Genomic DNA, 66848 nt, shown 5'->3' with positions numbered 1-66848 from the left:
AAGCAGAGATAACATGGAGATAGTTTTCAACAGAATTTGTATCCCTGCTAAAATCATAAAAGTGCTTTCCCTTGAAAACATTTTGAAGCTGGACCAGTCATTGGTTGGCCACTCCCACAATTTCTGTGCCACCTTTACCCCAGCACATCTTGTAGGCAGGACAAATTGTAGATGGAAGGTTTTGTGGCTGGGTTGATGTCCTAATCCCTCTACTGGAAGTCTTGCCTGGTTACAGATGACCCCATTGATTCATGTGACCCCATGACCTAGGAGTGCTATCGTTACCTACTTGGCTAAGACAAAATATTTAGGGTAACAATACAATGGAAAAGTCATGGGGAGAATGCCTACATTGCTGTGCATATCTTTTTAAAAACTGAATTTTTAAACTTATTTGTTTTTACACCTTAACCACAATTTTCCCTCCCTCCTCTCCTCCCAGTTGCTCCCCCAAAGCTTCTCCTACGGTTCAGGCTACGTATCCCCCATTGCTAGGGGTCTTAGCTAGGGTCATCCTCGTAGATTCCTGGGAGTTTGCATTGCACTAGGTTTCTAGCTCTTCCCAAAAATGCCCCCCCCCCCCCGATTCCAGTTGTCTCTTCCAGTACTCTCTCCCTCCATCCTCACCCTTCACCTGATCCCTCTTGTTCCCATTCTTGTCTATTCCCCAGATTCATGTGTCCCCCTCCTTGAGCCCTCCTTGTTACTTAGCTTGTCTACAACATAGGTTGTACCATGGTTATTCTTTACTTTATGGCTAGTGTCCACTTAGAAGTGAGTACATACCATGTTTGTCTATACAATGAGAGGATGCTCACCCCTGACACTGCCTGGAGGGCCAGGACGCAGAGGCAGGATAAACTAGAGACCTAGGATAGAACTCTTAAAAAAAAATCCATGAAATAATTCCTAATGATATTCTGCTGTACTCATAGATTGGTGCCCAGCTGACAAAGAGATATCATCCAGCCACTGATAGAAACATGCAGAGACCCATACATAGCCAAACATTAGGCAGAACTCTGGGAAACCTGTGAAAGGGGGAGGAAGGATTGTAGGAGCCAGAGGGATCGAGGACACAAGAAAACCCACAAAACCAACTAACCTGGGCTCAGAGGGGCTCTCAGAGACTGAATCAACAACCAGGGAGCCTGTGTGGGACTGAGCTAGACCCTCTGCGTATATGTTACAGTTGTGTAGCTTGGTCTTCTTGTGGGACTCCCAACAGTAGGAGCAGGGGCTGTCCCTGACACTGTTGCCTGCTTTGGGGACCCTTTCCTCCTGCTGGGTTGCCTTGTCCACACTTAATAGGAGAGGAGGTGCTTATTCTCACTGCAACTTGTTATACCATGACTGGTTGATAACCATCAGAGGCCTGCCCTTTTCTGAAGGGACGTGGAGGAGGAGCAGTGGCTGTGGGGAGGGGGAGAAGCTTTGGGGGAGCAACTGGGAGGAGAGGAGGGAGGGAAAATTGTGGTTAAGGTGTAAAAACAAATAAGTTTAAAAATTCAGTTTTTAAAAAGATATGCACAGCAATGTAGGCATTCTCCCCATGACTTTTCCATTGTATTGTTACCCTAAATATTTTGTCTTAGCCAAGTAGGTAACGATAGCACTCCTGAGGTAGAGGCAGGAGAATCATGAATTCAGGATCAGCCTGGGCTATCTAATGAGAGCCTTCCCCCAAAATTAAGTAAGCAAGTAAGTAAATAAATAATGTATTTCTGACTTTATTTTCATTTTCTCTGGTCCACATGCTCTCTTTCTAGGCTAGGAAGGTTGGATTTTCTCCATTTCTACATCTAGTCAGATTGAAGATTTCTCAGAAGTGGAACTTACAGAGTATGACTGATGGACAAAAGAGTTTGGCTACATAATCAGTGACAATTCACTTGTAGAACCAGAACTAGACCTAGTAACATAATTTAATGAAAAGTCAGGGGAACGTCTCATTTTTAGTGTGTCTTCCTTACTACCTACAATGCATAGAAATGAAACATGAAATGATTAAATCTAATAATTTTGAGCACTACCCTATATAAAGTGCGTGTCTCTTTTCTTTTTCTTTTTTCCTTTAATAACATTTTTATTCATTTTACATATCAACCACAGATTCCCCCTCTCATCCCTCCTCCTATTCCCAACCCTTTGCCTCCCCCCCCCCATTCCCTCTTCCAAAAGGGTAAGTCGTCCCATGGGGGGACAACAAAGCCTGGTACATTCAGTTGAGACATGACCAAGTCCCCCCCACCCCATCCCCGTGTATGTGTGTTTATTCATTACTTGGACCAAGCTGACTCAAAACTTAAAATTTTGGTAACCTAAACAGCCAAAATTTTGTTTTGTTTTGTTTTTGCATTTTTACATACCTTAATACATAAATGCTGGCTTGGTTGATTAAGAAAAGCAAATTTAGCAGTCAATTTGAACTAAAAATAATTAGAAGAGGTAGACAATTTTAGTAAGCTTTTGTTCTTTATTTGGTCTAGACCTAAAAATGCCAGTTTGTCACCACCCATAAATTTATAGAAGTGTCCTGGGAATAAGGGAGGAGCCCAGCATATCTTCTAAAGCAGGAATGCTTATGTCTATGTAAATAAGAGGATTTTCATATTAAAATGCATACTGACATTTCACTTAGAGAATAGTGCATTAAATTTAAATATAATCCATGTTACTTCAAAAATTCCTATTAAGTAGGTTATTTATTTTATCTTCCTTATCCCAGAATACTGAAGAAATGTTTGACACAATACTGGAATTTAGTGACATCCTGTATAGGAGGCTTTTTAAAAAAAGAGGTCCAAAGACTTGGAATACAAATAGTAAATTTCACTGAACAAAGCATTCATTTGTATACATCTGTGGAATTTTAGATGGGCACCATTTCAAATCAGTTTTGTACAATTTCTAGGCTCCTCAGGGTAGTGATTTTCTGATCTATACAACTAAATATTAGTAATGAAAATAGTGTTGAGATGTTAATTTGCAGTGCACAGTCATGGACGTCTGTTCTTCCCTACCTAAGTGCTCTTTCCAACTCTACTCCCTGAATTCTTTTCTTCTTTTCCATAGGAAACAACTTTATAAGTGACCATGGGTATAGTTTATGATGTTCTAAGTGTTTTCCTACAATTAATTTCATTATGTCTTCCCAAACACTTAATATAAACTTTTTTTTTGTTCCATAAATGATGAAACTAGGATAGTGGACTTGTATAAAATGACAGAAATTGGGTCTAATAAACTTCTCCGAAGCCAATTTGAGACGCAAATTGGGTCCAAGACTCAGCTCTGGTTCAAAACACTTAGCTACTACTTTCTAATCAAATGTACATCTTTAGTGTATCTACTGTCCTTTTATATTCAGACTGTGGTACAAGCATTCTTGAGACTTTGATAGTGAACTCCTTCAGTCCTACATTATATGCATTACATACATATGTAACTACAATGTATATATACACACATATTGCTTGTATATAGAATGTCACATTTTTCTTCACGTTTCCAACTTTCACTATATATTATACCCATGGCAGCCTGAGTCCCACAGTACTCTGCTGACAATCCTCCTAGTAATTCACCAATTATCTCCCTATTGTCAGGTGAGTAGATAGACATCATTTCTGTTGATCTCCACAGCATTTATTAACTACTTTTCCCCCTTATGTTTGGTTTCTATAATACTATTAATTTTCTGTAACAAGTCTTTTTCTGCCCTGTCAGCCAGCTGCCTAATCATGACACAGTGTCTTATTATTAATCATCAAAGCTTGGCCTTAGCTCAGGCTTGTTTATAACTAGCTCTTATAACTTAAATTAACCCATTTCTACTAATCTACTTCTGTCATGTACCATCCATCCTGTTTCTCCTGACATCTCTGGCATACCTAGATTCATTTCCTACTTCCTCTCTCATAGATAGAGAGAGGAAGTAGGAACTAGTTATTGACCGTTCAGTTTTTTATTAAACAAATCACAGCAATATATCTTCACACAGAGTACAAATACCCCACAACAATTTTCTTACTACCTCTCAGGATACCCCTGGGAATATTGGTATATTTTTCTAAGCCTTCTCTTTGTAGTTAGTATGTTAAATTGAAGATTGCACTGCCTGTTCTATCAACTGTGTTCTGTAACCTTATCCACATGTAAGAGTTCAGTTGCAACCCATTGATTATTCTCAAGTGTCTTCATTAGCCAATTGTCTCTGCAAAGCTATCTGCACATGTATTTAGCATTTGTATACTGAGCACTGCCTTTCACAGACTACTCAAATTCAGTAAGTGCCAGTCAGAATCCACCTTAGCCTCCACATTGCTTTATCCTCTTGACTCATACATATGGATGGTACTACTCCACTTATCTCTCAAAGCTTTACCCTTGATTTTCCCACTTCCTTATTCTCATAACATATTAGACTCTTAAATCTTATCAATTCTTTCTAGTATTTATAAAGCCATGTCCATGCCTCCATTCCTACAGCCTTTGCCTTATAAAGATCCTTCATTTTCTTAATTCAAGTCCTGATTTTGGTTTTGGTTTTGTTTGTTTTTCATTTGATCTTTATATATTTGTCAGAACTACTCTATCCCTTTCACTCTAAGATACTGGTTCTCAACATGTGAGTAGTGACCTCTTTGTGGGGTCGGGGGGATGTCAAATGACCCTTTCACAGGGATTATCTAAGGCTATCAGAAAACACAGATATTTATAGTACAATTCATAACAGTAGCAAAATTACAGTTATGTAGTAGCAACAAAAATTTTACGTTTGATGATCACCACAACTAAGGAACCATAGTAAAGGGTTGCAACATTAGGAAGATTGAGAACCTCTTAAGATAATTAGACCTGGTTTACCAGTTGGCAGTTTCCAGCCTCTAGCCATTCCTTATTTTAATCAAGAACTATTTGCAAATCTTCAGAAAAGCCATACAATTAAAAACATTTCCATGCTATGACATTAGTCACAGTTCCCACATTAGCAACCTTGGCAGAGTAGACAGATATTTCTTATGGCTTAAATCTGGTACAAGATGTATTTTCCCGTACTCTGTATGAATCACAGTTATGAATCCATCAGAAGTTGTCAGAGTAGATGACAGGCATAAACAGAAGTTAGTATAACAGCCTGAATAATGAATGTAGTGTCATTAGTACTCATAACATGTTGGAGATGGAAGGATGATTGGGAAGGGGAAGGCCTTAGATCTGGTGGAAAGCTAGGTCTAGAGGATTAAACATCTACAGAGCTATTGCACATCACGTCCCATTTTACTACAGAGGCAGGAACCCATTCCACCTGAACTTTATTGAGACGTGGTAATATCTAGTATCCAGATTGTGGAAAACAGGATAGGAACCACCGAGACCATGGATAAAATAGCTCACTTGCAAAACCATGCTTGGAGATTTTTTTTCGGCATCTGTACCTAGCTACACTTCAGCAAAGTACGAGGTGGAAAGTACTAAGTACTTCTCACATGGCCTCATACACTCAAGGTGAGACTTGTCTGCTCATAAAATCAGAGATTCAGGGTATGTGCAAGTGGGATTCTTCCCACTCCATGCTATCTAGTAACTAGATTTCAAATTCCAGAGTGGAAGAGCTAGTCCTTACTCTCACTCTAATTCCTTTAAGAAATGTATCTCAGGCCCGAGTCATTCAATGTAGTCAGTGAATAACCCAACTCCACAAAGAGAATCCTGTCCTATCATGTCCTTCAAATGGTACTAGAAGTTCCTTTCTAGAAACACTAGCATATTTGAAGTTCAGGCCTGTTGGGAGCCTCAAGAATTCAGAGATGCTTCCATGTCTCTCTAGAAGATTCCAGATTGGAACCATAATTGTGTTCTTCTGCCTTGTGGATTTGATGCCTAATGTATCTACAGCTTTGATTTCCCATTGTCTTCTTAAATTTATTTGCTAGGCCTAATTCATCCTGGGAGGCAGAATGAAAATTTAAGTAATCACATGTTTTCTTGTTCTTTTTTTTTCTAGGCATAATTTGAAAATACAGTTTCAGTATATAGTCATGAAATAACTATCAAAGATCCCAGCTTCACCAAAATTTTAGTTATGCCTACCTTCTTTAGTTAGGTAAGGGAACAAGATGGATGCTTTCTGTAATCTTCATTCTTCAGCTTAAATGTTGGACCCTTTGAAAGATGTGGGAGGGGCTGGGGTGAGGTAGAAGTAAGGAAGTCGGAAAAGATTTGGCACTCTTTAACATGATGGCCTGGCTCCATCTCTAGCTCTCTGCATCTGTGTGTTTATAACACACCTTGCGTCGATCCTCCTTTGCTGGGGGAATCTCCCACCTGTGTTCACTTGCCTGTTTTTTTCACTCTTCCCTTGGGAACTCATCAGACACCATTGCATCCATCTGCTCCGGTCTGTCTGCTCTCGTGGCATATACACTTACAGGAATGACCTGTATGACCACATCTTAATTCTGTGTTCAGGGCCTTCCTTTAGTCACAGGAAAACCCTTTGTACCTTGCCCCGACAAGTCTGAGCATGCATACAAATCAGAAGCTACCTGTCAGCACATTCTCCAGCACCTACCCACTTCTACTCTGTTTTAGATTTCTCAGATATGAATCAACACAAGTCAATGTGCTGCAACTAGCCATGAACCTAGTCCTTGGAGAAGGCCAGTTCAAGTCACTTTTGTTCCATCACTTTCCATCACTGCAACAAAATAACCAACAAACAATTTAAAAGGAGGAGTGAATTCTTTTGTCTCCTGGTTCCAAAGCTGTCAGTCCCCGCTTGGCTGGTTTTATTGTCTTTGGGCCTTTATTAAGACAGTCGTCTTAGTGTAAAGATAGTCTAGTCATTCTTTCTGTGGGTATTTATTTATTTATTTATTTATTTATTTATTTAGACAGGGTCTCACTATGTAACTCTAACCAAAACTTTTGCAACTTGCTATGCTGAACATTCAAATTCCTAGAGATCCACAGAGCCACTGACCTCTGCCTCCTGGGTGCTAGGAATTAAAAGCTGGAGCCACCACACCCAACCTGATTTAGACGTTTTTATGAGCATTCCATTGCAAGCCTTTTTCACTTGAAGACTTGTATCTTCATAGAGCTGAAAATTGTAATGTTTTCTCTCCTATATTTTCTGCCTAGTCACTTTGTTAATGCCCTGCTACTGGGGCATTATGTATTCACTTTTTTTTTTATCTTGTTCTTTGGCTTGGAAGACTTCTTGGGCTTTATCTTCCAGTACTTCTCATGATCCTTTCTCCTCAGCAATCACATTTTTAACTTCCAAGAACTCTGTTTACAATTTCTCTTTTACAATATAAATGAAGTGTCTTAGACTTTTCTGAACAGTAATTAAGACTTTAAAAACATGTTTGGATTTCTATAATGCTTCTTCTGGAATTTGATGTCATTCTTTTAGTTTCTATTAGTCTCCCTTTGCAACCCAGGCTTCCTAAAACATCTGAACTCCATTGGCTGCCTGTTGGTATTTAAGAAGGATATAATACAATATAATATATAATATAAAGTAATATAAAGTGGCTGTCTTCCATTTCTTGGTCCATGGTAAGAACTGATGATAGCCACAGAGATTCATATTGAAGTGAAATGATTGAAATTCATCATTTATATATTTTGGTGACTACTCACATGGTAGAAAAAAGGATGATTTAGCTATAGGTGAATTTAGATACTCTTCATAGAACTGTTGGGGTTATTTTCCCTAAAAACCTGTCTATGACCAACAGAGGTTGGTCAATATAAATAAAGACCTTTAACTACTAACTGCAGAATGAGTTAATGAGCCACACTTCTTAATCCCTCCCTCAGTTTATCAAAAGTCTATGATGCTAGGCAGTGGTTCTCAACCTGTGGGGCGCAACCCTCTTTGGGATTTGAACAACCCTTTCACAGGGGTCACCTAAGACCACTGGAAAATACAGATATTTACATTATGACTCATAACAGTAGCAAAATTACAGCTATGAAGTAGCAACAAAAATAATTTTGCCGGGCGGTGGTGGCGCACGCCTTTAATCCCAGCACTCGGGAGGCAGAGGCAGGCGGATCTCTGTGAGTTCGAGGCCAGCCTGGGCTACCAAGTGAGTCCCAGGAAAGGCGCAAAGCTACACAGAGAAACCCTGTCTCGAAAAAAACCAAAAAAAAAAAAATAATAATAATAATTTTGTGCTTGGGGGTCACCACAACATGAGGAACTGTATTAAAAGGTCACAGCATTAGGAAGATTGAGAACCACTGTTTAAAGCCATTCTAGAGTCATACTGAATGTTGGTGATTCAAAGAATCTTCTCTGAGGCTGCTCAGCTACAGCTTGCTCCTCTCTGAAATACCCCGCTACGCTCTTCTGTTTTTCTTGTCCAGACATTTAGTGAAATCTCAGGTCTGATGATAGATCCTCCCACTCTTTACAGCTACTCCCTACAGTCAGTCTTTAGTTCCCTGTTAATCTAATGTGAACTTGAGGAGAAAACTTAGTCCTTGGGTGCACTATCTTGAAATCTAAGTTGATGACATTTTCATTTTCCACCAACCGTGGTAAAATAGACCTCTTCTCCTAGTCAGAACATAAACTGCGGGAAGTTTTTTACTCCAGTGGAAATGTCAGAGAGATTCCAGATGAAATGAATGTGCTCTTTAGTGGAGCGATTACAGGGTAGTTTGTACTAGCAAGTCTGGGTGAGGTGAATGAAGGAGGGCTGACGTCCTCATCAGTAAGTGGGGGCTTTAGCAACAAACAGGACCAAAAGCCTGGCTGAATGCTCGGGGTGACGAGCGGAGCCGCCAATCCTTCTGAGAACTGAAGTGGTGAGATGGGTTTCTAAATGTCTGCTTGAAGCACCAGTTCTGCTTTTTCTCTGGAACACTGGCAAGATCACCGTAGTGGAGGAGGGCCTAGCAGGCAGACATTCCAGGCAGCTTTTATGCACTCTCATGTTGCTTAGATTCTCATGTTTGCATTGCTGGGGGAAGCCAAATATGAATCAAAATGACCTAAAGTTGGGTCCTCACTCTTCCAGTTCAAACACTGAAAAGAAGAAACTGCTCGGTATCTTGGCAGTGAAAGCATGGAGGGTTAGAGTTGGAGCTTACTGAAGGACTCAATCTATTTCAAGCTGTAGTCTGCCTCTGGCTCATTGCAACTTGCAGGGCATTCTAAAGAGTAAATCTCTCATTCTAACCCCCCAGAATGAAAAACATGTAGTTCTGCACAGACACATGCACACACATGAACATACTGTATGTTCCTCTGCAATCTTCTTGTACAGCCTTTTTATACCCAAAGTGAAGGGGGCAAAAGACCTCCCGTCTCAGGGACACCGTGGTTCAAGGAACAAATAAGCATAAACACCTTCTTCATACTCAAGACATCTGGCAATCACACCTTTGACCATACATCTTGTTATCCAGCCTTAAGAAGCAAAGACAAGCTTGAACTTTCTGACCTTGAGTCAAAATGGAATCAAGCCACAAAATGAGTTACTGTGGACTCCCATAGTACAGTCAAGAAGAATGCACTTAATAAGGAGAGAAATTGGACCCATCATAGGTATAGAGTCAATGGTAGTAGTACTTTAAGCATCTTTCCCAATATGGTACTCTACAAGATATCTTATTTCAGTTTAAACCGACAACCCTGTAGTGGGTCGTCATTCCAGCTTTGATCTGGAAGTTCCAACCCCCATTGAGGCTTCGGTAACTGTCACGCCTACAAGGCAGGGCCAAGAGAGGACCCTGAAGACCCGAGATCCGGATGCACTGGCTCTCTGGGTTCCTGGACCCTGGACGCTGGAGGTAGACAGAGCAGAGTTCTCCAGAGAACACCGCCAGACTGTGCTATGCCTTTCCCAGACTCTGTAAACTATCCATTCACTTGTAAGTTACCCCACAAAATAAACCTCCCTTTTAACTACGTGGAGTGGCCTTAATAATTTCACCAATACAACCCCATAATTAAATCAGAATACATGCTAACCAATGCTTCACTACTGAGCTCATACCAACCCTTGCCCTTTTATTATTATTATTTTTTACAATGAAATATTTTCCAAATATTAAGAGTTTTTTATTAGAACAATATCATTTGCCATGTGGCATATGTGTATTTCTCACCTGGTTATTGGCATTTTTAGATTTTTTTCCTTTTTTGTTAGATATTCAATGTCAACTGTCTCATGTCTTTTTAATTGTAGTTTTAACTTGTGTAAGTCCATTAAAGTACTTACTTGTAAAATTAAATGTTAAGGAGATAATAAACTTGTAAATATTATCAGCAGGTAAAATGGATTAAGATTTATTTTGATAAATTTATAGGAAAGAAAAGATATAATAGGCAAAGAGATAGAAAATGTCAGAATGAAATGAAAATTTAAGACTAATAATTAAATATAGATATTTAATAGTCATTTAAAAGAGAACAGTGGTATTCACAAGAGATTTTGAAGAGGTGAGGTGTCTGGCATGGGGTGTTAGGGCATGAAGCAATATTTCACAAAGAGAAGAGATTTGCAACAGGCTGAGGAGGACATAAACACCAAACACAGTGTGGGATGATGGGAGACTGGAAACATGATGGGAAGGTTGGCTAAGGAAAAAATGAAGATAGTAAGAGTAAATTTTATTGAAAAAAGATTTGAAAATATAGAAAGAGAGATAGAGTGACACCTAGCGTGTTGGACTGGGAGAAATGCAAATATAGTTGTCCCTTCGCAACCCTGGGTACCTGGTTCTAGAACCTTCTTGGATACCCTGTGCTTTATGTGTATTCTTTTTTATCCCTACGCCATTTTCAGATTACTTGTGACAAAAGTGAGTTTTGTAAATAACTGCAAATTTTTATTATTTAGGAAATAATGGCATGTTCAGGGCAGACTCAGTTTTTAACAAATACTTTCAATCTACAGCTGCTTGAATACTTAATGTAGAACCTAGGATACAGAAGAGCACTGTTTATTTATAAGGACCATAACTAGGTCTCAGAGCCTGCCTCCTCAACATTATTTTTCAGTAACAGGGCTCTTTGGAGATGTGATTACTTCAGCCTACTTTTGCTGAGTGTCAAAAGTACAAATGACTTTGGACTATGTTAATTCCATAAGGCAAAGTAATGCCCAGAGAATGACATGACATAGTCAAAAAGATACAGAAATCAGTTTGGAACAACTACCAATGGGCATACCTGAGACAATCTGAGCAATAAATAGCAACAGAGATGGATTATAAAATTGGAAACTCTGTGTTTATATTGATATAAATAAATAAATTGGAAATTTATTGAAAACACAATATTTATACTAAAACAAAGAGGCATTAAAATCAATGAGAGAAAAATAAAAAACTTTAACATGAATGAGTAGTGTCAACAGGCATATTGAAAGCAAATAGGAAGATGCTAGATTTAAAATCAACTGTATTAAATAATTCATGGATTAATGATTTTGATTAAATAATTAAAGATTGTCAAACTAGATCAGAAAGCTTTTCTTAAGATTATTAACTTTTTTCATACAATGTATTCTGATTATATTCTCTCTCCTGCTCAGCTCCTCCCAGATCCTCTCTGCCTCTCCATCCACCCAACTTTCTGTTCTTTCTGTTTCTCACTCAAATTAAAAAACAAAAGCAAACAAACAAAAACCAACAAGAAAAAAAAATCAAAAAGCATACAAAAAATATGGAGTCAATTTTGTGTTTTCTAAATACTCCTGGGCATGGGTACTGCCCTGGAGTGCTGTTGATATACATAGTGGCACTCCATTAGAGAAAATGTTCCCTTTTCCCAGCAAGTATCAATTGTAAATTTCTCTTGGTTAGGGATGACACTGTGTCCATTCCCCCTTCTCAGTACTGGGATTCTGTCTGCTTTGAACTTGTAGAGGTCTTTTTCAGGCTGTCAAAGTCTTTGTGAGTTCCTATGTATATCAGCCCAGTTGTGTCTGGAATATGCAGTCCACCTTTGGCTCTTAGAATCTTTCTGCCTCCTGTTCCATATAGATACCTGAGCCTTGAGGGGAGGGGTTTGAAGAAGACATCCCATTTTAGGGCTGAGTGCTCCAAATTATCTCACTCTCTCTATAGTCCAGTTGTAGGTCTCTGTAAATCACCAGCTACCATGAGAAGAAGCTTCTCTGATGAGGGTTGAGTGATACACTAATTTATGGGTATGGCAATGTGTCAATTAGGAGTCATTTTACTGTTATATTCATTTAGCTGAATAATAATAGTAGATTTTCTTCCAAGAACTTATTGACTCTCGGGCTCTTGGCTTCTCTAACAGTCAGGTATGGGCTGCATCTCATGTACTGGGCATTAACACTAATAAAAAATTGTTGGTTATTCCCATAATATTTGTGCTACTGTTGCACCAATATATATTGCAGGTAGGTCATTGTTGTAAGTCACCGGGTTTGTAGCTGTTTGATGTTGATGATTACTTTTCTCCTTTGGTAGGTAGCATATATAGTAGCCTCTAGCACCATGAATGCTAGTCAGTAGTGTAGCCGGAAGTTTTCCTGTGTCCTGCCCAGTGCACAGCAGCTTATAAAATAATCACTCAGTGGCTTAATATTAATTACAAACTGTTTGGTCTATGGCTTAGGCTTCTTGCTATCTAGCTCTTTCATCTTAAATTAGCCGATTTTTATGTTTTACCACGTTGCTGTGGCGTTACTGGTCTGCTGGTATGTTGCTCCTTGGGTGGTGGGCGGGCTGGTGTCTCCCTCACGCTGCCTTTCTTCTGCCTGTATCTCTGCTTGGATTTCCCACTTGGCTTTCATCCTGCCTTACCATAGGCCAAAGCAGCTTTATCAACCTATGAGAGCAACACATATTCACAGCACATAGAAAGATATCCCACAGTACTTCCCCTTTTCTGTCTCATCAAAAAGGAAGGTTTTCATTTTAACATAGTAAAATTACATATAACAAAACAGTTATTAAGCAAGAATTACAGTTACAATATCTAGCCTATTTGTATTTGGAAAAATTAAAGAAAATATTCTATCATCTATCTTATTTTTGTGAGTCTGAAGTTTTATAGCTAATTTATCTTTTATCATGACTAAGGAAGACTGTAATTATAGCTATCTAGTCTTCATCAAAGACTCCAGAAGGATATAATATTATCTGAGTAAACAATTGCAAGCAACTTCCATAATTCTAGAAATGACAGAGAAATCTGGCTGTCTGGACAGTTATCCAAAGTTCTTTAGTAACATCTTCAACCTACAGGCCTAAAGTATCTGGCAGACTTTTCAGTGAAGCAGGAAATTTAAAGGACTGTTCTGCCTATTGGAAAGATTTATTAGTCACTTTTCTTTGTGTCCTGCAGAATGTCTGGCAGTTTCTTCTGTGAAGCAGAAATCTAAAGGACTATTCTACCTTGTTTTGGCAAAATTCAGTGGCCATTTTCTTGTGGACCTTGCATATTCAGTTTATACAACATAGTGTTAAGCAGTCCAGGCAAGAACAGTTTCTGACTCAAATGGCTAGCCTTTTCCATATTGTAAGCAAACTCATAACGAGTTTCTTCAATGTCCATCATCCTCTTTGAAGTAATTGGTGCTGCCAGGAGCAGATGTGTCTCACTGTACAGAAAAGTCTAAGTTCTTAAAACATTTTAAATGCCATATTTTATAGGTCTTTGAAGTATTTGAAGATAATCTATCTAATTGAAATATATCTTTGTATACCTAGAAAACTTAACATGACTATGGGTTTGATTATCATAGATGACTAATTATTAATCTGTACTTCTTAATTATACATTACAATTTTAAATGAGTTGCATAAACATAATGCCTTAAACAAGAGTAGAAATATACATACAGTATAACAAAATTGACCTTAAATTTGTATCAATAAGCTAAATCCACATCATTGTAAAGTATTTTGAGATTAGCAGTTTTTTTTGATCAAAGTAGATTCAATAGTCTATCTTTTTTATCATTTCTATATCATATTCCACTTTTTTCTTTAAAAGAGATTGCATTTATAATCAACCCCCTTTAAATAAAAACAAACATTTATAAACAGTATTTTTGGAATTTGGGCATAGCTTTTCATACTACTTCCTGCTGTTGGGGGCACTGGCAATCTTATGAAGATCCTGAGAAAATTTTGAATGATAGTCAAGTATTGACTGTAGTAGTCTGTGAGGCTGCATTGTCTCAGCCAGTTGCCTTGAAGCTATTCTGGTTGTTGGATCATCTAGGCCATAGATCCCATTGGAGACCTCTCAGGGGGTCTTCCTTGATGGAACCATATTAACCTGGAAGGAATCCACAGCCTCTCATCTTCTGTGGAAACAAAAGCAGAACCTCTTTTCCAAAGCAACATATCTTCTGACTTAAATGTTGGAATCAAGATATTTCTAAATGTGTAGATTGGTTTAATCTAGCAGCCTTTATAATCAAATGTCTCATAGCAGTTAAAAAACATCCCAAAGGCAACACAATAAATACAGTATCCAGACTCTTTGTGTATTTTCCATCTTTATGTGGCTTATTATATTTTTTATTACTCTATTTCTTTTTAAGGACTTTTTCTGCCTTTTTTTCTTTTCTCTCTCAAGATAATATACATTTTTAAATATCTTGTAATTTGTTTAGAGTTTTTTTTCTATCTTAATCTGTCTTTATTGTGTATCTTTAAACTTCTTCTGGCCAGGAGAGGTCTTTTTTTTTGAGACAGGGTTTCTTTCGCTGTGTAGCTTTTGCCTTTCCTGGAACTCACTCTGCGTGGCTAGGATCAAAGTGTGACTTTGGCTGTTGGCTCCTCTCTGCTAGGCGTTTCAACATGGTGCAAGTACCAATGAGTCATGCTTACCTCCCCAGTTCTGGGAAGCAGTATTAAGTAGTGTGGAGCTGTATTCATAAGTCCACAGGCAGCAGCTGGGAAAATCTTCTCTGTACGTTGGCTTATGGGAAAGACTGTAGAATTCCACCACGCTGATTAGTTCATGGCGGCTGGTGGCCAGCTCCATCTTGCAGACAGCTGTTGGGAGATGTGTCTTTGTGCTGCTGATGGCATGACGTTGTGAGACTAGGAAACCTCATGTGGCTCCATTTTTGTGTATTAAGAATCTTTTTTTTTTTTTTGGTTTTTTGAGACAAGGTTTCTCCATGTAGTTTTGGTGCCCATCCTGGATCTCACTCTGTAGACTCTGTAGGCTGGCCTTGAACTCATAGAGATGCACCTGGCTCTGCCTCCTGAGCGCTGATATTAAAGGCGTGCGCCACCTCCTCCCAGCCTCAAGATTTCTTAAAGAATTAACAGATAAGAAATCTAATGTCATTTTTCAAATCCAGGGGCTCTGGAGTCCCCCTGAAATATAAATATAAAATATCTGCTTCTAGGAAGAACACAGACCTTACTCACATGTAGCCATTCTTCTAGTTATAGATAAAGGGTGATGTTTCAAAAGAATGCTTAAACTGATGCCAGGATGCTATTCTTCAGCTGATAACAGTCACTGACATCCCTTGACCTAACAGGACCATTGCCCACAGAGTTACAGCATAGCTTGTCCTGACATTTCAACCTTAGACATGAATTACAGCTTTGCATTGGCTAGAACAAATGGCTTCACTACAAAACTTCACCCAAATCCAGGGTTGCCTTGGAGTGCAATGAAGTACTTGTAGTCTTCATTCAGTTCTTTGCATCTGGTTCATGCAAACTGGATTCTTAAACAGGAAGCCTTCTGAATATAACAGACACTCAATTATTTAACCTTAGGATCATAGTTGCTTACTCTTTTGTTGGTCATATCTGCTGTAGAAGACTAAAAACAATCTTTTCTCAGCTACAGCAGGTGTTGGATAGTGAAATAACAGGTTTGCTACATCATCTAGCTGATGTCCTTTTTCATTCTTCTTAACACCTGTAGGAATGGAAAATTAAAGCAAGTAATAAGTATCTTCCATTATTTGGGAGATATAAAATAAAGAATTTGGTGTTTGTATATTTCATAAGTCCAGAAATTGTGGGTTTTTTGTGTGTATATGCATAGCCAGTGTTGAAGTTATAATGTAGCCATGACTGATGCTTTTGTTTTTGTTTTTGTTGTTTTGTTTGTATAAATACAATGTACATAACTAGAAATGATCTTATAAATTCACTTATGTGTCAAAAGAGATAACAGTGATAAGGATGATGTTTTAAATACACACACACACACACACACTTATTGTAGGAAACTAGAAAAGACAAAAGCCTAAAGTAACCATTTTTTTTAACTCAGAAAAGATTGTCTTCAAAGAGGTAAAATATACCTTCACAGGTCTGTTTTATAAATAACAACAAAAAGAACCACAGGCAACAAAATAACAGAATTAAAACCAATGTGTTGTAAGCAAATAATTACCAAAAGAAAATCCTTTACCATGAAAAATGCCCCTCAGAGATGATGATAAATTAAAGACAGTCACTCAAAGTTGAAAAAATTGCTGCTGACAAACATTCTGGAAGGAAATCAGCACGGTCTTTGGGCAAAAAAAAAAAAATCAGATTGAAGGGTAGCTATACAGTTAGCAAAGACTCGTAAGTAAGTGGGTACATCTAAATGAATATTCATTACCTAAAATAATATTAAAAACTTTTATAGAGTATCAAATATGTAGAAAGTTACATAGCATATTAAACAATAGTATGCTAGTTATCTCTTCCTGGGGTAACATTAAAGTACTAATTTGTCATTTCTAGGATTAAAAAATGTAAACCTTTCAGACCAACAGAGGGAAAAAGAATGGAGTGAAAGATCTACTGTGCAGGAAAGCAGGAGAGGAGAGCGCAGCAGAAAAGGCAGGGTACAGGAATGCACAGCAAGAAAGATACAACCTACTCTGTATGGATACTTTTGAGACTAATGCAGGGGGCCGATAGGAAAGACGCAATCCATGCTGGTTTGTCTTAGGAGTTCTTTCCAATAAGGTTTCCTAAACAGCAGTTCAAAGGTGGCTACTTTGTGGGCATTTTACTTACTAAGAGCCTGGAAAGACATTCTGCATCTGCCATGTTCTTTAGTACTCACATGAGAGATTTTGAGGCCCTCATTTAGAAGTGAGGTTTGCCTAATATTGTTCTGACAGTAAGTGAAAAAAAAAAAAAAACATTCAAACCAGATCTAAGCTACCCCCCAAACACAACACTTCCCACTGGAACAATTGTGCATTTAATACCATTCAGTTTAGTCATGCCCAAATATATCCTAAGTTCTTAATTATCCAGAAGAAACAGATGGACAAACCTTTTGCCACAAACCTACCTTATTTTAAATGCAAAAATTGTGAGATTTCTCAAGTTATAAAAATACATCTTCAAAATGAACATACTAAACTTAACCTATATCCTGTATATAGCCACTCATCTTTATATTAGATATTCATGGCCGGGCTGTGCATCTATCTTATTTTCTCATCTGTGGTCCACACTGTGTATGCATTTCAGGTTCTGTTGAGGTCTCCATTTAATTCTGCTAAAATCAGGCATCCGTTTCTTGATTAAAAAGTAGACTTTTCATTTCTAAAATGATTTATAATAGAAGACAATGTAATTACATTAGGAGACATTTTAATTTACAACTTCATTTCCAGCTAAAATTTGTGCAAAATAAAATCTAATTTATTCTAAAGAATATCAAACCTGCTAATCAATTCTCTTTTAATGAATTCTCAGGAAGAAACTAGTGTTGGCTATGATTTCTCACAGAGCACAGTGATCTTCCAACCATATTGCTTTTTAAAAGTATTCAATCTATTTTTATGCTCTTTTAGGAGTGAGAATTGCATTATCTATTTACCATAAAATGAGAACTTTGGAGCTTGAACTATAAAGGGAGAATGCTGCTTGTTTTCCCTTTGGTCATTTATATTCAGGTATATTCATTTAAACTCCCTTCACTTTATTTATTTATTTTAGTGCTCAGGTCTTAATAGTTTGTAGTTTCTACTAATAATAGTTTCTAGCTTAACTGTATTTTAATGTGCAATTTAATGGTCATGTGACCTTAGATTCTCTGAGGATCATTAAAAGAGAACAAGTTGAGGAAAGAAAAATTATCACAAGAAAAAATGGATGACAGAGTGGTCTGAAACCCTGTTTCTAGTGGAAAATCCCATACAAAAGATGAAGAATTACCAGAAAACATGAATCAACTCATTAACTTTAGGCATAGATTCCACCATCGATTGATTTTTAATGCTTGTGCTCATTACTTATGAGCCTCACAAATCTTCATATACCGTTTAAATTAAGTTTAATACCATGAACTAGTTACATCATGATGCTCACTGCATCCTCTATTTAAAGCATCTCAAGGAACAGTCCACAGAGGAGAAACAGAAAGCTGATGAACCAGTGTTGTTTTGTGATGCAAATTACTAATTATTGAATGTCAAATGTGGCAGCTGTAATTGCCACTTTATTTGAAGTGACATAAAAACGGCTGGCCTACTGTGAAGTATACTTTTAGAAAAGCAAGTTAACAGTGCATTCCTTGATTATATTTCCATTTTACCGTTCGGCTTGGGTTCCTAGCAATGCACAGATATGCCATCTGAATCACAACATGTTTATTACTGATAGAAAGACACATATTTGGAAGTTGCTGCATGTCAAAGACAAGCAGATTAAAATGAACCAAACACGTTAGTTTTCAAAGGAGATTCTAGAAATGACAATTCTGTGGCATGTTAAACAACCCATGGGGTTTTGTAGATTTGTTAAGAATAATTAATCCTTTCAGGAAGCAATTTTTAAGGACACCATATATAGAAATAAGTTAAAACATATTTGATTCATTGTGTGTGTGCATGTATGTGCATGTGTGTAGGTGCACGTGTACCATGACACACATGTGATAGTCAGATGACAATTTGCAGGAATTGGTTCTCTCTTGCCACCATGTAGGTCTTGGGGATTGAACATGGGTCTCCAGTGTTGGCAGTAGGCACCTTTAACTGCTGAACCATCCATCTCATCCACAAAAAAGTAAGGTTTTTAAACAAGATTTTGTAAGTCTCCTCCTCATCAGTGGAGTAAACTCCTTAGAGCTAGCTTTGGTGTTTCTGGAGCTCAGTTAAAAACATAGGTTGACCTGGCTGACTTTCATAATATTGTAGCTTTTGTAGATTTTGAGTCTTCCTATGTAATGTAGGTTGGCCTGGAACTCATTATAAAGAACAGGTTGGCTTTTAAAAAATTTCTACTTTTTTCTTTTATTTTTGAGATTAATGTAATGATCCTTCTTATGATCACAGTCCTTAGTGATGGGATTACCAGCATGCACCCACCAGCCATATTTATCGTATCACTAAACACCTGGCACAGGTTAACTCAATCTTTTAAACAAGTCTATGAAAAGAGGTATTATTATTATTGTCTCTACTTTGTGGAAGAGAAATGTGGCAGAGAGGTAAAATGAGGTAATAAATCAGCTAAGACCACTTGGTAGGGAAGGCTGGAGGGAAGGGAAGGATTCAACCTGTGTGGTCTAGCAATGAGTCAAGATCCCAATCCCATGCTAAGATGTCTCTCTTCAATTGAGTTTCCATTGAGTGTATGTGCTCTCATTAAGTAATGTGTTTTCTTACATTCAAGGCTCTGGAAGAATCCTAGTGTGTGCAGGAAGCCTTAGCATCTTTAAAATAGACCTAATCATTAGTTGGTGTCCTGTATAGTTTTCTGTCAACTTGGCACAAGGCTAGAGTTATCTTGGAAGAAGAATCGCAACTGAGAAAATGCTTCCATTGCTGTGGGATAGGAATCCATTGGGAAAGACCAATGACTTAGACTCAATTCAAATTTAGATAAATGAGTTTATTCTTATGCTAATAGAAGGATGCAGCCTTAATGTTAAATAGCATGCCGTGCTGAAGGGGACTAAGGAAGGGTTTATAAAGGTGGACATCAAAGGTGGACATACAATAGTCTATAAAATCCGTAGCTGGGCAAGAAAATTGTTTTACTCTCCCTAGTTCCTTCTCTTTCCTGTTGTATAGTAATAAAAAGACCACTTCATTCCATTCCCACAGCGATAAGTGTGTTTACAAAAGCAGAAAGCAGGAACACCATTATCTTATTTTTCATTTTTATTCTTTTCTCATATATTACATCCCAACCACGGTTTCCTCGCCCTACATTCTTCCCAGTCCTCCCTGACCCCTCCTCTTCCCTAGATCCATTCCTCCTCTGTTTCCCTTCAACGAAAGAGCGGGCCTCCCAGGAATATCAACCAAACATGGCATAACACGTTACAATAAAACTTCAAGTCACAAACCCTCATATCAAGCCTGAATATGGCAGCACAGTAGGGGGACAGATTGTAGTCCATTAATATAGAGAAATATCAAAGCCCAGTGGTTGCTAATTCCTTTATATTGTTGGGACTGCGTGTGTGTGTTTCTCTTTCTGTGTGAGTGTGTCTGCTTCCCTTCTTTTGTTTTTTCTGGTGTGAGATTATTTTCTGTTGTTTTCACGGGTGTAGTTAACCTCCTTGTGTTGGAGTTTTCCTTCTAGTACCTTTGGTAGGGCTGGATTCATAGATAAATGTTGCTTAAATTTGACTTTATCATGGAATATCTTGTTTTCTCCATCTATCATAATCGAAAGTTTTGATGGGTTTATTGGTCTGGGTTGGCTTCTGTGGTCTTTTAGAGTCCACAGGATCTGTCCAGAACCTTCAGGCTTTTAGAGTCTCCATTGAGAAGTCAGGTGTAAATCTAATATGTCTGCCTTTATATGTTACTTGGTCTTTTTCCCTCGCAGCTTTTAAAATTCTTTCTTCCTTCTGGATGCTTAGTGTTTATTTTGTGACATAGAGATTTTCTTTTCTAGTTCAATCTATTTGGTGTTGCATAAGCTTCTTTTACCTTTATAGGCATTCTTTAGGTTTGGAAAATTTTCGTCTATGATTTTGTTAAAGATATTTTCTGGGTCTTTGACCTGGGAAATATTCTGTACCTGCAGACTTTCTGACCCCAACGTTTCAATTTTTGCTTTGTTTGTGTGCTATTCTGTCTCATATAATCCTTACAGCAGCTCTGTAGGTTACAGTGGATTTCATTATATCTATTTAAGTTTGCACATGGCATGGTGCTGTGGTTTGAATTTTAAATATCCCACAAAGGTGCATGTGTTAAAGACTTGACATCCCTCCCCGTTTTTTTTCCCCCCCATGGGAGGTCATGAAACCTTGAGGAGGTGGAACCTACAGGTAGGTCTTTGGTCATTAGGAGTATGACTTCATAGGGATTATGGGATCCTTGTATCTTCTTCCTATCTCTCCCTTTCCAGCTATGAGATGAATGCTTTTGCTCTACTACATGACATACAAGAACATGACATACAAGCTCCCCTTCCCACCAGTCAAAAGCAATGGGTCCCTGTATCCTTGTATCATGGGCTGTGTCTTACTTAGGGTTACTATTGCTGTGAGGAAACAGCATGACCAAAGCAACTTGGGGAGGAAAAGGTTTATTTGGCTTTTGTTTCCCTATTACTGTTCTTTTTGAAGGAAGTCAGAACAGGAACTCGAACAGGTCAAAGGAGCTGAGGTTTTCTTTGGGTCACCAACCAACTCCCAAATACAGACACAGAAACTTACTATTAATTATGAATGCTCAGCCTTAGCTTTGGCTTGTCCTACTAGCTCTTTTAATTTAATTTAACCTTTTTCTATTCATCTACGTTTTGCCTGGGGCTTTTTGCCTTTCTTTCATTCTGTATGTGCTACTTTCCTGCTTCCTCTGTGTCTGTCTGTCTGGCCCCTGGCATCTCCCTATCATCTTTTTTTCTTTCTTCCCTGAGGCTAAATTCCTCCTCCTACTTACTCTCCCTTCCTGGAAGTACCGACCATACCACTTCCTTCACTATTGGCTATTTAGCTTTTTATTAGACCAATCAGGTGTCTTGGGCAGGCGAGGTAAAACAGTAACACACCTTTACATAGTTAACCAAATACAACACATCTTTGTAGAGTTAAACAAATATTCCAGAACAGGTGAGGATCTGGAGGCAGGAGCCGATGCAAAGGCCATGGAGGGGAGCTGCTTACAGACTGGCTCCTCATAGCTTGCTCAGCCTGCTTTCTTATAGAACCCGGGATCACAATGTCAGGGTGGTACTATTCACAATGGCTGGATCTTCCCCATCAATCATGGATTATGAACATTCCCTAGAGGCTTGCCTACATCTTATGGAGGCATTTGTCAAGAGGAGGCTCCCTCCACGCTGATGACTGTAGTTTGTGTCAAATTGACATAAAACTATCCAGCACAGGAGGGACTCTCCAAATCTGTGGGTTCAAAATAAACCACTCCTTTCCATAAGGTAACCATTTCTGTTATTTTTTGCTATTATAGAAAGCTGATGGACACATAGAATTCTATAAAATGAATTCAGGATTAACCTATGTTAATTCTGAAAATATTAAGAGCATAATAAAATTTTATATCTCTTTCACAGATTTTTTAAGTGGAAAGTTTTGCCTTAAAAAGTTAAGAACACATGTTCTAAGTAAAAGTTTTGTTGGTTGTCTGTTCTCTAATATTTTTAATAGAGATAAATTAATATAAAAGATTTGCAGGCAATGATGTCCAGATAATGTGGAAACTGGGCGGGTTATAAGCTCCTTTTCCCCATCAAGGACATCAGATGGAAATAGGGTTACTAACCACAGCAGAAAAGAAAAGAAGGCCAGGGTCAACGACCTGGCAGCATTAACATTTTACAAAATCAGAAATAAGATCCTGTGCCTTTTTTTTTTTTAAATCCATAGAAAACGTGTTGCAGTTCTTTACTCTGGGCAGAGCCACTAACTGTTTGCAAATCTTTAGAGAAGTCTCCGGGCCTATGATCCATATTCACGGCCTTGCCTCAGACCCAATCGGGCCCCTTCTGACTCTGTTGTTACCACGCTATTCCTTCATGGCGTGCAATCTCCTGTTCCCACTGACAGAATTCACTCGCACCGAGCAATTAGCTTCTTCATGTTATTTAAATTCTCAGATACCAATAATTCTCTTTCTAGTTGTTATTACTAGTACTTTGCTTATCATCATTTAAAGCTAGTTTATGACATTAAAAAGTAAATAATTTTAAGTATAATTAAGCACAAAGGATCATTTTGTTTTTTAAATATTTCTTGCTATCATATATTTTACATAGTAGAGGATTTCATTATGGCATTTTCACAGATGTATTTCAATCATAGTCACACCCATTAAACTCTCTGTGCCTGCTGCCATCGTGTTAGTCCCCAGCCAGACCATTTTCAACTTTAAAATGTTTTCCCCCCACGGTGGCCCAGTGAGTTTAATTAGGTTTGTTTACAGGAACTGAAGTATGAGTCTGAGTACAGGACCATGAGTGCCTCCCCAGTGGCTACACCCCTGAGGAAAATATCTCTCCCCTAAGTAGCCTCTAAATACACACCCTCAGGGGTGTGTGGGGTACCATAGGCCCCTCCCCAATTCCATAACATGGCTCCAATCATGTGCATCTGCTGCTGTGAGCCCAAGAGCGCAACCGTCATATCATGCCCTGATGTCAGAATTTCAATTTGCTGCTTCTTACCAAATGTTCCCTGGGCCTTAGAAGCAATACAGATGTTCTCTATGACGGGGCATCCCACAGTCATTTATTCTCACAACTTTGACAAGCTGTGAATCTCTGCCGTCTCCACTGACCACTGTAAAGTGAAACTTCTCTGACCAAACCTGATAGAACAACAATTCGACAGTTATTTCTGAGGCACAGAAATGAGGACAGGCACATCACGTCCATTTAGTGGAATAACAGCAGTGCTTCCCCACTGGACCTGTGCCCTCCCTAGTCATATAAAAGAGTTTTAAAAGATAACGTTTTTTTATATTGCATTTTTCTGCCTCTGTATCTCTTCCCTGCATCTCCAACTTTCTTGAAGTGAACATGTTAAATATAAAATGTCCATTGAATAAATGGAGAGTGAGAGAAAGAAATGTTTACATTCCCATTGTTTCTAAACCAGATTCAGATATTAAAGTCGCCTAGTAAATAACTTACACCCTCCACCCTTCTCTCCTATAAGGCTATTGTCTTGAAAATCACTATTTGTTTTTAAGGGAGAAGAATTTATTTTTGTCCACAAGTAGAGAGAAATAATAGGACATGATACATTATGATGGGGAAAGGTGTAAAGAACACCACCATTCTTAAAAATAAAAAGTAAAGCCTATATTTCCTCAAAAATGAGTAAGAGTTTTTAGGTCTTTAGGAATTTGAAAAATAATTCTTCTGAAGGCAGGAATAAGGCTCTATGTCTAAATGAGCTTCTAGAACTTGCTATTAGCATAGGTGAAATATCTATCCTATCTGATGTTAAGTACCATCTCATCACAATACATATCTCTGCCTCATTCTTGCAGTGGTTTAAAAGTACATTTCATGCTCGTTTGTTTGGTCTGTTTCTGTTTTGCATGGGGGAGATAAAACCCACGGTTTCATAGGTCTCACATATGCTACATTGGTCCAGTTTTAAAATGCCATTAAAGGAACATAGGGTATTGATGACCCCTCCCACTCATGAACCACAGATTATTCAATAGTGCTCTGTGCAAGTTCCAAGAATAGAATTTTTCCTATCTTTCTCTTAATTCATGGGAACCTTAGTTACTGTTTTTAGCTTACATTGATCCTGCCTTGTCTTTTTCTCTACTTCCCAAGGAGCTTTGCATTCAAAAAGGCGCTTCCACAGGCTGGTGATCCTCGGTGAATAGCAGCTCAGTTGAATTGGAGAACTCCTGTGCCGTCTGCTCTGTCCCTTTTCCACCATCTCCTGCTTCTCAGCTCAGAGCGCCCGCCATTAGAACTTCATGCTCTTTTAGGTGACCTTCATTGCAGGATTGTTTTATTGGTTGGCATAGGTGAATTGAGTTTATTTATAATTTGTATTCCATGTATCTCTGTCTTATTGAAAGTGAACAAAATAAAAATAAAATGTCCATTAGATCAATGAAGAGTAGAGAGGAAGCCCAGTCGGTGACTCACTTGCTGGGCAAGCATGAGGACCTGAGTTCATTTCTCAGGTCCACACCTGAAAAGCCAGGCATAGTCCATGCTTGTAAACTAAGCACTAGAGAGGCACAGACAAGCTGATCCCTGGGGCGCTCTGGCCGGCCAGCCTGACCTAATTAATGAGTCTCAGGTCTCAATGAGAGAACCTCTCTCAAAGAAACAAGGTGTTCAGCTCCTGAGGAACATCAGTTGAGGTTAACCTTTGGCCTCCACAAGAATGCAAACAGGGTGCTTTTGTACACACTTACACAGTATACAACAACATACACACACACACACACACACACACACACACACACACACACACACACACACACCCCTACCTACATACACTCCTACAAAAGCACACGAAACCACAAAGAAATTAAAAGTGGTCTTTTTGCTCTTTCTTCTGGTCTACATGTTCCCCTATCTTCTGCAATCATGGAAAGCAAACGTCAACTTTGATTCAGCCTTGGTTAAAATGAGAGAAAACTAGCTGGGCGGTGGTGGCGCATGCCTTTAATCCCAGCACTCGGGAGGCAGAGCCAGGCGGATCTCTGTGAGTTCGAGGCCAGCCTGGGCTACCAAGTGAGTTCCAGGAAAGGCGCAAAGCTACACAGAGAAACCCTGTCTCGAAAAACAAAAAAAACAAAAACAAAAAAAAAAAAAATGAGAGAAAACTACAAGTCACCGTGATATTTGGTTATTTAATTCTATCATCACTTCAGAACACTCAGGTGGTAGCCTGTGGATGGAAAACAAATAGACTGGGTACATGAGGGCAGAGTTTTATTTGGAATTAAAGGAGTGTGCCGGTTACTAAGTTTTGTATCTCAGCACCAAGTGTCTCCTTCCGTCTGCTACCTGATGCTGGAGCTGGCACTTCACAAACTGCATTTCCACGCTACCAGCTGCTTTACTATGAAGCTCCGTCAGTTGTGGTGTGGATGATGGTAGCGGTGCAGGGTGGTGATTAGAGGTTGAGTACAAGGTCTAGGGAGGAGGAACTATCGGAAGCATCCTGTCTGCTTCCTGTTCCGGGGAGCATCAGTTTTGCCTCCTGCCGCCCTCTAAGATGGCAGTTTCCTCCTACCGTATCACTGGCAGAACCTGTCTGCTTGTGCCTTTTCGGAGATGCCAGGACCAGCTGTCTGGAGACCTCTCTGCAGAGGTGGGAGTTTCAGCTCTGCGGGGTTTTCTTCTCCAAGCTTCTAAGTTTTACTATGGCCAACCTCTTTCCATTGTTATCCACCCAGGGGTGGCAGCTGCTGCTTACAGTTGCTATTTCATGTTCCGTTTTCGCCTTTTCAGTCACCTAGTTAACAATTCCTTATGTTATATTGTCTCCGTTAAGTATCTAGTATGTAACAGCTGTATCCTGGCAGGATCTTTCTGGAGACAATGGATACAGACCAAGTCTCTTATTATGTTCCCTACACCTCCTCAGTCAGCTAGTCAAACTCTTCCTGAGCTAATTAACAATTTTCCGTGACCCTTAATTTTTTTTTGTTAGACCTGAAGTTTCTTTTAACAACAAGAATGGAAAATATCATTTTATACTTTATTTGGGGAGGGGGGTGTAAAATGTGCTTAGTGTAAAGATTGTAATTTTCTTTCTTTTATGGTAAAAATGAACAGTTAGACTCTTTACTGCATGAATCATGTGCCAGTTAGAAAAACCCCAGACAGAAGGTCTCTGTTCTCTATTTCTGATCTTGGTAAATAAGAAGATGGTGGTGTTCATAGCTAAAAACAAAACAAAAAACAAAAAAAACTATAAAAAACCCAAACCAAAACATAAACAAAACAATAACAACAAAACAACACAAATACATCCTCAGTTTGTTTCTGATGATTTGCTATTGGGAAGGTGTGGGCTTTAAAAGGATGATGGAAAGACAGCTAGTTCTATAAAGAGAACAATGGCTGCTTTGGGAGCCAATGATGCTGTTTTCAAATTAGACTTAGCTGTTAGTGCTCTCTAAGCAAAGCAGTAATCAGTGCTTTTGTGAGCATGTAAAACAAAGTTGACCTTTTCTTCCACATGTCAGTCCTATAATAAAGGGAGCGTGCAATCATCAAGACCCAGGGGTTCCAGGGCTCTTTGGCAATGTAAGGCCAGGAGAGCCAACCCCAGGGAAATAGAAGGGCTGAGATCATGAGGCAGAAAACACTCGGATTTTGATCTGCAGAAACCATAAAATCACATCTATTCAGGATTACCTTAAGAATGGAGAGTAGACTATGACATTCAAAGTACTAGAAGAAAAAAAAAAAACCCTGTCAACTAAGAATTGTGTATCTAGGAAAATCTGAAATAACTTAGATCTGCCTTATAAGAAATACTAAAGAAATTCTTTGGATTAATGGAAAATAATACAGGATGAGAACCTGAATGCTTAAGATGAAATGATACAGTAATTATTTGAAAATGTATAAATAAGCATATTTGTTATTAAGAGACATGCAGTTGTACAAAGCAGTTATTATGATGGCTACTGGCTAATGTTTGAAAAGTAGGGAAAAAAAACCCCTCAAGTCAATATTCTAAGTTTTGCCTTTAGGAAACTAGGTAAAGATCAGACTAAATCCAAATCAAGATGAAATAAGGAGGGACCGGAGAGATGGCTCAGGCATTAAGAGCAGTGGCTGCACTTACAGAAGACCTGTATTTGATTCCAAGTGCCCACATGGCAGCCCATAGCCATCTGTAACTCAGTCCCATGGGATCTGACACCCTCCCTGACTCCCACCAGCACCAGGCACACATATGATACACAGGTATATATGCAGGCAAAATACGCATACTCATAAAATAAATAAAAAATAAATTTTAAATGAAGAAATAAGTATTGAGCAGAGAAAATTTGTCATTCTAAGAGGTTGATGGTATGATCATACCTTGCTATTAAAACCAGGCAGCATTCACAAGAGAGAAATTCATCAACCAATATATTTACAAAAAATACTGAATAATATACTAGAAATTTAATCCAGCAACATATAAAGGGAATTATCATGATATTGATCAAGCGAGATTCACTCAAGCAATGCAACTTTATTAATAAATGAAAATCAATTAATGTATTCGATCACGTTTACAGAATGCATGAAAAAAACTCAATGGATTATCACAATAAATTCAGAAAAATAATTAAACAAATCTAATGTCATTTCTCAACTAAATCTCTCAAGCTAGAAACAGAGGCATACTTTCTCAGCCTTTCTCCTAGTCACCCCACCATTAAAGAAGAGATTCTTAATGGAGGGTTTGGGAGACCCAGAATAGTCAGTCACGGGCACTTGACATATGAAATCCACAGAAATATATCAATCCAACACACTTGCAGCCCATGGAAAAAGGACAGATACCACTCATCCTGGTTGGCCACAAGAAGTGACCCTTGGGTATGGACAGATCATCCTGGACCTTGGATGGGAGGCAGGCTTTGTAATATCCAGAGGGTAAGGAGTGCCTGAGACTGTTAGATTTCACTTTATTTATTGATTAACCCTACTGGCTTGCAGAGTCGGGATGCCACTCTTTGGAGACAATTAGTAACAGCACCTGCTGTTTGGTGACCATTACTTGGCTATGGGGACTTATTCATGAGCCAAGAGCAGAGAGGGGAACTTGTGGTTATGCCATTTGAAGGCTTTCCAATTTTACCAGGTGTCAATGATAGTTCTGCCTTGACTGTAGGCCTTACACCAGCCATCCAAACAAAGAAGCAAATAAGCATAGTCCACAGTCAATATAATACTGGTGAAAGAGTGAATGCTTTCCCTGCTGAGGTCTAGAAAGAGACAAGGACGTCCATTCTCACTACTACCACTCAACATTGTATCAAGGGCTTTAGCCAGCACAACTAGGCAAGAAGAGAAATTAATGTCATGCAAACTAGGAAGGAAGATATAAAACCATTTTTTCTGCCAATAATTTGGTATTATTTGGAAAAATCCTAGTGAATCCAGGTTTGCAAGATTTAAGGAAGCAATATGTATACAATAACTGATTGTATCTTTTGTATTCTAAAAATTAACACTCTGAAATGAAACTATAATATTAGTTTCCCTCCCTAAGAAAATTAGGTGCCTCTTAAGCATTAAGAATTATAAACTTTTCAGGAATAAATTTTTGATGATGAAAGAGGCACAGAGCTCTCCCCACAGAACGCCGCTAAAGGACATCAGTAAACATCTGGAGAGTGAGGTGGTGCCGTGTCTTCGTACACTGGGATACTCAGTGCTGCTGAAGTGGCAGTCCTTCGTGGTCTGATCCCCAGGCTCCATGTCCTCTCTGCTATATGGTGTCTCTTCACAGCAGTAGAAAAGTAACTATGACACTACCCTATTCATGTGGACAATTTTATAGTTTTATATGTGAGTTACAATTTTAAAAGAGACAAGATAGATGAATGACTAATTGGCTGATAAGAAGATGTTCAGTGTTATCAGTGAAAAGCAAAGCAAACTAAAACCATACTGAAGGGTAGGGATGCATGTCAGTAGTAGAGTGCTTGCCCAGCACTTGTGAGGGCCAGTATATAAGCACACTTTTAAATTGAATTAAAGGAAAATAAATGAAGGCCACTAGTGAAACACCAATTCATGTATTATGATGGTTGTAAAAATGGTGGATGAGACAGTGAAATAGCTCAGCAGGTAGGGGCATGTATACCCAAGCCTGATGACCTGTTAATAAAGCAAATAATACTTTTCTTATTATCCTATTTTATTTTATTATTATTTTTTTAGACGCCTGTTTCTTTTCTAATGAGAAAGGGGAGAAAAGGGTGTGGATTTGGATGGGAGGTGAAGTGGGAAGGACCTGTGAGGAGTTGGAGGAGGGGAAACCATAATCAGAATATATTATATGAAAAAATATTTTCAACTAACAAAATAAAAATAAGTAAAATAAATGTAATAAAAATGACAGACAATTCCAAATGTTAGAAATATGTGGAAAGTCTAGAGTTCTTATTCTCTGATGGGGATGTAAAATGCTTTGGAACTATAGAATATACTATAGTAACACTATAAAGTGAAACATTAGCATACCATGAAGAAATCATATTAATTTACCATGGATTAGCAGTTTTTTCTCCTAGGCATTTAACAAATAAAGTGAAAAGAAATGTCTATATAAAGACTTAAACATTAATTTTCACAGTAGCATTATTTGTAATAGCAACACACACACACATCCCTGGATGAATCCAAACGTCTATCATTTAGTGAATAGATAGACAATGGTACAGAATGTCTTCACCACATGGATCTCTGAGCTGCTCTTTTGTACTCTGCTCCTCTCTTCACTACCTGCCACTTCCTCAGACCCAGCAACTGGTGTTCCTGTAATTTTCTATGGCAAAGATATTATAGAAGAGAGTTACCTTTTCAGGATTGGCTTTGTTATCCTCAACAGGTTTCTCCAGATACTCCTTCATATTTTACACATCCTAGCAATCCACTTTATTTTATTGTGGGTAAACTCCACACTCACTGAAAAATACCAGGGTTCTTTCCAGTCTTTCCCTATTGTGAAGAGATGCTGTGGACATTAGGGTTCGATGTGTGAGGACAAGTGCCAGTCTTGTAGATATATGTCCATGAGTAAGATGCCATGTTCTATGGGTAGTGATAGGTTTTGTTTAAGAAACCACAGCACTGTTTTCTAGAGTAGTTGAGAAATAACTTTTAAAACATGAAACTTTATTCTTAACACTGACTAGAGAAAGAAAGAGAACTCACATCTCTTATTATTGTCTTTTACAGCAGTAAGAAACCAGATGTCTATTCATACTATCCTACTAAAGCTTAACCAATGAGAAAAAGTACCCATGCTTTAATAGTCCGATAAAGACAAAAAAAATAATTGTTAATACCAACTGAACCTTTCAAGAGCAATCTGACTGCTGACCTAAGAGGTCAGCATTAGCACTTTTATAGTCCACTGATGTAGTATTTGGGATTGATCACACTCTGAGTACTGTCTTCAGCATTTGGGGACTAAAATATAAAAGAAACATTCTACAGATCTCCAAGTTCATAAACGTGGATTTAGTTTTTTCATTAAATACCAAGCCCTCAGAAACATAAAGTCATTGTACCTTAGATATTTCATTAGAGAAACAAAAATGAACTGAAACATTGCCCATTGGCATTTCATGTTACTACGTACCTCCATTAACCATATCTGATTTTCTGAATGCAATGAAACCATAAATCAAAAGACCTGTGCTGGACAGGTTCCTAGAAGTCCCAATTGGAATTTTTTAAGGTTTTCTGGTTCCCTTTACACAGACAAAAGACATTCTAATCATTAATGACATTTTAGTAATTACTTTTGCAGACTGGAGCTGCTATAATATCTTTTTATTATTCTTATTTATTTTCAATATTTGCCATAGTTTCATTAACTCATTATTGTCATCTGGACAATAAAAACCTTACTTAAATGATTCCTTCTAATTAGCTCATGAGCATTTCTCCTTTTATCACAATTGTTTACTAGATGAATTTTAATTTCTTATTACTGGTTTATAGCCTTCTAAAATATTCAACAAATGTGACTTATATTCACTGAATACCCACTGGTTTGTATACCCCTGGAGACTCTGTGGTGAAAAGATGGATGTAGTTTCTCCTTTAGTGATGGGGATACATGAAAAGAATCATGTTAATCCAACAATGAACAATCACATTAGAAATTACACCCCCCCTCCATACACACACACACACACAAACATGCATGAAGGAATCAACATGATGTGTCAAGGATTGTAGGGTGAAAAAAGTCACATTTGAATAGATCTGAAAATGATTTGGACTAACCAGAGCCAAGTGGAAGAAGTGTGTCCAGAGCGAGGAATCGTTCATAAGTAAGAACCTAGTGAGTATTACTGGGTCTAGCACTCAGAGCTGAGGCAAAGAGCTGGGGAGTGGGAAAGAGGATGGTGTGGCCAGCCCAGTAGTTCAGCATTTGATTCATGTTGCAATGGAATGGCTTTTTAGCAGGACACTGCCATTTTTATAGCTGTATATCAAAAGGATCCCTCCTGAATAAATGAAGTCATCCTCCTGGCTTAGAGTAGAGAAGAAGTGAAGCCAAGGAGAAGCTTTTTAGGGCAGTTCAGAAGAGTGATGACTGATTTGTAGATTATTGGTTTGGGGCCAAAGAATGAGAAATAAGCCTCATATACAAAGCTAAGAAGAAGTGGTTTGTTTCCATAGCAACCAAGTAGGTAGGGCAGATAGGGTGTACATATTCAAGTTGGGATATCTTAAGTATGGACAAGAATGTGGATTTTTAAAAGGATATTTTTTTTCTGTTTTGTTCATAGCTATATTCCAGTGCTTTGGGATACAAACAACTAAGTAGCAACATAGAGTGAGCAGATCTGTAGATCGGTAGAGTATTAGGGCTAAACATTGTGGAAGTCTACTCTCTCCAGATTCTGTCAGAAGCTGTCAGAACCTGATGAGTTCTTCAGGTGAGTGGGAAAAGCTGCATGAAAACAGACAAGCTCTACGCCTGGTGCTTGCAGCTCTCAGTAATACCCAGTGTGGTGGCCAAAGCATTCAATTACTATTTCCCCATCAGACTCTGTGTGACTCCTGGTGTGGTCTACCTCTGCAGGTCTTGAACACGTTCTGATCCTACTGTCTCCATGGCAGCATTCAATTTGGCTCCACTTTTGGAATACTAAGTCCTTCATCACTATGTTACCATTCCTTGTTTTCTTACTCTTTGATGGAAGCTAAATGGATGTCAGGCAAGAGGGAGAGAGAATTACGGGACAACAGGCAACCTGGTACTGAAATGTGGGCGAAAGACAGTGTTTCTGGGCTAAGTGACCAATACAAATTATAACCAAGATGGAGATGCCATAACCATTCTATTGTATTTTTTAAATAAATATTACAGAACTATGTTTTACATGTCGACAGTAATTAAAGATTACCCTTTTCAAATTAAATGTTTTCTTTTCATATCATATGACATTACAGACACATTGTAAGATCCTCTTGTAAGCTCATGACTCTCCCTAATTCTAATTAATGAAGCTCATTGAATAAAATATAAATGTTATAATTACTGACTTCATCTCAGCGGAGGAGTTGGTTTTACTTTTTCCTAAATACTATGAATATACTCACTACAGGGCTCACATAAAAACCGTTAATCCATCTAAGACACCACCAGTGAGTGAAATGCACACAGGTCACTAAATGAGAGCTATGATGATCTCGCAGGAAGACTGCTGTGAGAATGAAATGAATTAACATTTGAAAGCAGTCAGAGCAGACTCTAACACATGGCAAAGCAAATTCACTGCGACTGCTCTTGCAGCCGCTGCTACCCATGCACAGTTCCTGTTTAATCTGCATCAGAGATTATTATCAGCCTGGGCATCACAGCTATGTTGGCATTATAATCATTTTCTAAAAAAAAATACGTTACATCGGCTACTAAGCAAGGGTTTTGTGTATAAATCAGTTTCTGAGATACCAGAAGAACCTCCACTCCAAAGAGCTTTTTAAGCCCATAATTGCTTCCTCAGGAACATCAAAAATGCCTGTAAGAAAACTAAATTTCCCTTCCGCTACCATATTCCCCAGGCAGCTGTTCCAGATCGCCTCTGTGACAGCCGGCTTTGGGATCCATTCCAGCTTGAGTTGGAAGGAAATATTTGCAAGAGATGAGATGGCAAATGACCTTGGCTGCTAGCACTCCAGTCTGAAAATAGTTTATCTGTTCCATGATCACTCCCTCTTACCTTTCTAAATGGTCATGGCTGACTCTGTCTCCTTTCCCACTTTTTCAAGGTTCTCAGACTGACTGGTTCCCTTTTCCCTCAGTCACTGCTTCTCTTGATTCTTAATGCTTCCTGGACTACCAGATGAGGCTGACCATTGGGCTATATTTCCACAGTGTTGGAATCTCTCCTTGCTTGAGATAGTCTCTCTATGTAGCCCAGGCTGCCCTTGAACTTGCTATTCTCCTACCTCAGCTTCTTGATTGATGGAGTCAGTCATAGGCATGTGCTACCTCTCTTGGCCTCCAATCCCTTTTCTTCTTTCTTTCTTTCTTTCTTCCTTCCTTCCTTTCTTTCTTTCTTTCTTTCTTTCTTTCTTTCTTTCTTTCTTTCTTTCTTTCTTTCTTTCTTTCTTTCTCTCCTTCCTTTCTTTTTTTAATTTATTTTTTATTTTTGTTTTTGTTTTTACATTCCAACTAAAGTTTCTCCTCCTTCCTCTCCTCCCAGTTCCATCCCCCCACCCCCACCCCATCTCCTCCTCCTCCTCTTCTTCCTCACTTCTCCTCTTCTTCCTCCCTTCTCCTCCTCCTCCTCCTCTTCCTCCTCCTCCTCCTCCTCCTCCTCCTCCTCCTCCTCCTCCTCCTCCTCCTCCTCCTCCTCTGTTTCTCTTCAGATGCAGGCAGACATCCCATGGATATCAGCCAGCCATGGTATATCAAGTTGCAGTGAGACTAGGCACATTCTCTTCTATTAAGACTGGATTAGGTAATCCAATAGGAGGAATGGGTCCCCAAAGCAGGTAACAGAGTCAGGGACAGCCCCTGCTTCTACTGTTAGGAGTCTCATAAGAAGACCAAGCTACACAGTTGTGACATATATGCAGAGGACCTAGGTCAGTCTTATGCAGACTCCCTGGTTGTTAGTTCAGTCTCTGTGAGTCCCTGTGAGCCCAGGTTAGTTGATTCTGTAGATTTTCCTATGGTATCCTTGACCCCACTGGCTCCTACAGTCCTTCCTCCCCCTCTTCCACAGGATTCCCCCTAGTTCCACCTAATGTTTGACTGTGGGTCTCTGCATATGTGTCCATCAATTGTTGGGTGAAGCCTCTCTGATTGGGCTAGACATCAATCTATGATTACAGCAGAATATCCTCAGGAATCTTTTTTTCATTGACTTTAAAATTTAATTTAATTATATATTTTTTTGGTTGTCATGTACTGTCTTTGGGGTATCCCACCTCTGGGTCCTTGCCCTCAGGGTATGGGTCTCCAGCTAGGTCAGTCATTAGTTGGTCACTCTCAAAATTTCTACACCATCTTTACCCCAGCCCAACTTGTAGGCAGGACAAATTGTAGGTCAAAGGATTTGTGGCTGGGTTGGGGCCCCAGTCACTCTACTGGAAGCCTGATCTGGTTACAGGAGATGGTGGGTTCAGGCTCTGTATCTCCTATTGCTAGGAGTCTTAGAGAGGGTCATCCCCATAGATTCTTGGGAGTTTCTATTGTTCTAGGTTGCTAGCTCATCCCAGACATGGCCCAGATTCCAGGTGTCTCTTACTCCATCCTCCCACTACCAGATCCCTCCTGTTCCCATTTCCCCCTTCGAACACCTCCCCCACATACTGGCAATGACCATTCTATTTCTCCTTCACAATGAGATTAATGTACCCACCCCAGCCATTCTTGTTACTTAGCTTCTCTAGGTCTGCGGATTGTATCATCATTCTCCTTTTCTTTATATCTAATATCCACTGATGAGCAAGTACATTCCATGTTTGCCTTTCTGGGTCTTGGTTACCTCATTCAGAATGATCTTTTCTATCCATACATTTGCCTGCAAAATTCCTGATGGCATTGTTTTTAATAGTTGACTAATACTCTCTTGTGTGAATGTACCACATTTTTTTTATCTATTCTTTATGTGAGGGACATTGAGGGTGTTTTCAGTTTCTGGCTATTACAAATAATGTTGCTATGAGCATAGTTGAGCACGTGTCCTTGTGGGATGATTGAACATCCTTTAGGTATATACCCCAGGAGTGGTATAGACTCCCAATTATCTGAGAAACTGTTATATTGATTTTTCAAGTGGCTGTACAAGTTTGTACTCCCACCAGCAATGGAGAAGTGTTTCCCTTGCTCCACATCCTCTCGAGCATGAGCTGTCTCTTGTGTTTTTTATCTTAGCCACTCTGACAGGTATAAGATGAAATCTCAGTGTTGTTTTGATTTGCATTTCCCTGATGACTAAGGATGTTGAACATTTCTTTAAGTGATTCTCAGCCAGTTGAGATTCCTCTGTTGAGAATTCTGTTTAGATCTGTACCCTGATTTTAATTGGATTATTTATTTATTTATTTATTTATTTATTTATTTATTTATTCATTCATTTATTTATTCTCTTGAGACAGGGTTTATCTGTGTAACCACCATGGCTATCCTAGAACTTGCTCATGTAGACTAGGCTGGCCTTGAACTCAGGGAGATCCTCCTGCATCTGCCTCCCAAGAACTGGGATCAAAGGCATGTGTCACTGCATAATCATAAGGTGGATTATTATTTTTTTATGTCTAAATTCTTGAGTTCTTTATCTATTTTGGTTATTAACCCTTTGTCAGGTGTGGATTTGGTGAAGATCTTTTCCCATTCTGTGGGCTTCAGTTTTGTCCTTTTGACAGTGTTCTTTGCCTTGTTGAAGCTTTTCAGTAAGCTTTTCATGAGGTCCCATTTGTTCACTGTTGATCTTAAAGCCTGTGTGATTGGTGTTCTCTTCGGGAAATTGTCTCCTATGACAATTTCTTCGCTTTCTCTTCTTTCTGGTTTAGTGTATGTGGTTTCATGTAGAGGTCTTTGACTCACTTGGACTTGAGATTTGCTCAGAGTGTTAGATATGGATCTATTTGTAGTCTTCTACATGCCAACATCAAGTTATGTCAGCACCATCTGTTGAACATGCTTTATTTTTTCCACTGTATAATTTTGGCTTCTTTGTCAAAAATCAAGTTTCCATAGGTGTGTGAATATACTTCTGGGTCTTCCATTTGATTCCATTGCTCAACCTGTCTGCGTTTATGCCAATATTATATGGATTTTATTACTATTGCTCTGTAGTAGAGCTTGGAATCAGGGATGATGATGCCTCCTGAAGTTCTTCTATTGTACAGGATTGTTTTAGGTATCCTGGGTTTTTTGTTTTTCCATATGAAGTCGAGTATTATTCTTTCAAGGTCTGTAAAGAATTTTGTTGGGATTTTAATGGGGATTGCATTGAATCTGTAGATTGCTTTTGGTACAATGGCCATTTTACCAAATTCTACCAGTCTATGAGCACGGGAGATCTTTGCATCTTGTGATATCTTCTCCAATTTCTTTCTTCAAAGATTTGAAATTCTTGACATATAGATCTTTCACTTGCTTGGTTAGACTTATACCAAGATACTTTATATTATTTGTGACTATTGAAAAGGGTGTGGTTTCCCTGATTTCTTTCTCAGATCCTTTATGGTTTGTATATTGGAAGACTACTGATTTTTTGGAGTTATTCTTTTTTTTTTTTTACCTTTCTAGAGCTTTATTGGGAAGGAGAGAAAGGGAGGGGGGGAGAAAGAGGACAGACAGAAGGAAGGAGCGGAAAGGAAAGAGAGGGCTGGAGTTATTCTTGTATCCAGTCACTTTGATGAGGTGTTTATCAGGTATAGGAGTGACTTGGTAGAATTTTTAGGATCCCTTATGTATACTATCATATCATCTGGGAATATCAATATTTTCTTCCTTTCTAATTTGTATTCCCTTGATCTCCTTTACTGTTCTAGCTAAAACTTCAGGTACAATATTGAATAGGTATGGGAGACTGGACAGCCTTGTCTTGTCCCTGATTTTAGTGAAATTGCTTTGAGTTTCTTTCCATTTAATTTGATGTTGGCTATAAGCTTGCTGTATATTACCTTTATTATGTTTAGGTATGTCCCTTGAATCCTTGATCTCTCCAAGACTTTTATCATGAAGGGGTATTGGATTTTTTTTTTTTTTTGACAGTTGAGTCTTTTAATAGAAAAAAGAAAACTACACGTGCAACAGTAGAAACACACATTTCTTCCAATCCGGACAGCTCTGGTTTCAATTCTTCCCCTTGGGAGGTGGCCTGTACACATCTACAACCACAGCGTGGTCCCGTTCATAGGGCTCTAGTGTCAACTGCTCCTGGGGCTTCATGTTCTCTTGCTGCATCTTCTTCACTTCGGATGCAAACACAGCTTCTGCTGAGGCCGTGGAATCAATGCAGTTGGCCTTAATGGAAATCACAAAGTGTCCTCCATTCCGCAGGAAGGTGTGGGCACTCAGGGCCACAATCCGGGTTTGGTCTGGCTGCGCCACATCAGCAAAGATCACATCCACCATTGTAGATGTAACCAACGGTCTTATAAAATAAGAAACACAGAGCCAATTCAGAGAAGAAAGCCAAGAGGTCAGAGCTAAGAGCCTCACCCTTCCTGATTCAGGGATCCTTTCCAGCCAAGAGAGCTCTCCGAAAGGGACCTACTTCCTGTGTGTCTGTCTTTAAAGTCTTCCTGTTCTGCCTTGTCATTGGTTGTAAACCCAAACATGTGACTGCCTCGTCACTGCCTGAATGTACCGCCCTCCAGGTCCTTAAAGGCGTGCGCCACCGCCGCCATGCACTTGCTATGACTCTAATAGCTCTGACCCCCAGACAACTTTATTTATTAACATACAATTAAAATCACATTTCAGTACAAGTAAAATACCACCACATTTCCCCTTTTCTATTTTAATAAAAAGGAAAAAAAAAAGAAAAAGGTTATAACTAACAAAAGAAAAACTATATACAAAAGTACAATGACTATATACAATATATACAAGTAATAAATGTCTAAACAATGTCTAGTCCATTTGTATTTGACAAATTCAGAGAAAATAATTTCATTATCTATCCTATTTTGTTAAGTCCAAAATGTATCTAATTCACTTTCTATCCTAATTAATCTTCAACTATAACTAACTAACCTTCAACTATAGCTCCCTAATCTTCAACTCCCTCAGAGACCCAAGAAGGAAATAATATTAGCTAACAAAAATAAAAACAGAAAGTGCATGCAAGCAACTTCCAAAAAATTTGTGAGTTGACAGAAACAGCCAGCTGCCTGGACAGTCACCTGAGGTTTCTCCACAGTGTTGGGGCATCATCTTCAGCCTATAGGCTTAGCATATCTGACAGACTCATTTGTGAAGTAGGATGTACACAAGGTCAACAGTTCAACCTCACATTGGGTGAGAGCAGTCCATGTACCAGAAACACCTGAATTCCACTAGTGTCATGTCATGATTCAGGATTTTAAATTCTGGAAATTGTTGTTGTTTTTTTTAATTCAGCTGTCCATTCTTCTTGGCTGTGTATATATGGCTTCATCTCAGCATCCCGTTCTTCTCCACATCCTTCTATCAAATGCCAGTCTACTATTAAGAGGCGTGAGCTTAGTTACTCTTCAAGAATAACTGTTTCAGCTGCTGTTCCATTGCACATCAGAAGCCATCGGCCCACTGCCTGTTCAGCTGCCTTCGAAGAAAAGGGCACTGTACCTTTTCCGAATTGCGAAGGCCACTTCAGGGATGGTGCCATATTGTCCTGGCCTCAGAAGATGCCTTTTGATAAAGCCATAACCACACTTGTTTTGGCAAGAATCAGTAGTCCTTTGTTTCATGTCCTGTCTGTCCATTTTGTCAGCAGTTGATTCAAGGATACTTTGTTGTCCAGTGGCTAACTTTTGCCACAATGAAAGTTAACTCCATATGCAGTTTCTTCAATGCCCATATTTTCTCTGAAGTAGATTGGTACTGCCAGGAGCCGACATGTCTCATAATCATAACAAAAAAGAAAAATTTTCTAAGTTATTAAAACATTTTAAATGCCATATTCTGTAGATCTCTGAAGGGTTTGAAGATGACCTGTCTAAAATATATCTGCTCAATTTTTAAAACATATCTAATATGACTACAAGTTCTATTGTAATGTCTAACTACTAACTTTCATTTCTTTATATCCTAATAGTTGGTAATAATAACATTCAAGGATCAGAAAATTGCATTGTTAAATGAATGGTATAAGTACAATTAGAGATATACATATAGCATTTTCTAACAATATCAATTTCAATATATATAATTTGTATACAATATAAAACAATCCAATCCAATGTAAAGTATTTAAAACTAGTAATTGTCTTTTTCTTCTTCTTTCTTTCTCTTTTTTTTTTTTAAACAAGAACCTTAAATCTAATCTCTTTTGCTTAGCCTTTTTCCTAACCCTTGACAACAACTTGTAACCAACTCCCCTAAACAATGAAAATTATCCCAGACCCAAAACCCATTAAAAAGACCAAAAAACCACCCGCCCCACACCACCTCTTTGGGAATGTGGGCGTCGTATTCTTAAAATTGCTTCCTGCTGGGTATGGGCGAAGTTATCTTTATCCTGAAAGAAAAATTTTAGGTTAATTGTCAAATTCTAGGAAAGGTAACCATATCCTTCATTATCCAGTCTGTGTATAATGCCAAAATTCAGGGTTTATCTCAAATCTTTATTCAAGTAGTCTTTGAGACTGGATCATCTCAGCTAGTCATCTCAAAATTGCTATGAGCACCTTGTAGTTCAAAGCTGATCTGTAGATGATGTTTGTCAGTTTAATGATGTTATTATTGTCCACGTGGAATTGTTGTTGTTGTGGGGCCCCAACTTCTTCCTGGAGACTTCAGTTGATGTTAGGCCTGGCCGTGATTTCCTGCAGAAAACTGATAAGAGACTCGAACACAAAGACATATATATGCAGCTAATTGAAGCCTTTTTTCTAGAATTAATTAATACTCTATATGACCATTCATATCTTAACAAAGGTTAAAATGTATATATATCTACATATCTATATATTAATCTTGTAAATTTTGATATAAAATTTATACTTTAAGAAAAGTTTTAAAGAATCAGAATAGAATCAAAGAGTTGAGATTAGTAATAGAATAGTCCCTTAGTTAATTTGGCTTTTCTCCTGTCCCATAGCAGAAGATGGCTCTTTTATTCTGGCATGATACAGGGGGTTTGCATTTTCCTTTTAACAACATGCTTGAGTTTAAAGAAGGAGAGAGCCATTCTCCAACTCCAAAGTCAGCTTTAAATTTTAATTGAACTGGGACTATTAGAAGACTAATAGTGTTAAATTTTTAGAGAAAAGCAGAAACAAACATTTAGGAAGACATAAAATTTTTTAGATAATATATACCCATACGCCGTTTCACTCTGTTTCCTGGGATAGATGATTTGTCCCTTTTCTCAGTTGTCTCATTTGTCCAGTGTTCTTCAGATTCCTTAACCTTCATTCTCCTAAAAGACAAAAACAAAAACCTTTCCCCAAGACTAATTTTGGGGATGTTCCCTTTTGGCAAGTTATTATCTGATTAAATGAAAAGACATGTGTTACTGGTATAAGTTAGTTTAAATTGGATGTTCATGCTTATTGAAGAACTATCACCTCCTCTAATTAAGAGGTTTCTCTTGTTCAAATCGAACCTTTATCAATTTTGATGGTACCCACAGTTTATCTTCTCCTGTAGAAACAAAAGCAAAACCTCGTCCCCAACGTAACACATACCCTGGTTTCCATTCTGAGGTCAGCACATCCTTAAAGTATATAGGCTGATTTAATTCTGTAGTTTTTTCTATTATCCAATGTCTCTCTGCAGCTGTTGTTCCTTTCTCATTGGCATTAAGAAAATTTAAAGTTAATAGAGCATTATGTAGTCTGTTTCTGGGGGTTTTTGTTACCCCTTTTTGTTTATTTAGCATATCCTTTAGAGTTCTGTTTGATCTTTCTACAATTGCTTGACCTGTAGGATTATGTGATATGCCTGTAATATGCTTTATATTGTAATAAGCAAAAAAACTGTTTCATTTTAATAGAGACATATGATGGAGCATTATCAGTTTTTATTTGTGCAGGTATACCCATGATGGCCATAACTTCGAGCAAATGAGTGATTACAGAATCAGCTTTTTCAGAACTCAAAGCAGTTGCCCACTGAAATCCTGAATAAGTATCGATAGTGTGGTGTACATATTTCAGTTTTCCAAATTCTGCAAAGTGAAACACGTCCATCTGCCAGATTTCATTCCTTTGAGTACCTTTTGGGTTACATCCAGCTGGTAATGGCGTTTGATTGTAGAAGGAACAAGTAGGACATTTCTTTACTATTTCTTTGGCTTGTTGCCAGGTTATGGAAAAATCCTTTTTTAAACCTTTACTATTGACATGATGTTTTTTATGAAATTCTGAGGCCTCCAGCACATTTCCTATCAATAATTTATCAATCTCATCATTACCTTGTGCTAGAGGGCCTGGCAGACCAGTATGGGATCGAATGTGAGTTATATATAAAGGATGACTCCTTTTCCTGATTGTATCTTGTAATTTAATAAATAGTGAAGTTAATTCTGAAGCATCAGGGATAAATTCTGCAGTCTCAATATGTAATACTACTCTTTCAGCATACTGAGAGTCAGTTACTATGTTGAGAGGTTCTGAAAAATCCATTAATACCAACAGAAGAGCATACAATTCTGATTTTTGAACTGAATTATAAGGACTTTGAACCACTTTACTTAAATTTTCTGATTTGTAACCTGCCTTTCCTTGTTTGTTGGCATCTGTATAAAATGTACGAACTCCAGATATGGGCTTTTCCCGTACAATTCGAGGCAAGATCCAATCAGCTCTCTTTATAAGATCAATTCTATCGCTTTTGGGATATTTGCTGTTAATTTCTCCCAAAAAATTACTGCAAGCTCTTTGCCAAGGTTCACTTTCTGTCCATAATTTTTCAATATCCTCCTTAGTTAAAGGTACGACAATTTCTGCTGGGTCTATTCCTGCTAAATGACGAAGTCTCAATTTTCCTTTCCAAATCAAGTCAGAGATTTTTTCCACATAAGTTTTTAATTTTTTATTTGGCTTATTTGGTAAAAATATCCATTCTAATATAATATCTTCCCTCTGCATTAATATTCCTGTAGGAGAATGTCTAGAAGGTAAAATAACCAAAATGCAATCCAACTTTGGATCAATACGATCCACGTGTCCTTCATGTACTTTCTTTTCTACCAAGGCCAATTCTTTCTCAGCTTCAGGTGATAATTCTCTTGGACTATTTAAGTCCTTGTCACCTTCTAAGGTTTTGAACAAATTATGCAGTTCATCATTTTTTACCCCAACAATAGTTCTTAGATGAGAAATATCTCCAAATAATCTTTGAAAGTCATTAAGAGTCTGTAGTCGATCTCTCCTAATTTGCACCTTTTGGGGTCTAATTTTTTGTAGCTCTATTTTATATCCTAAATAATTAATAGAATCTCCTCTTTGTATCTTTTCAGGAGCAATTTGTAATCCCCAGCAAGGCAAAATTTTCTTTACTTCTTCAAACATTCTTTCTAAAGTATCTGCATTTGAGTCAGCTAGTAAAATATCATCCATATAATGATAAATTATAGATTTAGGAAATTTTTTACGTATCACTTCCAATGGCTGTTGTACAAAATATTGGCACAGAGTTGGGCTATTCAACATTCCCTGTGGGAGGACTCTCCATTGAAATCTTTTAACCGGTTGAGAATTATTGTAAGTAGGCACTGTGAAAGCAAATCTTTCTCTGTCTTTTTCTTGTAAGGGTATTGAAAAGAAACAGTCTTTCAAATCAATAACTATGAGAGGCCATCCTTTTGGTAACAGAGTAGGCAAAGGAATTCCAGATTGTAGAGAGCCCATTGGCTGAATTACTTTGTTAATTGCTCTAAGGTCTGTTACCATTCTCCATTTACCAGATTTCTTCTTAATAACAAATACAGGAGAATTCCAAGGGCTGGTTGATTCTTCAATATGCTGAGCATTTAACTGTTCTTCTACCAGCTCTTCTAAAGCCTGGAGTTTCTCTGTTGTTAAAGGCCATTGCTGGACCCATACAGGCTTGTCTGTTAACCATTTTAAAGGTAGAGCTGTTGATGTCTTTGGAAGATCATCAGTTGTTGTGCCCTGTTCTTGTATAATATGGATGCCTGGTGACCATTCAGAATATTGCCTTCTAATATTTCTCTCAGAAACATGTGCTAGTTTATGATTTGTTTCTGAGATTGGAGGGATGTTAATCTGAGTATTCCATTGTTGTAACAAGTCTCGACCCCACAGGTTCATAGCTATGTTAGCCACATATGGTTTTAATTTTGCTCTCTGTCCTTCTGGACCTATACATTCAAGCCATCTTGCACTCTGTTTCACCTGAGATAATGTCCCAATTCCTAACAGTTGAATGTTTACCTCCTGAAGAGGCCAAGTTGGATGCCAAAATTCTGGTGCAATTATGGTAACGTCCGCACCTGTGTCTACCAGACCAGACAACAAAACACCATTTATTTTTATGGATAATTTTGGTCTTTGTTCATTAATAGAAGTTTGCCAAAAAATTTTCTTTATGTTTTCTCCTGAATTTTCTATTCTCTCTGTTTCATCATCCTGACCAGCATGACTTATTCCAATAGGCATTTGGTTATTTAATTGCTCTGAGTAGGAGTTTCCTCTACGACTGCAGGAAAGGTTTGAACTGGATTTGCTATTGGGGCCTGCATGAGGCCCCTCTGGGAGTTTCCCGAAGACTGAGGCAAAGGATTACCCTGTCTGTCCCTTGTTGATCTACACTCGTTGGTCCAGTGTTTTCCCTTACCACACCTTCTGCATACTCCAGAAGGAAGGGGCAGTCTGTTGCCATTGTTCCTTGAAGAAACATTGTTTCTAGGAATGACCTGTTTACAGTCCCTTTTCAAATGTCCTTGCTTTCCACATCCAAAACATCTAACATTCCTCAAACCTCTTGAAATTGCTTCTCCTACCCACGTATCATCATGCTCATGAGCTTCAACATTAACCGTGTCTCTAATCCAATCTTCCAAAGGTGCAGATCTTGCCTTTAACGGCCTGATTATTGTTTTGCATGCTGCATTCGCATTCTCAAAGGCCAAAGACTCAATTATTATCTTACTAGCTTCTGAATCCGGGACCATTCTCTTTACTGCTGAAGCCAGTCTTTGTAAAAAATCTGTGAAAGATTCTTTTGGGCCTTGTACAACCTTTGTAAATGACTCAGTTTTTTTTCCTGGTTCCTCAACTCTGTCCCATGCATTCAAGGCTGCTGTTCGACATAAAATTAGGGTTTGGACATCATATAAACATTGTGCTTGTGCTGAAGCATATTGACCTTCTCCAATTAGCTGATCCTGGCAGACTTGTATTCCTTTATCCCTCCACTGTTTTTTTATGTTTTTAGCTTCATCCTTGAACCAAGTTAGCCACTGAAGCCTTTGACTGGGTTCAAGAACAGCTTGTGCCAGCTCCCGCCAATCCTGTGGTACAATCCTATTATATGTTGACCAAGAGTTTAACGTTTGCTTTACATACGGGGAATGCATGCCATAAGATACTATTGCCTCCTTAAACCTTCGTAGATCTAACATTTCAATTGGAGCCCAAATATTTTGTGTAGTCATTTGATCAGGCAACTGCTGTACGGTTACTGGACAAATGAAGGGTGACTGTGTGAAAACAGGCTTTCTTTCTGTAACCCTATGATCCAATCTTGAAGCAACTTCACTGTTAGTTTCTTCTGTCTGAGTTTTTACAGGTTTATCAAGTTTTTCTAAAGCTGTCATCCTGTCACTTAAATTGATTATCTTTTTAAATTGTAAAATGAGAATAAGCATAGTAATAAAAAGCATAATTCAGTCAACATTAATCGTCTCATATAGCTGTTCCATTGTCAGACTGTCTAAAATTGCAAACAAAGCCCAATTTTCTTCCAATGAACACAGAAAACCCATTTTTTTTAAATGTGGAAAAAATTTCTCTTTTAAATAGTTTCCTTTAAAATATTCGATATGTTAAGTGACCTACCAAGTCCTCGTAGAACAGTACCAATCCAAGGGAATTTCAAAACAGCCTCCTAGTGTCCGAGGTGTGAATCCAGAGAGAGAGAGAGAGAGAGAGAGAGAGAACACGCAAGAACCGTAGCCACAAGTTCTGCCTAAGAGCTTGAATCCAGCCACATGTTCCCGCTTGAGCCTAGTCAAGCCTTGGCTCTGGCTACCTTAAGCTCCAACCACGTGTGTTGGCTTTACAGGCAGGGGCCCTGTTCGGCAGGGCAGGCCTGAATTGTCTGTAGCACCGGCTTTAAGCAAGTAGCTCAAAGTTAGTCTGGCCTGAGGCCAAGCCGACCTGGGCCCGGGCTAGGGAGCCGGCCGCCCTGGCGGGAAACGGGACCTGCCGGCCGCCCTGGCGGAAACAGGACCCACCGGCTGCCCTGGCGGGAGACCGGACCTGCCGGCCGCCCTGGCGGGAAACCGGACCTGCCGCCAAGCCAAGTTAAGCGGTTTTTAATGGATTCTTGTCACGTTGGGCGCCAAATGTAGATGTAACCAACGGTCTTATAAAATAAGAAACACAGAGCCAATTCAGAGAAGAAAGCCAAGAGGTCAGAGCTAAGAGCCTCACCCTTCCTGATTCAGGGATCCTCTCCAGCCAAGAGAGCTCTCTGAAAAGGACCTACTTCCTGTGTGTCTGTCTTTAAAGTCTTCCTGTTCTGCCTTGTCATTGGTTGTAAACCCAAACATGTGACTGCCTCGTCACTGCCTGAATGTACCGCCCTCCAGGTCCTTAAAGGCGTGCGCCACCGCCGCCATGCACTTGCTATGACTCTAATAGCTCTGACCCCCAGACAACTTTATTTATTAACATACAATTAAAATCACATTTCAGTACAAGTAAAATACCACCACACACCATTGCGATAAGCATGTGGTATTTGTGTGGATGCCAAGCATCTTCAATCACAGGAATAATGTTGGTCCTCTTCTTGGCCAAGTTGATGAGGTCATGGCCAGAATGGTGGGAGAACTCAACTGCATAGACCAGACCATCCGGGCCAACAATATCAGAGACATGAGAGACGGTGGTGGAGCTGGAGAATTTCTCTCCAGCTCCCGCCAAGTCCCGCCAGTTCCCGAGCCCGTTTATGAAATAAACATACAGACTCTTACATTGTTTAAACTGCTTGGCCATTAGCTCAGGCCTATCATTGTCTAGCTCTTACTCTTATATTCAGCCCATTTCTATTAATCTATACTTTGCCACGTGGCTTGTGGCTTACCGGTACTTTACATCTTCCTCGTCCTGGCGGCAGCTCCAGCAGTCTCTCTCTTTCCTTCCTCTTTCCTCAATTCTCCTCTCTGTTAGTCCCATCTATACTTCCTGTCTGGCTATTGGCCAATCAGTGTTTATTTATATAGAGCGATATCCAGAGCACCTTGGCCCCTGGCTTGATGTGGATTTGGTCTACGTCCCCCAGGATTGCTGCTGCCAGCTTGGGTTCCAGGCTCGGTACTCAATTTTGTCATCTTCCTCTGAAACAGAGACTCTCTTCTCCCCTTATAGGGATTCTCCAGGGACCAGATTCTTTGTGACAAGGGCATCCTCCTTTCTGCGACAGATAAAGATGCCTTCATGCCCATGCAGTTCCACCATGACATTCTTCCCTGACTGGTTGCCTCTTTTGCCTCCCCAGCCGCCACCTCGACCCTGGCCGCCCCCAGACTGGAAGCCTCCACCTTGTCCACCTCCTCCTCCTCTACCTCCTCATCCCCTGAAGCCTCCAGCTTGACCTCGACCTCTACCTCCACCTCCACCAAAGCCTCCCTGTCCCCTGCCAAAGCCTCCTCATCCGCCTCCTCCTCTGCCTCCTCCTCTGCCTCCTCCTCCTCCTTTACCACCTCTGTCACCAAAGCCTCCTCTGCCACCAAAGCTGCCCCCACGGGGGTTGAAACCTGGCTTCATCACTGCATTCTGGTCTCGGCTCCGTCAATCTGAGGTGTCCTCTGCTCCACGAGTCTCAGACTTTCCAGGGTATTGAATTTTACCACAGGCTTTTTCAGCATCCAGTGAGATGATCATGTTTTTTTCTTTTAGTTTGTTTATATGGTGGATTACATTGACATATTTTTGTTCCTTGAACCATTCCTGCATCTCTAGGATGAAGCCGACTTGATCATGGTGGGTGATCTTTTTGATGTGTTCTTGGATTAGATTTGCAAGTATGGTATTGAGTATTTTTGCACTATGTTCATGGGGAAATTGGTCTGTAATTCTGTTTTTTTGTTGAGATTTGTGTAGTTTGGGTATCAGGGTAACTGTAACTTCATAGAAAGAATTTGGTAATGTTCTTTCTGTTTCTATTTTGTGGAATAATTTGAGGAGTATTGGTATTCACTCTTCTTTTAAAGTCTCAGAATTCTGCATGAAAACCATCTGGCCCCGGGCTTTTATTTGTTGGGAGACTTTTAATGACTGCTTCTATTTCCTTGGGGATTATGGATCTATTTAAATTGTTTATCTGATCTTGATTTAACTTTGGTAAGTGGTATCTATTGAAAAAAATTGTTTTTTTCTTTTAGATTTTCCAACTTTGTGGAATACAGGTTTTTGAAGTATGACCTAATAGTTCTTTGTATTTCTGATTTTGTTAATTTGGATATTCTTTCTCTGTCTTTTAGCTAGTTTGGATAAGGATTTATCTATTTTGGTGATTTTCTCAAAGAACTAACTCTTTGTTTCATTGATTCTTTGTATTGTTCTCCTTGTTTCTATTTTATTGATTATAACCCCAAGTTTGATTATTTACTGCCATCCAGTTCCCTTGGGTGTGTCTGCTTCTTTTTGTTCTGGAGCTTTCAGGTGTGTTGTTAAGTCACTGGCATGAGAATTCTCTAAGTTCTTTCTGCAGCCACTTAATGCTATGAACTTTCCCCTCAGCACTGCTTTCCATGTGTCCCCCAAGTTTGGGTATGTTGTGTATTTATTTTCATTGAATTCCAGGAAGTCTTTGATTTCTTCCTTTATTTCTTCCTTGAGCCAGTGGTAACTCAGTAGAGAGTTGTTCAGTTTCCATGAGTTTGTAGACTTTTTGTTGTTTCTGCTATTGTTGAAATCCAGCTTTAATCCATGGTGGTCTGATAGGATACAGGGGATTGTTTCCGTTTTCTAGTATCTCTTGAGATGGTTAGTTTTGGAGAAGGTTCCAAGAGGTACTGAGAAAAGGGTATATTCTTGTGTGTTTGGATGAAGTGTTCTATAGATATCTGTTAGGTCCATTTGAGTCATAACACCTGTTAGTTCTATTATTTATCTGTTTAGTTTCTGTCTGGATGACCTGTTCTTTGGTGAGAGTGGGGTGATGAAGTCTCCCACTGTTATTATGTGTGGTTCTGTGTGTGACTTAAGCTTTAGTAATGTTTCTTTTACAAATGCGGGTGCCCTTGCATTTGGGGCATAAATGTTCAGAATTGAAATGTCATCCTGGTGGATTTTTTCTTTAATGAGTATGAATTGTCTTTCTCTACCTCTTTTGATTAATTTGGATTTGAAGTCTATTTTGTTAGATATTAGGATAGCTACTCAAGCTGGCTTCTTAGATCCATTTGATTGGAAAATTTTTCTCCAGCCTTTTACTCTGAGGTAATGTCTATCTTTGATGTTGAGGTGTGTTTCTTGTCTTCAGCAGAGGATGGATCTTGTTTTTAATATTCATTCTGTTATCCTGTGTTGTTTTATTGGCAAATTTGAGTCCATTGATATTGAGAGGTAGTAATGATCTTTGATTTTTTAATTTCTGTTATTATTGTTTTTGTTGTTGGTTTTTTTGTGTGTATGCATGTGTGTGTATGTGTGTGTGTGTATTTCCCTTTTTTGAATTTTGCTGGTATGAGATTATCTATTGCCTGTGTTTTCATGAGTGTAGTTGGAATTCTTTGGGTTGGAATCTTCCTTCTAGTACCTTCTGTAGGGCTGGATTTGTGGATAGATATTAATTAAATTTGACTTTGTCATGAAATATCTTATTTTGTCCATCTATGGTGATTGACAGTTTTGCTGGGTATATTATTCTGGGCTGGTATCCATGGTCTCTTAGTGTCTGCAAGACATCTGTCCAGGTCCTCCTGGCTTTTAGAGTCTCCATTGAGAAGTTGGGTACATACTTCTGCCTTTATATGTTACTTGGCCTTTTCCCCTTACAGCTTTTAATATTCTTTCTTTGTTATGTATGTTTAGTGTTCTGATTATTATGTGACAGAGGGACTTTCTTTTTTGGTCCAATCCATTTAGTGTTCTGTAAGCTTCTTGTACCTTTATAGGCATGTCATTCTTTAGGTTAGAAAAATTTTCTTCTATCATTTTGTTAAAGATATTGTCTGATTTTTTGAGCTGCGATTCTTCTCCTTCTTTTATTCCTATTATTCTTAGGTTTTTTCTTTTCATGGTGTCCCAGATTTCCTGGATGTTTTGTGTTAGGATTTTTTTTAGATTTAACATTTTCTTTGACAAACGAATCTATTTCTTCTATTGAATCTTCAACGCCTGAGATTCCCTCTTCCATCTCATGTATGCTGTTGGTAATATTTGTGTTTGTGGTTCTTGCTTACTTATTTAGACTTTTGTGTATTCTTTATTACTTCTGTTTTAATTTTCATGTCTTGAATAGCTTCCTTCACCTGTTTGTTTTTCTTGGCTTTCTTGGCATTCTTTAAGGAATTTGTTGATTTCCTCTAATTTTTTTTGTTTGTCTTTTCTTCAATTTCTTTAATGGAGTTTTTCATTTCCTATTTAAGGACCTCTATCATCTTCATTAAATTGTTTTTTAAGGTCATTTTCTTGTGTGTTTACTGCTTAGGAGTATTCAGGTCTTGTTGTTTGTAGTATAGCTGGGTTCTGGTGGTGCTGTATTGCCCTGGCTATTATTGATTGTATTTTTACACTGGCATTTAGGCATCTGGGTTTGGGATAATTAGGTCTAGTCCTTGATTTCTGAATTTGTCTTTGTTGGATGGGTATTTTGTTCCTTGGCTTCTATTTTCTTTTTGGTTTCCTGGTCTTTGTGGCTTAGATTTATGGTGGCTGGTATGACCCCTGATCTAGTAGGGAGTCTCTGTCCAAGTTGAGACTTGGTTTTCTGGCAGTTAGCTTTGCCTTTGGTGCAGCAGGGGGTCTCTGTTCATCTGATGGTGAGGCCTGCACCTGTTCTGACTGGTGTGACCTACATCTGAGCAGCTTAAGTCTGTTCAAGCTAGTGTGGCTTGGGCCTCTGTGGCAGAAGTCTGCTGTAGTTCAAGGTAGGGCCCAGCAGTGGGGTGAGTGTGAGCTGGGATGGCATGGGCTAGAAGAGTCCAGGGGAACAGGATCCAGGGAGGGGGGCAGTTCTGCTGGCAGGTAGGTCACTCACCACTTTTGACTGGAGTGGCTGGCCCCTCAACTTGTGTGATATGTATGCTCAATCCCTTTTCCTAATTCTACTCTTCATTCAGGCTGAGGTCTTAACTTCTTGTCCTTCTGCCAAGCCCATCTGTTGCTAGCTACACTGTAAAATAGCAGATAGTCAAGGAAATGGCTGTGGGTACAGAGGTTTCCATATCTACTTTTGAGAAGAATTTTGAGTTTTGACTTCTTCTCTTGCCTTCTATTTTTTTTATCTTTTTTTCTGTCTGATTATTTTATTTTATTTTTTAGATTTACCCATGACTTTCTATGTATGAGTGTTTTGCCTGTGTGTATGTGTGTGTACCACATGTGTGCTTGTCAGCTTAAAGTTTAGAAGAGGACAATTGATTCCCTGAGACTGCAGTTACAGACTGTTGTGAATCATCATTTAGATGCTGGGAATCAAACATGTGTCTTCTGCAAAAGCTACAAGTGATCTTCAGCATGGATACAACTCCTCAGTCCCTGCCTGCATATTTTATAAGTAATCAAAGGAATTCTGGGCATGCTAATGAACAACTTGCTATAAGTAATTGTAAGTCATTTAAAATTATGTTCACTCTCATAACCTCATAAACACACATGCACAGACACACACACAGACACAGACACACACAGACACACACACACACACTCTAGCCTTCAGAAAAAGGCAGAGTTCCTTTACTTCTGGAATCCTATGATCAGATTGAAAAGGATAAGTTTGACTGGGGTGGACAGATCAAACGATTGGGATTTATTAGAGAAATTGAAGAAGAAAGTCCAATTTGTATGGTAAAATCTTCCAACACATCCACCAATGGAACACCAAGGATCACACTGCATCTGACAGGTCTCAGCCTCACTGCAACACAGGCAGGACAGGAAAGAGTCGTAGTCCCAGTTCCAGGGAAAGCTCTACCTGTTCCAAGGAAACAACCTGAACCTGAGGATAGTCTGTTTCTGAATGCTGATAGACCTATAAGTGAGGCAGATCTCAAGAAACTAACAGTGGGCATTTCTACTATTGCTCACTAGCTTGCAGAATTGCTAGAAACTTTCTGCTTCAGCAGGCCCATCACTCATTTTCAGGAGTGTTATAAGTCTATAGAATGACATTCCGAAAAAAGTATTGACACATACAATAGAATAGTTGAATCTCACAATAACTATACTGAATAGAAGACTCCTGGCCAAATAAGAATACATGGTACAATGACACCTACTGAAAATGTTAGAAAATGAGACTTAATATAGTGACAGAAAGCACATCTGTGGTTGAATGAAGAAGATAGGCATACTGAAAGAAAGATCAGCAGATTATTTCACACAGGTCATTTTGTAAAGTATTTGTTGCTCAGGATCTACATGTTAGTTCACAGGAGGCCTCAGAGTATCTAATGTACAAAAGTGCTCACAGTAGACCTCTGCTCTGTTGACTGAAATCTTTTCCCTCATTAAATCGTATTCATGTGTAATACACATATGATGTCAGAAGGCATATACCTGGTGCATAATTCTTCGTCTATGTTCTTGGAATTTTTTAAGACCTCAACAATTTTCAGATATTTGTATGTGTAAGTACAAGTGTTTAGCTGTGTGTGTGTGTGTGTGTGTGTGTGTGTGTGTGTGTGTGTGTGTGTGCGCGCGCGCGCCCAAGTGTATGTGTCAGAAGTCAATGTTACCGGTCTTCCTTGATTGCTCTAAACTTTATTTCTGGAGACAAGGTCTGAACCTGGAGCTCACCAGTTTGGATAGATAGCCAGCAGGCTTCAGGAGTCCTGGTGTCTCTTCTTCCCCAGGGCTAGGATTACAGGCACATGCTGTCTGAGTGTTTACATGGATGCCGGGGATGTGAATTTAGATCTCCATGTTTGTATTGCAAGCAGTTTTCTGACTTACCCAGTGAGACGGGTCAGCAGGTAATGGTGTGCTTTTGTTTTTCCAAGCCTGGAGATTCAAGTTTGATCCCCAGAATATATGCACAGATGGAAAGAGTGAACCCCTTCCACAGAGTTGTCCTCTGACTTGACAAGTGCTACGGCATGTGGACACCCACACACATGTACACTCTCTTACTACTGGTACTAGTAATAACTTTTAAGGTCCTGATTCAACTTAGAAACTAATGAGGAAGCAAGGGTGTGCCTGGAAAGTACTAAGTTTCCCACATGGAAACAGACCAATTTGAGAAACCCGTCTAGCTCCCAGCTTCTGGCTGACCATGGCATCCCACTGGTCTTTGGCACTCTGTTCTTACTCACTTTGTTTACCTGACCCTGTGTGTATGTGTCTACTTAAGCTGGTCATTTTGGCCTTACCTTCCATTCACCTTCTAGACTTTTGCCAACCAGCCAGAGCACCTAGCTTTAGCTACTGTGTTGTAGGCTGCTATTTACATGCAGCTCCAACTGACCAACCAGAAGATCACATTTGTGGTGTTGAAGAGTTGGGTTCCTGTACAAAAGTCTAAATCTGGTTTCATGGGTTCAGCTGTGATTTCAGAGACTTTCCCAGGCAAACCTTACAAGGAATATTGTTCTCCCATCAGCAGATGAGATACACAGTGGCCAGCACATCACCATCTCTTAAGGGGTGCTTCAGTGAAGGGTGTACCCCCCCACACACACTTATAGCCCCAGCACTCTTTATTTAAGGTCCCTCTTAAGTATGGTGGGCCAAGGTCTCTTTGCGGAAATTGGAGAAACTTGACTTAACACACAGTGCTTTTCTATTCCTATTCCCCTTCTCTATGCAGCTCCTTAGGGTTATGAGTCATTTGTTCAGTGATTCCCTCAACAGGGAAGGGATAAACTGGTCCCTTGGCTGGCACCTGTTCCCTGGGAGCAGTGGGTGGGGGAGCTCTCTCCCATTGGAACCTCCCACTTACACTATCACAGTAAGGAGAGATGTTCTGCAGCTTCTGTTCAGTGTGCTGCTCTAGTTAGCTGCTCGGAATCCTCCCACCATCCAACTTTGATGAATGCCTGATACTTTTGAGAGACACAAGCCTAAACCACTTATTTCCAGACACCATAGCAAATGGTAAGCATTGCTTATTTCAGTTTGCCCAGCTTTGAGATAATTTGTTACATGGCTTTAAATGGATGATACCTTTATCATTTCATAGGTATGTCTTCATTTTCACCATTTCAAAGTGTTTTGCACATCTATAACCCTGATTCTTTTTAAATATAATAGCACCTAACATTGATAGAAAACTTATTTTACTCTTTAATACAAGCACTTGGGAGTCTGAGGCAGCAGGATTAAATTTTCAAGGTCAGCCTAGGCTGTACCTTGAGAATTCCTCTAAAAAATTATTAAATTATAAAAATTTACTTTGATCAAGGCACTGTACTAAGTACTTCACATGTTATATCAAGTGATTTACCCAACAATTCTTTGAGATGACTCTCTTCTTATCACTTCTTTAGAAATGAGATCACAATACTAAACATTAATAATTCCCCCTAAATTACATAAACTGCAGGAAGAAAAGAATCAAACTCTTGGTCCTATCATTACTCAAGAGAATAGAACCCAGGAAAGTGAGGTCACTTGCTCCAGGATTCCAACTGGTTAATCTTTGAGGTAAAATGAAAATTCTCACCTTCTTAGTCCTCACCCAATATGGTGAAAATATATGGAACAACCGTTCGAGTGTGTCAACACACTGAAAAACGATCCTTGGTACTCAGCTGGAAAGAGAGACTTGCCCAGATGTCTGGTGGCAGGAAACCTAATGAGGTATGAGTTCCTTCACAAGCCGTGTCTTTATCTCATCCTAGGCTGTCTACCAAGACACAGAGCCTTCCCCATCTGGGGGTTGGTGCTGTTCACATCTCATCTAGACCACACAAGGCTGACTACAGCTTAGTAGGAGTGATAACAAGGGGTGTCATATACAATACGGACAAGGTACCTATGATGTTAAGAGAACATGGTCTCCATGGAAGGTAGTTCTAGAGACATGTGGTAGAAGTATAGAGGAATGACAGGAATTTAGGAAGATGGTTTTGAAGAAGGTTCATTAATTCTGACTCATTAAATTGGCGTTTGCAATAGTTCTGGAGTGCACTTAGGTAACAGAGCATGTTAGGGCAGAATGAGGAGCCCTTCTTACCCATACATGGATATGATACTGTGGGAAAGGAGTCATTAAGCTATTATAGAGGACAAAACATCACATTCTTCAATTCCTTGAAACACTTAACTTGTTCTCTCTGGGATAAATTGGACAGGGATCTAATTTAGACCTGACCAAAAACTGGTACAAGTCTGTCATTCTGGTCACTCCAGAGACTGAGGCAGGAGGATCACAAGCTCAAGGCCATCCTGGGCAACTTAGTGAGAACCTATCTGAAAATGACAAAGGACTAGCAATATAAGTCAGTCTGAGGTACTTGCCAAGCATATACATGAGGCTCTAGGCTCAGTTCCTAGTACCACAAAAAAGTAAGCAAATAGAATTAAAAAGGAAACTCCAGTTTGTTTTCTGTCAGGGTTCTTTAGAAGGCCTGTAGAAAATGAAGATTTTCGGACTCTAACAGTTTGGATTTCCAGGATGACCTGTCACCTTGGACAGCTAGTTCTTACAGCATAATTATGTGATTCTGATGCAACTGACTCTTGCCAGCTGTTAAGAGATTATGGCTTATTACACCACCTACATCTTTATTTATTAAAACAGAACCACTAAAGACTTCCAGGCCAATAACAATTGGAATTGAGAAATACTATCAAAAAAGATACTGAAATTTTCCATTCCTTGTGTTCATACTTCATATCACTTACCAATTTATCACCACTACAGCTATTTTATATTAGTGAAATTTCATTTGCAACCACCTTTTCTCCACTTCCCACAGACCTCAGAACCAGGGCAATACTCTTGGAACTTGAAGACAGCCCACTCTAGACTCATACAACAGATGTCAGTCACCAAAAGTGAAGGAACAAATGGCCTTATAACTTTGCAGCTAGTCTGGATGGCCTGAGAATAGTCCAGTGCCCAGGCTACAGTCCCATGGGCAGGATCTGTTAGCCCCAGCACAAGCAGTCTTTCCCAGTTCTCTGGGACGCTATTAGTGAGTCAACACAGGTGTTTTGAGCTTCTTGTTCTGACTTCTGGGCGTCTGGTCTACTTTGTGAGTCCCCAAAAGTTCATCCACTGACCTGGGGTGACCCAGCATGGGAACTCCATTTGTCAACTGTTTCACTCCATACAGCTGGACCCTGTTTCTTGCAGCCTTGTAGCTCCACACACAGACGTGGTTTTCTGAAATGAGATTTCCTACATATTTAAGACACATCTAATTTCTTTGGTTATAATCATATACAAGTCACTTCTCGAAAAAGCAACTCTGAAACCAATTTAAAGAATAAAATGAGTTACTAAAATCCAAGTCCTCATGTTTTAAAGATAATTTTCTGATATTTTAAAGAGATTCCTTTGTATTTTATTCATCATGAATAATGGATGACACTTCTTTTCAGATTTCTCATTTCACTTGCAGCATACAAATAGAAGGTTCCTGAAAATGGCCTCCTGTCAAGTCCATATGATTTCTATTTGTCTGCTGTTAATGTAATTGACTAAACACTCGATTCTACTGATTATGCTTCTCCTTGTAAACCACTTACTTTATGGGCGTAAGCAGCTGTGTTTATGCTTCTGTGATTTTTGGGTTTCATTATGAAGTTTGCAGCGTTCGATTCAGGAGTAATAGGCATTCTAAGCACCTAGGCACCAGCTGGCAAGTCTTTACTGATAAAGGCAATATTCCATCAACATTTGTATGTATCTGGGAGAGAAATACATGTGTATGCACACAAAACCACTGCAACTGCAGTAATCATGAACATGAATAAAGAGGAAAGATGAACTTTTAGGGAATAATTATCAACAGTGGACATCCTAGGATCAGTCAAGGATACCAGTGGTTCCTCTTCAGCCATCCCCTTAAGATGAGGACTATGACGAAGTATGAGTGTGTGTGTGTGTGTGTGTGTGTGTGTGTGTGTGTGTGTGTGTATACCTATGGGTGCATATGCCTTTGTGGAGGCATATGGAGGCTAGAGGGAAACATCAGTTATCTTTCTCAATCACTCTCGACCTTAACTTTTTTACATTTAATTATTTGTGAATGTATGTGCATGTGTATATGTGTGTGTACACATGTGTCACATTGCAAGAACATCAATAATGCAAAGAAGATGGTTTTCTCCTACTATGTGAGCCCCAGCAGTAGGAATTAGGTCATCAGGCTCAACCACAAGCACCTTTACTTGCTAAGTAATCTTACTGGTCACCTTATTTTTTTGAGTCAGAGTCTCGCACTGAACTTAGAGATTGCCATTTCAGCTAGAAGTGCTGACCACAAATCAATTCACTCATCTCTGTCCTTCTTCTGGAATTACAGACATGTTTAACCATGCCTGGTTTTACTTGAGTGCTAGGATTCTAAACTCACCAAGCGTTTTCCCATTGACTCATCTCCCTAGCCTCCCCAAATATTGTTTTTTAGTAGTTTATATTAATATTCAGAGAAGGTACAATCAAGAGAGGCAGAGCAAAAGGGAGAAATACCAACAGTAGTTACCAAGAGGAAATCTATGAAAATAAATAGGAAAAACCAGAAAAGTAAAGACACTGAGGGAAAGTAAGTAAGCAAGCAGGGTACACATTGGCCATGTGACTCAAGAGTGACCTAACCCAGGAGCTGTCATCAAAGCCTCTAGATTACTGAACAATTTCCCCAGTCCCCTTTGTCCATTACCTGGTCACCAATGTTAATTACTTCTGTATCTGGTTCTTTCTATGCTCTGATCAGTTCTAAGTACCAAGTAGACTCCAAAGCTCTGCTATACAAGTAGTGTTTAGAGTTACCATAATGTAATGATTACTTAGGACTTTTGTCAAAAGAATCTAAGGTAAGTGTTTTTACTATAGAACAATAACAAATCACTGTTTGTTTTCTACAAAGAGAGAGAAAGAAGGCATAGAGTTGGATGATGGGTGGGGAGGTTGGGAAAATCTGGGCGGAGATGACGGCAGAGAAACCATGATCAGAATATATTTATTATATGAGAAGATTGTCAATGAAAGAAAAAGAGGGCAAAGTTGAGTTAAAAAACAAGCAAGTAAGCAAGCAAAAAAGAAACCTTAGGAAGTGACAGATGCATTGCATCTTAACGGGCTTATGGTGATCATGTAAGTGTATGCATGTGTCCAACTCACCAGGTTGGGTAAATTAATTATGTGCAGTTGTTTATGAGCCAGTTCTATGTTGAGAATAAAGCTTGCAGGAAACTAATTAGATACCACATCTTAAAACTACTTTCATACACTTATTTACTTTCATGGCCTTGTGAGAAGAAGTCGGTGTTAGACCATACTCCATCTCTGTGACCTTGTCAGGTTTTGTAATGAAATGAGAGAGTAAAGCAATATTAACAGCAAACACATTGAGTTTGGACCCTGCCTTCCAACTGCGCAACACATAGGCACATGGTGAGCAAGGCATCTTATCTTTAGATCAGGAATGGTAGGGATTGTGCACATGCATGCAGCTGCTAGAATGACTGAGTAGAGAGGTAATATTACAAAACACAAAGAATAACGTCGGGAACTTGGTTATAGCTCAGTAAATCTTGATTGCCAAGGATGAACGCAAGTACTTGGTTATAGCATTCATACTGATGTCTTCATCAACAGGAGGGCAGTGTGATTTTTGTTTCATATTTTGTCCCAGATATTTTGCTGGCCTGCTGTAAGTAGAAAAGTTATTGTACTATCCAAAGAGATAGGAAACTTTCCTTGTTGTTGCATTATGGCAATAACTATACTTACCTTGACCTTATTTAATACTTCTTGGATAATAATGCAGGTTTTTTTTAAAACTGTTCTTTATTTTTTTAAAAATTTGGGCCAGGGTCTCATATAGCTCAGGCTGGACTCACATATCTAGCTGAGGCTCACCTCACAAGTTCTAAGAGCACAGGTGTATACCATGTGCATGGCTACCAAGAATATTTTAATTGTATAAAAATTATATATTTTCTCTTGGTTAAAAAAGAACTTCCTAAAGGTAAAATCTACTTTGAAGTTCAAATCTATCATAGGTCCTCCCCGCAAAGGCCGCCATTGTATTGATTATCATGATTACTCTTCTAAAATTCATATTTCACTTTTCTGTGGATGACTTGATGTATATATACCTATGTTTTGTGGAGTTCACCAGAGAACCAGATTCCTTCAGTGCTCACATGATTGGAAGTGATAGTCACATTCATATCTGTTATTAGTAATCTTATCTTCTGTCTCCTTTTACTAGATAGAGGTTTACTAATTGTATTGAACTTTTCAAATAACCAGCTTTTGGGTTTATTGATTTCTTGCATTTAGTGAATTGGTTTCCTGAGGTCGATGAGTTGATTTCTGCTTTAACATTCCCTTCTTGTCTTCTAGTTGCTTTAGGCTCCTATTTCTCTTCTTTCTCTAATTTCCTGGTGGAATGTTAGATAATTGGTTATAGGTTTTCATTTTTGCCAACAGCATGTATTCATGCTAAAAATTTCCCTCTCAGAAATACTTTCATGATATTTCACACACTTTAATGAGTTGTTTTTCTATGTTTAAATTGTTTACAATATTTTCTCCCTACCTCAGTGATGCATTTTTAGGCATTGTAATCTATCAGCCAGTTAATAATTAATTTATTACTATAGATTTATTGTTACTACTCAATGAATTGATCAATGATATTTTAAGAAATAACTTTTTAGAACAACCATTTAACCAATCTTGTACTTACATCTATGCATTTAGTTATCTTTTAATGTATAATTAACTGAGACTTACATATAAAAATGAAAGCCTTGATTTTTTTATATGAAATCATTTTTCAGATTTTTCTTTGGGCCACCAGCTCTAAAAAAATGACATGGAGACTTATTATTAATTAAAAGCATGGCCTATAGCTTGGGCTTGTCCCACTAGCTCTTATAACTTAAATTAAGCCATTTATATTAATCTACATTTTGCCATTGTGTTTTTTTTTAACCTCTCTTCCATCTTGCCCCTCCTGTTTCCTCTCCATGTCCTCTGGCATCTCTCCTGTGCCTAAAATCATCTCCCCTCCCTCTCTCTCTCTCTCTGCCTAGAAGTCTCTCCTAACCTCTTCCTGCATAGCTATTGGCCATTCAGCTCTTTATTAAACTAATCAGAAGGCACCTTGGCAAAGACATGTCTTCACAGCATACAAAAGATTATTCCCCAACAATTATTTATATAATAGGAGGTAGTACCTGTGGGATTTCCAATGCTACAGTTATTTTCAATATTTAATGTCAAACATTTATATTACTCCTTATATATCTGATTTTCTTTCTCTGTGAATAAGATCTCTTTGACTTTTACATTGAAAATATTACTCTTTTATAATAGTGGTTTTTTAAATCGAAATATATGTCTGTAAAAGTTCAGATATGATATAAAAAAAGAGTAAGAGAGGTGTTTTTAAATTCAGCTTTATTCAATAGACAATATTAATATTTAAGGGTGACAAATATATTTGTAATGGAGAAATCATGTATAATGTAGGAAATAAAGCAAAGAAAACAAGTTTAAATGAAACACTAGAGAAGAAACCAGGACAGAAGAATCAACACATAAAGTCACTATAAGAATCCCTCATTGCTTACATTATGAGGTTTTATGGCTCCATTAATGATTAGAGTTAAAGTAAAAACATGTTTCTGCTTTGAATATAATTTTATTTTCAGTTAAAGATTAAAAAAGACAGAACAGGGGAAACAGTCGAAGTTGGTCCTGAAGAAAACAAACAAGTTACCAGCTTTTTAAAGTTGGTTTTAAAGAAAGCTATCGAAGGGCAATGCTAACCTGAAAGTGAGGAAGCAGAATATTCAACATCCTTTCGAATATGCAGGTGTGAGATGAGAGCCAGTAGAAGAGCTCAACCCAGAGGCCTAATACGCGTATAGCCTCCCCGTGCAGGCGGCGCACGGTGCTGGTCAGGGCGACTTTGTTGACAGTCTTTCGAAAGCACAGTGAGAAGAGACTTGTCTAAAGGACCTGGCTGAGACACAGCAGGAAAGTGTGCTCTAGGGAAACGGGCATTGTGGGAGGAGTACACAGACCACCCAGCTTTGCTTCTTACACCAGTGATGCCAAGCGTCAGCGTTTTAGAGAACAATGCTTCTCATAGCGTCATTGTAGTAGGGTTGCCAAATGGAAGGAATAGCTGAATTTAACTGGTTTCTTAAGAAAACGATGAAATACTGTTACTGTAAAGAAAAATGATAAGAATGGGGTTTTGCCTGCCACTGCAGAGTGGCTTTTCATTTCTCCATCTACTTCTTAGTGTCTGCATTGGTACTGCTCTTTGGAATCTCCCAAAAATTGAGAAAGAGATTAATTTTCATGACCTTGTGGAAATCTGCTCAGCACATAGTTTACTATAAAACATATTGTAACATCAATAGGTTATATTTTGTAGAAAGTTACAGTGATTTCTATATTCTCTCTTTTTTTTTTTTTTTTTTTTTTTTTTTTGAGACAGGGTTTCTCTGTGTAGCTTTGGAGCCTTTCCTGGATCTTACTCTGTAGATCAGGCTTGCTTCGAATTCATAGAGATCCACATGCCTCTTCCTCCTGAGCGCTGGGATTAAAGGTGTGTGCCACCGCCGCCTGATTTCTATAGTCTTTATTCTTCCTTGTGCTTGTTACATTTTCTAAGATATTGACCCTAAAGCAAAAGCAAACAAAGAAATGTATAATTCATGGGACTATCTGTTCCACTCCAGTTAGATAATTTTTTAAAATTTACAGTTCCATTACCTTTTGAAAATCTGATTATCATCTTCTTTAAACAACTTGGTATTGGTTAAATGATTTAGAGGGCCCTAAACCCATTTATTTGCTTAAATATTCATCATAATCTGAGCATTACTGGCAAACTGAGTATCAAGCCTAGAAAACTAAAGATTGAGTATAGAATTTAGAGGAGGCAACAATGAAGGAAACATACTTGTGCTGCAGACGGATGCTTGTAGATACTCTCATAAAAGGTTAAAAGTTATAAAAAAATAAAAAGGAAAGAAAACTATCCAGGTGGCAAACAGCAAAGTGCCAAGGTTAGAGAAATTTCTTACTTGAGCTAAACTGAATGCAGGCTGTCAGTGGTTTTCTAGCTGGAGGGCAGATGCCCTTAAGATTGCGAAGCTTTCTCTAAGATCTGAGCAGACAGGAGTTACAAGAATCAGCTACATCCTGATACCTGGTGTGTGGGGGCCCACAGAGTTTTCCTAGTGAGATCTGAGCTTGCAATACACTGCAGGGCTGTGTAAAGGGATGGCTTGACCATGTGCGTGGTTACCAGGTGTTTGGAAGGGCTGCGTGGCATGCTTTGATCTAGCAAGGAGAAGGTCATTTGCCCCGCCCCCTGGCATTGTTATAAAAAGCCCTTTTGAAGAGCCAGAAGGAGTCAGTGCATATTGATCCAGGTCCTCCTGAAGCTATCCTGTGTTTCTGTCTGTCTAAATCTCTGCTGTCTTTCTATCTACAAATTTCTCATCTCTCCTCAAGAGTACCCTGGGTAAAAGTGGGAGCTGGCTTCCCACCTTGGTGGAAGGTGAAGGAACAAATCTAAGTTGGAAAGTGCTTTGAGTTTTTCAGCTCTTATTGCTATAAAGTGATACAGATATAGAATTTCACTTATGACTGTGTCTATGTGCATTTTGTTTTAATTAGACAAGCATTTTCATTTATTAATGTTAGTACCCGAGAAAGATGGCAGATAATTTTGTCACTAGTGAGTCCTAACTCCCTTGTCAAATGAACAAGCCACCCTTAGAGCTATTGGTTGTCACTGGAAACTTGATCTCTGGGAAAATCAATTTATACTTCATTGTTTAAAAACGTCCAGTTTGAAACTGAGAATATTTTTCTTTTAGTTACTGAAATAATTATTCAGTATTTATCTTTTTAATATTCTAAACAACAAGTTAAGGATACTTTTCCCACAAACTAACATTTTTTTGATTAGTGTAAATTAACATCTCATTATGAAAATAAACTTCTAACTAATTGAATAGGAAGTGTGAATGTATTACCCAAATATTTATTATTGGTGTTTCTGCTAAATCTCAGACTATCCCTGCCTATTGATTGAATAAGACACAGAGTTGCCCATTTATCAAAATTAACACTGAACTATCACAAAATACAACCTGTGACTAAATTAAAACACCATGTTATAGAATACCTTATAATCAGATTAATTAAATCAAATTATAATTCCTAACCAGAGAGGACTTTTAGTTGCTAATAACTATAGGTAAACATGTGCTCACTTGCTAACCTTGAGTTAAATGGTGGCTAGGGACACTGGGGACAGGATGCTGCCACTCCTTATTTGGCACTTGATGTACTGATGCTGAGAGAGCTGCTCAGATCTGAATTTCTGCAGCCCAGCTATCGGACCTAGAGGCTTACAGAGGATCAAAGGAAGATTGTGATTAATGGTTAAGGATTTTCTAAGATTAGCAGTCCATATAAATCCTATCAAATTTACATTATGATTTATATAAACTTGGAGATTGGAAAATGGAGTTTGAATATTCCATATAAACCTAAGACAAATGATGCTTGGGCATGAGAATTGTGGTGATCTTTAGGACACGTGCTATTGGGAGCCTCTGGTAGCAAATGCCCATGGAGATCCCCCCTCCTCTCTCCTCCCACCTTCCAGCCCTCCCTTCCTAGCCACCCCACATCCCCACATGCCCCAAATCAAGGTCTCCCATGGGGATCTGCGGGTGGTATGTATAGTGAGTAGAAAATTTCTTAATAAAGAAAAATGAAAAAAAAAAAGAAAAAGGAAGAACATTACTAAGGAAATTCATCTGGTCTCCTTTAGCTTGAGAAAGCCCTGATGATTGACTCTCACATTTTTTGAACATCTTGTCTGTATTTTATAGCAGTTGAGTCCTAAAATAGACTTCTAAAATTAAATTTAAAAAAGTCCATGGAGTATACAGCAGTGACAACTAGAGGTCAGAAGGTCAACCTATCAGAACTAAAGGTTCTGTTAGAGGAAACCGTCATGCAAGGTGTTGTGGAATTACTGCCTTGAACGAACTGGCTGTCTCTAGTTATAAACTTCTTGTGCAATAACAGCTATGATTCTCCCCATTTACCATGCATCTCCATGTTACATGTACATGTAATCTCATGATTGCATCTCAGTCTTATGGGCACACATAATTGTGGATAGTCTAGAAGACGGTTTCTTATTTAACTGTACAATTTTTATGAATAGAAACATATTAAAATACGCTTCATACTAGATCTATTGTTTCATGTGGACTGTAGACACTTAGAGATCTTGTTCTCCATCCTTAGCCACTGACAAGGTAAATATTGGCCAGACATAGTGTCTTCATAGAACTTTCACAGAGCAGAATTGCAGGTGCCTGGCCTTGTTAGATCAAAACCCTTCAGAAAAATTAGAGTGAACCAGAAGTGATAGTGCAGGTGTCTGGCCTGGGTATATCCTAGTCCTTCAAGAGATAAGCAGCACCTATATTGCCCTAAGTTTCTTCTGCCGGCACCTCCCCACTCTGATTCAAATAACAATTAACACTTTGTATTTATTTCTACACCAGTTTTTAATGCAAGATTTTAGGCTCAGTAGACCAATTATATATAGGTCCTGAGATTCAGGTGACTAACAGAAAAAGGCTGTTAACTGACTAACCATGTCTGGATATTATTAATCACATAAAATAGTACACATATTCTTTGCCTTTGCCTTAAATCTTTCACTGGTTTAATTTCTTTCCTTGTAACCTTTGTAGCTATCCCTATAAGAGATAGCCAGAACTTTTTACAACCTACAGCTATTGTCCATCACCAATTAAGCTGACCAAGTCTTTGCCAAGTGTGACTCTTACCAGAATACTTGTCCCCGAGAGTTTGCTTTGTAGTTTTTACTAACAAGTTGTTAATGAATTGAGATATATATCTATAAATATGCTTAGGGAAACAAGGAAAAGCAGAAGACGGAAAAGACCTAGATAGATTTGAGAGAACAGCAAGAAAAGAATTGATTGAGAACAAAGATGAGGACAGAGATGGAAAGAACTAGATAGAGATGAGAGAACAGCAGAAGGGACTGAGATCAGGAGGGACTGAGAGGAGGTAAGTATGAGAACAGAAAAGAAACTGTGCAGATAGAATTGACTTAGAAAAATAAAGTGAATGGACTAATGAACTCAGTGTACTTAGATTCATTGAATATCCCTTAGATTAGAATCCTCAGCTGGTTGTTAGACTCTTCCATGGACCCTGGGAGCAAACAATATAGGTTGGACCTATTATTGTTTGTGTTAAATGTCCCAAATATTATGATTCCCTTTATTTCCCAGAAGATAATCATTCTCTTCTTCTTCTTCTTCTTCTTCTTCTTCTTCTTCTTCTTCTTCTTCTTCTTCTTCTTCTTCTTCTTCTTCTTCTTCTTTTTCTTCTTCGTTTTTTGTTTGTTTGTTTGTTTGTTTTTGTTTTTTGTTTTTTAGAGACAGGGTTTCTCTATGTAGTTTTGGTGCCTGTCCTGGATCTCACTCTGTAGACCAGTCTGGCCTCGAACTCATAGGGATCCACCTGCCTCTGCCTCCTGAGTGCTGGAATTAAAGGCGTGTGCCACTGCTGCCCGGCTCTCTTATCTTCTTGAACTCAGGTGCCATGTGGCCACATGACTGTGACACTATGATCCTTTGTCTCACTAATTTCTGTAACTGAGTAGGAAAGAAGCAATACTTTGGTATTCTCAGAAATGACAGTGACTGTTATTATTTTTCTTAATTGACTGGCTAGAGCTCAGATCTGATCCTGGGTTACATAAGTGACAGCAATCCTGCAAGTGAGTAGTCAGAGTCAACTGTACACCTGATGATGAAGATGGAGCAAAGGCAAATATCTAAGACATTTGCTTCTAGTCTGCCTTCTTGGGAGTCAGTGAGAAATGGTGTGCTTATCCTGGGTCAGCAATAGGGTGACCAATTCTCTGAGGTCAAGATCTTCCAAACATCCTCCACGGTCCTCACCTGGGAGCCTCTTGTACTTTGCAGGTATTTTTTCCTCCATAAGAAGGAAAATTCTATGCTATGTTTCATTTTGAGCCCTAATAGTGTTTTTTGATATACCCACAGGAAAATTTAAATGAATTTAAATTTCAAATAGAAAAAAAAATCTAGTAGATATGTACACTTGCATTTTAGCAATAAATAACAGTATTTCCTGTGTTGGAGAACATTTTTCAACTGAAATCTTCATTCCAAGACAAAGGAAATAGGATTAAAGGGAATGCAAATCATTTAGAGAGAGAATAGACAGGGCATGTGAGGGTATTTTTTTGAGCATCTGTTTAATAAGCATTCTGTTTTATAACAAAGTTTTGTGTCTTTTTTAATATGAAAGGAGTTTAGCTCTATGCAAATAGAGCAGCCTCTTGAGAAAAACACAATTTTAAATGAGACCTAAAGGTTTTGTTAACTGCAGACTTTGTGACCTTTATATATGACTTTCTAGAAACACAGCTTTTCAAAATACCCAGTATGTT

The 66848-nt window shown here is 38.7% G+C and overlaps 1 pseudogene; it reads right to left on the bottom strand.

The window, feature by feature from the left end:
- Positions 1-37936: 37936 nt before the first annotated feature.
- LOC128099913 (rRNA 2'-O-methyltransferase fibrillarin-like) lies at positions 37937-47751 on the bottom strand (annotated as a pseudogene).
- Positions 47752-66848: the final 19097 nt, after the last annotated feature.

The sequence above is a fragment of the Peromyscus californicus genome, unplaced genomic scaffold, assembly GCF_007827085.1.
Source record: "Peromyscus californicus insignis strain IS unplaced genomic scaffold, ASM782708v3 Scaffold_6__1_contigs__length_162567912, whole genome shotgun sequence".
NCBI lineage: Eukaryota > Metazoa > Chordata > Mammalia > Rodentia > Cricetidae > Peromyscus > Peromyscus californicus.
The sequence above is the reverse complement of the archived record's forward strand: the minus strand, read 5'-3'. Positions and strand labels throughout refer to the sequence as shown.